Below are 72,089 nucleotides of genomic sequence, written 5' to 3' on the forward strand. Positions count from 1 at the left end.
CGGTCTCTTTATTGCAGATATTTCCTTAATGCTGTATTTGTGATCCAGCGATGCCGTCCTGGTATTAACAATAAAGGTATTCTTGTCCTTTCATGGGAGAGCAGTAACATACGCGTTTCGGGACTACTGACTTTCTGAGATTCAAAGAGATGAAGCCACAGACACGGTGAGAATCAAAGAGATGAAGGCACAGACATCGTGAGATTCAAAGAGATGAAGGCACAGACACGGTGAGATTCAGAGATTAAGGCACAGACATGGTGAGATTCAAAGAGATGAAGCCACAGACACAGTGAGATTCAAAGAGATGAAGGCAAAGACACAGTGATATTCAAAGAGATGAAGGCACAGACATTGTGAGATTCAGAGATGAAGGCACAGACACAGAGAGATTCAGAGAGATGAAGACACAGACATTGTGAGATTCAGAGATGAAGGCACAGACACGGTGAGATTCAAAGAGATGAAGGCACAGACTTTGTGAGATTCAAAGAGATGAAGACACAGGCACGGTGAGATTCAAAGTGATGAAGGCACAGACACGGTGAGATTTAAAGAGATGAAGGAACAAACACGGTGAGACTCAAAGAGATGAAGGCACAGACACTGTGAGATTCAGAGATGAAGGCAAAGACGCGGTGAGATTCAAATAGATGAAGGCACAGACATTGTGAGATTCAAAGAGATGAAGGCACAGACACAGTGAGATTCAAAGAGATGAAGGCACAGACACAGTGAGATTCAGAGATGAAGGCACAGACACGGTGAGATTTAGAGATGAAGGCACAGACACGGTGAGATTTAGAGATGAAGGCACAGACACAGTGAGATTCAGAGATGAAGGCACAGACACAGTGAGATTCAGAGATGAAGGCACAGACACAGTGAGATTCAGAGATCAAGGCACAGACACAGTGAGATTCAGAGATGAAGGCACAGACACAGTGAGAATCAGATATGAAGGCACATACACAGTGATATTCAAAGATAAAGGCACAGACATTGTGAGATTCAGAGATGAAGGCACAGACATTGTGAGATTCAGAGATGAAGGCACAGACACAGTGACATTCAGAGATGAAGGCACAGACACAGTGAAATTCAGAGATGAAGACACAGACACGGTGAGATTCAAAATGATGAAGGCACAGACACGGTGAGATTTAAAGAGATGATGGCACAGACACGGTGAGAGTCAAATAGATGAAGGCACAGACACGGTGAGATTCAGAGATAAAGAGACAGACACGGTGAGATTCAGAGAGGAAGGCACAGACACGGTGAGATTCAGAGAGGAAGGCACAGACACGGTGAGATTCAGAGATGAAGGCACAGACACGGTGAGATTCAGAGATGAAGGCACAGACATTGTGGGATTCAGAGATGAAGGCACAGACGTGGTGAGATTCAAAGAGATGAAGGCACAGACACGGTGAGATTCAAATAGATGAAGGCAGAGACACAGTGAGATTCAGAGATGAAGACACAGACATGGTGAGATTCAGAGATGAAGACACAGACACGGTGAGATTCAGAGATAAAGGCACAGACATTGTGAGATTCAGAGATGAAGGCACAGACATGGTGAGATTCAGAGATGAAGTCACAGACACAGTGAGATTCAGAGATGAAGGCACAGACACGGTGAGAATCAAAGAGATGAAGGCACAGACATTGTGAGATTCAAAGAGATGAAGACACAGACACGGTGAGATTCAAAATGATGAAGGCACAGACACGGTGAGATTTAAAGAGATGAAGGCACAGACACGGTGAGATTCAAAAAGATGAAGGCACAGACATGGTGAGATTCAGAGATAAAGAGACAGACACGGTGAGATTCAGAGAGGAAGGCACAGACACGGTGAGATTCAGTGATGAAGGCACAGACACGGTGAGATTCAAAGACATGAAGGCACAGACACGGTTAGATTCAGAGATGAAGGCACAGAGACGGTTAGATTCAGAGATGAAGGCACAGACACGGTGAGATTCAGAGATGAAGGCACAGACAAGGTGAGATTCAGAGATGAAGGCACAGACAAGGTGAGATTCAGAGATGAAGGCACAGACGTGGTGAGATTCAAAGAGATGAAGGCACAGACACAGTGAGATTCAGAGATGAAGATACAGACATGGTGAGATTCAGAGAGATGAAGACACAGACACGGTGAGATTCAGAGATGATGGCACAGACACGGTGAGATTCAAAAAGATGAAGACACAGACACGGTGAGATTCAGAGATGAAGGCACAGACACGGTGAGATTCAGAGATGAAGGCACAGACACAGTGAGATTCAGAGATGAAGGCACAGACACAGTGAGAATCAGAGATAAAGGCACAGACACAGTGAGATTCAGAGATAAAGGCACAGACATTGTGAGATTCAGAGATGAAGGCACAGACAAGGTGAGATTCAGAGATGAAGGCACAGACGTGGTGAGATTCAAAGAGATGAAGGCACAGAATCGGTGAGATTCAAATAGATGAAGGCACAGACACGGTGAGATTCAGAGATGAAAACACAGACATGGTGAGATTCAGAGATGAAGACACAGACACGGTGAGATTTAAAGAGATGAAGGCACAGACACGGTGAGATTCAAAAAGATGAAGGCACAGACACGGTGAGATTCAGAGATAAAGAGACAGACACGGTGAGATTCAGAGAGGAAGGCACAGACACGGTGAGATTCAGAGATGAAGGCACAGACACGGTGAGATTCAAAGAAATGAAGGCACAGACACGGTTAGATTCAGAGATGAAGGCACAGAGACGGTTAGATTCAGAGATGAAGGCACAGACACGGTGAGATTCAGAGATGAAGGCACAGACAAGGTGAGATTCAGAGATGAAGGCACAGACAAGGTGAGATTCAGAGATGAAGGCACAGACGTGGTGAGATTCAAAGAGATGAAGGCACAGAATCGGTGAGATTCAAATAGATGAAGGCACAGACACGGTGAGATTCAGAGATGAAGACACAGACATGGTGAGATTCAGAGATGAAGACACAGACACGGTGAGATTTAAAAAGATGAAGGCACAGACACGGTGAGATTCAAAAAGATGAAGGCACAGACACGGTGAGATTCAGAGATGAAGGCACAGACAAGGTGAGATTCAGAGATGAAGGCACAGACGTGGTGAAATTCAAAGAGATGAAGGCACAGACACGGTGAGATTCAGAGATGAAGATACAGACATGGTGAGATTCAGAGATAAAGACACAGACATGGTGAGATTCAAAGAGATGAAGACACAGACACGGTGAGATTCAGAGATGATGGCACAGACACGGTGAGATTCAAAAAGATGAAGACACAGACACGGTGGGATTCAGAGATGAAGGCACAGACACGGTGAGATTCAGAGATGAAGGCACAGACACAGTGAGATTCAGAGATGAAGGCACAGACACAGTGAGAATCAGAGATAAAGCACAGACACAGTGAGATTCAGAGATAAAGGCACAGACATTGTGAGATTCAGAGATGAAGGCACAGACAAGGTGAGATTCAGAGATGAAGGCACAGACGTGGTGAGATTCAAAGAGATGAAGGCACAGAATCGGTGAGATTCAAATAGATGAAGGCACAGACACGGTGAGATTCAGAGATGAAGACACAGACATGGTGAGATTCAGAGATGAAGACACAGACACGGTGAGATTTAAAGAGATGAAGGCACAGACACGGTGAGATTCAAAAAGTTGAAGGCACAGACAAGGTGAGATTCAGAGATAAAGAGACAGACACGGTGAGATTCAGAGAGGATGGCACAGACACGGTGAGATTCAGAGATGAAGGCACAGACACGGTGAGATTCAAAGAAATGAAGGCACAGACACGGTTAGATTCAGAGATGAAGGCACAGAGATGGTTAGATTCAGAGATGAAGGCACAGACACGGTGAGATTCAGAGATGAAGGCACAGACAAGGTGAGATTCAGAGATGAAGACACAGACATGGTGAGATTCAGAGATGAAGACACAGACACGGTGAGATTTAAAGAGATGAAGGCACAGACACGGTGAGATTCAAAAAGATGAAGGCACAGACACGGTGAGATTCAGAGATAAAGAGACAGACACGGTGAGATTCAGAGAGGAAGGCACAGACACGGTGAGATTCAGAGAGGAAGGCACAGACACGGTGAGATTCAAAGAAATGAAGGCACAGACACGGTTAGATTCAGAGATGAAGGCACAGAGACGGTTAGATTCAGAGATGAAGGCACAGACACGGTGAGATTCAGAGATGAAGGCACAGACAAGGTGAGATTCAGAGATGAAGGCACAGACAACGTGAAATTCAGAGATGAAGGCACAGACGTGGTGAGATTCAAAGAGATGAAGGCACAGAATCGGTGAGATTCAAATAGATGAAGGCACAGACACAGTGAGATTCAGAGATGAAGACACAGACATGGTGAGATTCAGAGATGAAGACACAGACATGGTGAGATTCAAAGAGATGAAGACACAGACACAGTGAGATTCAGAGATGATGGCACAGACACGGTGAGATTCAAAAAGATGAAGACACAGACACGGTGAGATTCAGAGATGAAGGCACAGACACGGTGAGATTCAGAGATGAAGGCACAGACACAGTGGGATTCAGAGATGAAGGCACAGACACAGTGAGATTCAGAGATAAAGGCACAGACATTGTGAGATTCAGAGAGGAAGGCACAGACACGGTGAGATTCAGAGATGAAGGCATAGACATGGTGAGATTCAAAGAGATGAAGACACAGACACAGTGAGATTCAGAGATGAAGGCACAGACACGGTGAGATTCAGAGATGAAGGCACAGACACAGTGAGATTCAGAGATGAAGGCACAGACACAGTGAGAATCAGAGATGAAGGCACAGACACAGTGAGATTCAGAGAGGAAGGCACAGACACGGTGAGATTCAGAGATGAAGGCATAGACACGGTGAGATTCAAAGAGATGAAGGCACAGACACGGTGAGATTTAAAGAGATGAAGGCACAGACACAATGAGATTCAAATAGATGAAGGCACAGACACGGTGCGATTCAGAGATGAAGAGACAGACACGGTGAGATTCAGAGATAAAGGCACAGACATTGTGAGATTCAGAGAGGAAGGCACAGACACGGTGAGATTCTGAGATGAAGGCACAGACATGGTGAGATTCAAAGTGATGAAGGCACAGACACGGTGAGATTTAAAGAGATGAAGGCACAGACACAATGAGATTCAAATAGATGAAGGCACAGACACGGTGCGATTCAGAGATGAAGAGACAGACACGGTGAGATTCAGAGATAAAGGCACAGACATTGTGAGATTCAGAGAGGAAGGCACAGACACGGTGAGATTCAGAGATGAAGGCACAGACACGGTGAGATTCAAAGTGATGAAGGCACAGACACGGTGAGATTTAGAGAGATGAAGGCACAGACACAATGAGATTCAAATAGATGAAGGCACAGACACGGTGCGATTCAGAGATGAAGAGACAGACACGGTGAGATTCAGAGATAAAGGCACAGACATTGTGAGATTCAGAGAGGAAGGCACAGACACGGTGAGATTCAGAGATGAAGGCACAGACACAGTGAGATTCAAAGTGATGAAGGCACAGACACGGTGAGATTTAAAGAGATGAAGGCACAGACACAATGAGATTCAAATAGATGAAGGCACAGACACGGTGCGATTCAGAGATGAAGAGACAGACACGGTGAGATTCAGAGAGGAAGGCACAGACACGGTGAGATTCAGAGATGAAGGCATAGACACGGTGAGATTCAAGGAGATGAAGGCACAGACGCGGTGAGATTCAAATAGATGAAGGCACAGACACGGTGAGATTAAGAGATGAAGGCACAGACACGGTGAGATTCAGAGATGAAGCCACAGACACGGTGAGATTCAGAGATGAAGGCACAGACATGGTGAGATTAAAAGAGATGAAGGCACAGACATGGTGAGATTAAAAGAGATGAAGGCACAGACACGGCGAGATTCAAAGAAATGAAGGCACAGACACGGTGAGATTGAAAGAGATGAAGGCACAGACACAGTGAGATTCAAAGAGATGAAGGAACAGACAGTGATATTCAAAGAGATGAAGGCACAGACACGGTGAGATTAAAAGAGATGAAGGCACAGACACGGCGAGATTCAAAGAAATGAAGGCACAGACACGGTGAGATTGAAAGAGATGAAAGCACAGACACAGTGAGATTCTAAAGAGATGAAGGAACAGACAGTGATATTCAAAGAGATGAAGGCACAGACACGGTGAGATTCAAAAAGATGAAGGCTCAGACACGATGAGATTCAAAGAGATGAAGCCGCAGACACGATGAGATTCAAAGAGATGAAGGCACAGACACGGTGAGATTCAGAGATGAAGCCACAGACACGGGGAGATTCAAAGAGATGAAGGCACAGACACAGTGAGATTCAAAGAGATGAAGGCACACACACGATGAGATTCAAAGAGATGAAGGCACAGACACAGTGAGATTCAGAGATGAAGGCACAGACACAGTGAGATTCAGAGATGAAGGCACAGACACAGTGAGATTCAGAGATGAAGGCACAGACATTGTGAGATTCAAAGAGATGAAGGCACAGACACAGTGAGATTCAGAGATGAAGGCACAGACACAGTGAGATTCAGAGATGAAGGCACACACACGGTGAGATTCAAAGTGATGAAGGCACAGACACATTGAGATTCAGAGATGAAGGCACAGACACAGTGAGATTCAGAGATGAAGGCACAGACATGGTGAGATTCAGAGATGACGGCACAGACATGGTGAGATTCAGAGATGACGGCACAGACACGGTGAGATTCAAAGAGATGAAGGAACAGACACGGTGAGATTCAGAGATGACGGCACAGACACGGTGAGATTCAGAGATGACGGCACAGACACGGTGAGATTCAGAGATGATGGCACAGACACGGTGAGATTCAGAGATGACGGCACAGACACGGTGAGATTCAGAGATGAAGGCACAGACACAGTGAGATTAAGAGATGAAGGCACAGACACGGTGAGATTCAGAGATGACGCCACAGACATGGTGAGATTCAGAGATGACGGCACAGACACGGTGAGATTCAGAGATGAAGGCACAGACACGGTGAGATTCAGAGATGAAGGTACAGACACGGTGAGATTCAGAGATGAAGGCACAGACACGGTGAGATTCAGAGATGACGGCACAGACACGGTGAGATTCAAACATACTCTGATTGAAGACACATACAAAGCCTTTACAGACAATCACATTGACTGTTTTCTATGAGATTTTATTGGACAATCAGAACACAGAGTTACTGAACCAATCACCAATCTCACAGAGAGGACCTATAGGTACATATGGCGCAGAAGACATTATTACCTCAACTTCTTGGAACGTGCGAGCTTCTGCTTCTTGTGATAAGACTTGACCACCAGAAATGCTGCCCTCAGCCAGTACTTTAAGTTCATGAGCTACTACAACGATCAGAGACACAAAATGGGGGGTGAGAACGGAGACGTCAGCCAGGTTGTCCTTACTTAGGCTCCATTCAGACGTCCATATGAATGGTCCGGATCCGTTCCGCAATTATGCCGAACAGGTGCGGACCCATTCATTTTCAATGGGGCCAGAAAAGATGTGGACGGCACACAGTGTGCTGTCTGCATCCGCACTTCTGTTCCGCGGCTCCGCAATAGCGGACAAGAATAGGCGTTTTCTATTATAGTGCTGGCCGTGTGCACATGGCCGGTGTCAGTGTTCTGAGGATCCGCAAAACATATATGGACGTGTGAATGGACCTTAAGGGCTCATGCACATGAATATATTTTCTATCCGTGTCTGTTCCGGGTTTTTTTGCGGACCACATACGGAACAATTTATTTAAATGAGTCAGAAAAAAAACTGAAGGTACTCCATGTGCATTCCGTTTCCGTATTTCCGTTCCACAAAAAAATAGAACAAGCATTACGGAGAAGGACAGGACTGTTCTACCAGGGGCGGCTGTTCCGTTCCGCAGAATACATACGGTGGTGTGCATGAGGCCTAACAATGTGATAACCCTGCCCCGGCTCTCTCCTGTCTGGCTGGTGCACTTCACATCTCACATCACAATCTCGTAGGAACCTCGCCAAGAATTCCACTCTACCATGGGCTGTGTGCCCGGGACTAACGCTCCGACTTCTGATCCCTTCTTCTGCGCTGGGCCTCCTGCAGATATGACAGCAGCTATAGATCCTGGCGTCTGGCCGATATCCTCTAGGACACTGGGATATGGAGTAGACGCTGCCTCCCATGTGTCCAATGTCCAACGCCCCTGGGATGACGACCCTGAAGACCCCAGGACACCTCTCTGATGGACCCCAGTAACTACGGTAACAGGCAGTCCAATCACCACCATCCTTCTCACTCACTTATCTCACCACATGCTTCACACATTATAGGAGAAGGTAGAAGAGGAGAGGACTACAACCCCCAGCAAGTCCAGGACGTCATGTGATCTCAGAGGACATTACAGGAGAAGGTAGGAGAGGACTACAACTCCCAGCATGTCCAGCCTGTTATTATGTGATCTCAGAGGACATTACAGGAGGAGGTAGGAGAGGACTACAACTCCCAGCATGTCCAGCCTGTTATTATGTGATATCAGAGGACATTACAGGAGGAGGTAGGAGAGGACTACAACTCCCAGCATGTCCAGCCTGTTATTATGTGATATCAGAGGACATTACAGGAGGAGGGAGGAGAGGACTACAACTCCCAGCATGTCCAGCCCGTTATTATGTAATATCAGAGGACATTACAGGAGGAGGTAGGAGAGGACTACAACTCCCAGCATGTCCAGCCTGTTATTATGTGATATCAGAGGACATTACAGGAGGAGGTAGGAGAGGACTACAACACCCAGCATGTCCAGCCTGTTATTATGTGATACCAGAGGACATTATAGGAGGAGGTAGGAGAGGACTACAACTCCCAGCATGTCCAGCCTGTTATTATGTGATATCAGAGGACATTACAGGAGGAGGTAGGAGAGGACTACAACTCCCAGCATGTCCAGCCTGTTATTATGTGATATCAGAGGACATTACAGGAGGAGGTAGGAGAGGACTACAACTCCCAGCATGTCCAGCCTGTTATTATGTGATATCAGAGGACATTACAGGAGGAGGTAGGAGAGAACTACAACTCCCAGCATGTCCAGCCTGTTATTATGTGATATCAGAGGACATTACAGGAGGAGGTAGGAGAGGACTACAACTCCCAGCATGTCCAGCCTGTTATTATGTGGTATCAGAGGACATTACAGGAGGAGGTAGGAGAGGACTACAACTCCCAGCATGTCCAGCCTGTTATTATGTGATATCAGAGGACATTACAGGAGGAGGTAGGAGAGGACTACAACTCCCAGCATGTCCAGCCTGTTATTATGTGATATCAGAGGACATTACAGGAGGAGGTAGGAGAGGACTACAACTCCCAGCATGTCCAGCCTGTTATTATGTGATATCAGAGGACATTACAGGAGGAGGGAGGAGAGGACTACAACTCCCAGCATGTCCAGCCTGTTATTATGTGATATCAGAGGACATTACAGGAGGAGGTAGGAGAGGACTACAACTCCCAGCATGTCCAGCCTGTTATTATGTGATATCAGAGGACATTACAGGAGGAGGTAGGAGAGGACTACAACTCCCAGCATGTCCAGCCTGTTATTATGTGATATCAGAGGACATTACAGGAGGAGGTAGAAGAGGACTACAACTCCCAGCATGTCCAGCCTGTTATTATGTGATATCAGAGGACATTACAGGAGGAGGTAGGAGAGGACTACAACTCCCAGCATGTCCAGCCTGTTATTATGTGATATCAGAGGACATTACAGGAGGAGGTAGGAGAGGACTACAACTCCCAGCATGTCCAGCCTGTTATTATGTGATATCAGAGGACATTACAGGAGGAGGTAGGAGAGGACTACAACTCCCAGCATGTCCAGCCTGTTATTATGTGATATCAGAGGACATTACAGGAGGAGGTAGGAGAGGACTACAACTCCCAGCATGTCCAGCCTGTTATTATGTGATATCAGAGGACATTACAGGAGGAGGTAGGAGAGGACTACAACTCCCAGCATGTCCAGCCTGTTATTATGTGATATCACAGGACATTACAGGAGGAGGTAGGAGAGGACTACAACTCCCAGCATGTCCAGCCTGTTATTATGTGATATCAGAGGACATTACAGGAGGAGGTAGGAGAGGACTACAACTCCCAGAATGTCCAGCCTGTTATTATGGGATATCAGAGGACATTACAGGAGGAGGTAGGAGAGGACTACAACTCCCAGCATGTCCAGCCTGTTATTATGTGATATCAGAGGACATTACAGGAGGAGGTAGGAGAGGACTACAACTCCCAGCATCTCCAGCCTGTTATTATGTGACATCAGAGGACATTACAGGAGGAGGTAGGAGAGGACTACAACTCCCAGCATGTCCAGCCTGTTATTATGTGATATCAGAGGACATTACAGGAGGAGGTAGGAGAGGACTACAACTCCCAGCATGTCCTGCCTGTTATTATGTGACATCAGAGGACATTACAGGGGGAGGTAGGAGAGGACTACAACTCCCAGCATGTCCAGCCTGTTATTATGTGATATCAGAGGACATTACAGGAGGAGGTAGGAGAGGACTACAACTCCCAGCATGTCCAGCCTGTTATTATGTGATATCAGAGGACATTACAGGAGGAGGTAGGAGAGGACTACAACTCCCAGCATGTCCAGCCTGTTATTATGTGATATCAGAGGACATTACAGGAGGAGGTAGGAGAGGAGAGGACTACAACTCCCAGCATGTCCAGCCTGTTATTATGTGATATCAGAGGACATTACAGGAGGAGGTAGAAGAGGACTACAACTCCCAGCATGTCCAGCCTGTTATTATGTGATATCAGAGGACATTACAGGAGGAGGTAGGAGAGGACTACAACTCCCAGCATGTCCAGCCTGTTATTATGTGATATCAGAGGACATTACAGGAGGAGGTAGAAGAGGAGAGGACTACAACTCCCAGCATTTCTCTGGCTTTCATTTCTTACTCTTCTCCCTTTTCGTCTGTCCTTACAAAGCTCCGCCCCTCCTGATCACATGATAGTGACGTCATCACAGGTCCTACATTACCACTTCTCTCCACTGCTGAGCTCCGCCCCTCCTGATCACATGACAGCAACGTCATCACAGGTCCTACATCACCACTACTCCCCACTGCTGAGCCCCGCCCCTCCTAATCACATGATGGTGACGTCATCACAGGTCCTACATCACCACTTCTCTCCACTGCTGAGCTCCGCCCCTCCTGATCACATGACAGCAACGTCATCACAGGTCCTACATCACCACTACTCCCCACTGCTGAGCCCCGCCCCTCCTAATCACATGATGGTGACGTCATCACAGGTCCTACATCACCACTTCTCTCCACTGCTGAGCCCCGCCCCTCCTGATCACATGGCAGTGACGTCATCCCAGGTCCTGCAGCTCTTGCAGTGCACAGATACAGAGCAGGTCCTGGTCAGGGTCTCTCTTCTTCTCTCCAGAATCCCCCTTTATCCCCGGGGTCTCTCCTTGTCCTGGAGCATCTCCTCCAGCTCCTCCACCAAGGATGGACAGGAAGGAGATCAGCAGAAGAATATTAGACCTCACCTTGGAGATCATCTCCCTGCTGAGCGGAGAGGTAAACCTTTCTAGATTTCTCTCCTCTTTATTGTATTCTGGAGAATCCATCATAGGAAGTGATAGGAAGAGGCTCCTGGAGAACGGCCTCCAGACCTTCCAAGGGACGGAGAAGCTGAAGATCGGCCACCGCGGAGCCATGAGGAGGGAAGTAGGCAGGTTGTCCCCAGTGTGGCCTGGAGGGAGGATTTCTACCACTAGTCTGACGTCTAGATGATACTAGAAGAAGGAGGCCTCCACTACGTCTAGAGGAAAGAAGGCTTCTCCACAACATAGAGGAGGAGTCTTTACTGTAAGAGCAGTGACTATGGAGCTCTCTGCCAGAGGGAGGGGGATGGGGGATTCTCTAGAAGAGTCCAGAAGGGGCTGGAGGGGAAGGATATTCCAGCTTCTAGGGACTAGATTACTGGAGATGGGGCCATGATCCCGGGAGGGATTCTGAGGGGAGATCTGGAGTCAGTGTCTCTCTCCATCCACAGGATTACACCCTAGTGAAGAAGACATCGGGGAGGACTCCCATCATCCAGGAGTCAGGAGGGTGGACCCCCATCACAGAGCCTCCCCCCCTGATACATGAGGAGAAGGTCCTAGAACTCACCCACAAGATGATGGAGCTGCTGACTGGAGAGGTGACCCTGCTGGGAATACTGGGAGGTTCTCCAGTAACAGCACTGGAGGGGTCTGGGTGATGACGGTGTCATTGTGTTGTCAGGTTCCTGTAAGGTGTCAGGATGTGGCGGTGTATTTCTCCCTGGAGGAGTGGGAGTATATAGAAGGACAGGAGGATCTGTACGAGGAGGCCATGATGGAGGAGCCCCGGCCTCTGACATCTCCAGGTGAGAGGAGACCTTCCTGATGATAGAGATGTAAGGGTCCCCTGGATACTACTCCCATAATCTCATATATAATACAGTCTGTGTGTTATCTCCTATAGGTTCTGACTCCAGGAGGAGAAGTCCCCCCGAGAGATGTCCCTGTCCTCTGTATTCCCAGGACTGTCCAGAGGAGAAGCTCCCAGAGAACCATCAGGTAGATGGAGCTGAGCCCTATACACATCTATATAGGGGGGTCCTGCAGTCATAGATGGTGGGGGTCTCTTATGTGGATCTGTTAGATTTACCACCTGTCTGCTGTATTGTACTGAATTGTTACAGATGACAAATCAGGGGGAAGATGTGACTGATATTAAAGTGGAGGATGAAGAAGAGTGGATGATGGGCGATCCCCCGTGTAAGAGTGAGGTGGAGGAGGACATTCCAGTCCATGTGAACACAGGTATGGAATCATGAATGGAGGAAGGGAGTTGGGAGGTTTCTTCAGGTGAGGCTCCACCTTAGATCTCCAGTAAAGGAGCACTCCGGGCAGTGACCCCTGTGTTATGTGCAGGAGCGGAGGGAGATGTGACTGCACATAGACATCCTCTCCAGGATCTTCTCTACATCCTCTCATGGTCCAGGCTGGACACTTGACTTAGTATCAGGTCTTGGGGGCACCTAGAAGCCTCGGAGCAAGAGCCTGCTAGTGCCAATAGTGCGGACACAGAGGTCGGTGAGCGCTTCTGTCAGTGTCTCCAGTGACTCCATCACTGTATATGCTCCTCACCTCCTCCAGTCTCTGTACCTCTCTCCTGACTACCTTCTCTCCTGACCCCATTCCCTCACACCTCCTCCAGTCTCTGTACCTCTCTCCTGACTACCTTCTCTCTTGACCCCATTCCCTCACACCTCCTCCAGTCTCTGTACCTCTCTCCTGACTACCTTCTCTACTGACCCCATTCCATCACACCTCCTCCAGTCTCTGTACCTCTCTCCTGACTACCTTCTCTACTGACCCCATTCCCTCACACCTCCTCCAGTCTCTGTACCTCTCTCCTGACTACCTTCTCTACTGACCCCATTCCATCACACCTCCTCCAGTCTCTGTACCTCTCTCCTGACTACCTTCTCTACTGACCCCATTCCCTCTCACCTCCTCCAGTCTCTGTACCTCTCTCCTGACTACCTTCTCTACTGACCCCATTCCCTCACACCTCCTCCAGTCTCTGTACCTCTCTCCTGACTACCTTCTCTACTGACCCCATTCCCTCACACCTCCTCCAGTCTCTGTACCTCTCTCCTGACTACCTTCTCTACTGACCCCATTCCATCACACCTCCTCCAGTCTCTGTACCTCTCTCCTGACTACCTTCTCTGCTGACCCCATTCCCTCACACCTCCTCCAGTCTCTGTACCTCTCTCCTGACCCTATTCCCTCACACCTCCTCCAGTCTCTGTACCTTCTCTACTGACCCAATTCCCTCACGCCTCCTCCAGTCTCTGTACCTCTCTCCTGACCCAATTCCCTCACGCCTCCTCCAGTCTCTGTACCTCTCTCCTGACTACCTTCTCTACTGACCCATTCCTTCACACCTCCTCCAGTCTCTGTACCTCTCTCCTGACCCAATTCCCTCACGCCTCCTCCAGTCTCTGTACCTCTCTCCTGACTACCTTCTCTACTGACCCATTCCTTCACACCTCCTCCAGTCTCTGTACCTCTCTCCTGACTACCTTCTCTACTGACCCCATTCCATCACACCTCCTCCAGTCTCTGTACCTCTCTCCTGACCCTATTCCCTCACACCTCCTCGTCTCTGTACCTCTCTCCTGACTACCTTCTCTCCTGACCCCATTCCCTCACACCTCCTCCAGTCTCTGTACCTCTCTCCTGACTACCTTCTCTCCTGACCCCATTCCCTCTCACCTCCTCCAGTCTCTCTACCTCTCTCCTGACCCCATTACCTCTCACCTCCTGCAGTCTCTGTACCTCTCTCCTGACTACCTTCTCTCCTGACCCCATTACCTCTCACCTCCTCCAGTCTCTGTACCTCTCTCCTGACTACCTTCTCTACTGACCCCATTCCCTCACACCTCCTCCAGTCTCTGTACCTCTCTCCTGACTACCTTCTCTACTGACCCCATTCCATCACACCTCCTCCAGTCTCTGTACCTCTCTCCTGACTACCTTCTCTACTGACCCCATTCCCTCTCACCTCCTCCAGTCTCTGTACCTCTCTCCTGACTACCTTCTCTACTGACCCCATTCCCTCACACCTCCTCCAGTCTCTGTACCTCTCTCCTGACTACCTTCTCTACTGACCCCATTCCCTCACACCTCCTCCAGTCTCTGTACCTCTCTCCTGACTACCTTCTCTACTGACCCCATTCCATCACACCTCCTCCAGTCTCTGTACCTCTCTCCTGACTACCTTCTCTGCTGACCCCATTCCCTCACACCTCCTCCAGTCTCTGTACCTCTCTCCTGACCCTATTCCCTCACACCTCCTCCAGTCTCTGTACCTTCTCTACTGACCCAATTCCCTCACGCCTCCTCCAGTCTCTGTACCTCTCTCCTGACCCAATTCCCTCACGCCTCCTCCAGTCTCTGTACCTCTCTCCTGACTACCTTCTCTACTGACCCATTCCTTCACACCTCCTCCAGTCTCTGTACCTCTATCCTGACCCAATTCCCTCACGCCTCCTCCAGTCTCTGTACCTCTCTCCTGACTACCTTCTCTACTGACCCATTCCTTCACACCTCCTCCAGTCTCTGTACCTCTCTCCTGACTACCTTCTCTACTGACCCCATTCCATCACACCTCCTCCAGTCTCTGTACCTCTCTCCTGACCCCATTCCCTCACACATCCTCCAGTCTCTGTACCTCTCTCCTGACTACCTTCTCTACTGACCCCATTCCCTCACACCTCCTCCAGTCTCTGTACCTTCTCTACTGACCCCATTCCCTCACACCTCCTCCAGTCTCTGTACCTCTCTCCTGACTACCTTCTCTACTGACCCCATTCCCTCACACCTCCTGCAGTCTCTGTACCTCTCTCCTGACTACCTTCTCTACTGACCCCATTCCCTCACACCTCCTCCAGTCTCTGTACCTCTCTCCTGACCCCATTCCCTCACACCTCCTCCAGTCTCTGTACCTTCTCTCCTGACCCCATTACCTCTCACCTCCTCCAGTCTCTGTACCTCTCTCCTGACTACCTTCTCTACTGACCCCATTCCATCACACCTCCTCCAGTCTCTGTACCTCTCTCCTGACTACCTTCTCTGCTGACCCCATTCCCTCTCACCTCCTCCAGTCTCTGTACCTCTCTCCTGACTACCTTCTCTCCTGACCCCATTCCCTCTCACCTCCTCCAGTCTCTGTACCTCTCTCCTGACCCCATTACCTCTCACCTCCTCCAGTCTCTGTACCTCTCTCCTGACTACCTTCTCTCCTGACCCCATTCCCTCTCACCTCCTGCAGTCTCTGTACCTCTCTCCTGACCCCATTACCTCTCACCTCCTCCAGTCTCTGTACCTCTCTCCTGACTACCTTCTCTCCTGACCCCATTCCCTCACACCTCCTCCAGTCTCTGTACGTCGCTCCTGACCCCATTACCTCTCACCTCCTCCAGTCTCTGTACCTCTCTCCTGACTACCTTCTGTACTGACCCCATTCCCTCACACCTCCTCCAGTCTCTGTACCTCTCTCCTGACTACCTTCTCTCCTGACCCCATTCACTCACACCTCCTCCAGTCTCTGTACCTCTCTCCTGACTACCTTCTCTGCTGACCCCATTCCCTCTCACCTCCTCCAGTCTCTGTACCTCTCTCCTGACTACCTTCTCTGCTGACCCCATTCCCTCACACCTCCTCCAGTCTCTGTACCTCTCTCCTGACTACCTTCTCTCCTGACCCCATTCCCTCACACCTCCTCCAGTCTCTGTACCTCTCTCCTGACTACCTTCTCTGCTGACCCCATTCCCTCTCACCTCCTCCAGTCTCTGTACCTCTCTCCTGACTACCTTCTCTCCTGACCCCATTCCCTCACACCTCCTCCAGTCTCTGTACCTCTCTCCTGACCCCATTCCCTCTCACCTCCTCCAGTCTCTGTACCTCTCTCCTGACTACCTTCTCTACTGACCCCATTCCCTCACACCTCCTGCAGTCTCTGTACCTCTCTCCTGACCCCATTACCTCTCACCTCCTCCAGTCTCTGTACCTCTCTCCTGACTACCTTCTCTCCTGACCCCATTCCCTCACACCTCCTCCAGTCTCTGTACGTCTCTCCTGACCCCATTCCCTCACACATCCTCCAGTCTCTGTACCTCTCTCCTGACTACCTTCTCTACTGACCCCGTTCCCTCACATCTCCTCCAGTCTCTGTACCTCTCTCCTGACTACCTTCTCTCCTGACCCCATTCCCTCACACCTCCTCCAGTCTCTGTACCTCTCTCCTGACTACCTTCTCTGCTGACCCCAGTCCCTCACATCTCCTCCAGTCTCTGTACCTCTCTCCTGACCCCATTCCCTCTCACCTCCTCCAGTCTCTGTACCTCTCTCCTGACTACCTTCTCTCCTGACCCCATTCCCTCACACCTCCTCCAGTCTCTGTACCTTCTCTACTGACCCCATTCCCTCTCACCTCCTCCAGTCTCTGTACCTCTCTCCTGACTACCTTCTCTACTGACCCCATTCCCTCACACCTCCTCCAGTCTCTGTACCTCTCTCCTGACTACCTTCTCTCCTGACCCCATTCCCTCACACCTCCTGCAGTCTCTGTACCTCTCTCCTGACCCCATTACCTCTCACCTCCTCCAGTCTCTGTACCTCTCTCCTGACTACCTTCTCTCCTGACCCCATTCCCTCTCACCTCCTCCAGTCTCTGTACCTCTCTCCTGACTACCTTCTCTCCTGACCCCATTCCCTCTCACCTCCTCCAGTCTCTGTACCTCTCTCCTGACTACCTTCTCTCCTGACTCCATTCCCTCTCACCTCCTCCAGTCTCTGTACCTCTATCCTGACTACCTTCTCTCCTGACCCCATTCCCTCACACCTCCTCCAGTCTCTGTACGTCTCTCCTGACCCCATTCCCTCACACCTCCTCCAGTCTCTGTACGTCTCTCCTGACCCCATTCCCTCACACCTCCTCCAGTCTCTGTACCTCTCTCCTGACTACCTTCTCTACTGACCCCGTTCCCTCACACCTCCTCCAGTCTCTGTACCTCTCTCCTGACTACCTTCTCTACTGACCCCATTCCCTCACACCTCCTCCAGTCTCTGTATCTCTCTACTGACCCCATTCCCTCACACCTCCTTCAGTCTCTGTACCTCTCTCTTGACCCCATTCCCTCACACCTCCTCCAGTCTCTGTACCTCTCTCCTGACCCCATTACCTCTCACCTCCTCCAGTCTCTGTACCTCTCTCCTGACTACCTTCTCTCCTGACCCCATTCCCTCACACCTCCTCCAGTCTCTGTACCTCTCTCCTGACCCCATTACCTCTCACCTCCTCCAGTCTCTGTACCTCTCTCCTGACTACCTTCTCTACTGACCCCATTCCCTCACATCTCCTCCAGTCTCTGTACCTCTCTCCTGACTACCTTCTCTACTGACCCCATTCCCTCTCACCTCCTCCAGTCTCTGTACCTCTCTCCTGACTACCTTCTCTCCTGACCCCATTCCCTCACACCTCCTCCAGTCTCTGTACCTTCTCTCCTGACCCCATTCCCTCACACCTCCTCCAGTCTCTGTACCTCTCTCCTGACCCCATTCCCTCACACCTCCTCCAGTCTCTGTACCTTCTCTCCTGACCCCATTCCCTCACACCTCCTCCAGTCTCTGTACCTCTCTCCTGACCCCATTACCTCTCACCTCCTCCAGTCTCTGTACCTCTCTCCTGACTACCTTCTCTACTGACCCCATTCCCTCACATCTCCTCCAGTCTCTGTACCTCTCTCCTGACTACCTTCTCTACTGACCCCATTCCCTCTCACCTCCTCCAGTCTCTGTACCTCTCTCCTGACTACCTTCTCTCCTGACCCCATTACCTCTCACCTCCTCCAGTCTCTGTACCTCTCTCCTGACTACCTTCTCTCCTGACCCCATTCCCTCACACCTCCTCCAGTCTCTGTACGTCGCTCCTGACCCCATTCCCTCACACCTCCTCCAGTCTCTGTACGTCTCTACTGACCCCATTCCCTCACACCTCCTCCAGTCTCTGTACCTCTCTCCTGACTACCTTCTCTACTGACCCCGTTCCCTCACACCTCCTCCAGTCTCTGTACCTCTCTCCTGACTACCTTCTCTACTGACCCCGTTCCCTCACACCTCCTCCAGTCTCTGTACCTCTCTCCTGACTACCTTCTCTCCTGACCCCATTCCCTCACACCTCCTCCAGTCTCTGTATCTCTCTACTGACCCCATTCCCTCACACCTCCTTCAGTCTCTGTACCTCTCTCTTGACCCCATTCCCTCACACCTCCTCCAGTCTCTGTACCTCTCTCCTGACCCCATTCCCTCTCACCTCCTCCAGTCTCTGTACCTCTCTCCTGACCCCATTACCTCTCACCTCCTCCAGTCTCTGTACCTCTCTCCTGACCCCATTACCTCTCACCTCCTCCAGTCTCTGTACCTCTCTCCTGACTACCTCTCTCCTGACCCCATTACCTCTCACCTCCTCCAGTCTCTGTACCTCTCTCCTGACTACCTTCTCTACTGACCCCATTCCCTCACATCTCCTCCAGTCTCTGTACCTCTCTCCTGACTACCTTCTCTACTGACCCCATTCCCTCACACCTCCTCCAGTCTCTGTACCTCTCTCCTGACCCCATTCCCTCTCACCTCCTCCAGTCTCTGTACCTCTCTCCTGACTACCTTCTCTCCTGACCCCATTCCCTCACACCTCCTCCAGTCTCTGTACGTCTCTACTGACCCCATTCCCTCACACCTCCTCCAGTCTCTGTACCTCTCTCCTGACCCCATTACCTCTCACCTCCTCCAGTCTCTGTACCTCTCTCCTGACTACCTTCTCTCCTGACCCCATTCCCTCTCACCTCCTCCAGTCTCTGTACCTATCTCCTGACTACCTTCTCTACTGACCCCGTTCCCTCACATCTCCTCCAGTCTCTGTACCTCTCTCCTGACTACCTTCTCTCCTGACCCCATTCCATCACACCTCCTCCAGTCTCTGTACCTCTCTCCTGACCCCATTCCCTCTCACCTCCTCCAGTCTCTGTACCTTCTCTCCTGACTACCTTCTCTCCTGACCCCATTCCTTCACACCTCCTCCAGTCTCTGTACCTATCTCCTGACTACCTTCTCTCCTGACCCCATTCCCTCACACCTCCTTCAGTCTCTGTACCTCTCTCCTGACCCCATTCCCTCACACCTCCTCCAGTCTCTGTACCTCTCTCCTGACTACCTTCTCTACTGACCCCATTCCCTCACACCTCCTCCAGTCTCTGTACCTCTCTCCTGACTACCTTCTCTCCTGACCCCATTCCATCACACCTCCTCCAGTCTCTGTACGTCTCTACTGACCCCATTCCCTCACACCTCCTCCAGTCTCTGTACCTCTCTCCTGACTACCTTCTCTACTGACCCCATTCCCTCACACCTCCTGCAGTCTCTGTACCTCTCTCCTGACCCCATTACCTCTCACCTCCTCCAGTCTCTGTACCTCTCTCCTGACTACCTTCTCTACTGACCCCATTCCCTCACACCTCCTGCAGTCTCTGTACCTCTCTCCTGACCCCATTACCTCTCACCTCCTCCAGTCTCTGTACCTCTCTCCTGACCCCATTCCCTCACACCTCCTCCAGTCTCTGTACGTCGCTCCTGACCCCATTCCCTCACACATCCTCCAGTCTCTGTACCTCTCTCCTGACTACCTTCTGTACTGACCCCATTCCCTCACACCTCCTCCAGTCTCTGTACCTCTCTCCTGACTACCTTCTCTACTGACCCCATTCCCTCACACCTTCTCCAGTCTCTGTACCTTCTCTACTGACCCCATTCCCTCACACCTCCTCCAGTCTCTGTACCTCTCTCCTGACCCCATTCCCTCTCACCTCCTCCAGTCTCTGTACCTTCTCTCCTGACCCCATTCCCTCTCACCTCCTCCAGTCTCTGTACTTCTCTCCTGACTACCTTCTCTCCTGACCCCATTCCTTCACACCTCCTCCAGTCTCTGTACCTATCTCCTGACTACCTTCTCTCCTGACCCCATTCCTTCACACCTCCTCCAGTCTCTGTACCTCTCTCCTGACTACCTTCTCTACTGACCCCATTCCCTCACACCTCCTCCAGTCTCTGTACCTCTCTCCTGACTACCTTCTCTCCTGACCCCATTCCATCACACCTCCTGCAGTCTCTGTACCTCTCTCCTGACCCCATTACCTCTCACCTCCTCCAGTCTCTGTACGTCTCTACTGACCCCATTCCCTCACACCTCCTCCAGTCTCTGTACCTCTCTCCTGACTACCTTCTCTACTGACCCCATTCCCTCACACCTCCTGCAGTCTCTGTACCTCTCTCCTGACCCCATTACCTCTCACCTCCTCCAGTCTCTGTACCTCTCTCCTGACTACCTTCTCTACTGACCCCATTCCCTCACACCTCCTGCAGTCTCTGTACCTCTCTCCTGACCCCATTACCTCTCACCTCCTCCAGTCTCTGTACCTCTCTCCTGACCCCATTCCCTCACACCTCCTCCAGTCTCTGTACGTCGCTCCTGACCCCATTCCCTCACACATCCTCCAGTCTCTGTACCTCTCTCCTGACCCCATTCCCTCACACCTCCTCCAGTCTCTGTACCTCTCTCCTGACTACCTTCTCTACTGACCCCATTCCCTCACACCTTCTCCAGTCTCTGTACCTTCTCTACTGACCCCATTCCCTCACACCTTCTCCAGTCTCTGTACCTTCTCTACTGACCCCATTCCCTCACACCTCCTCCAGTCTCTGTACCTCTCTCCTGACCCCATTCCCTCTCACCTCCTTCAGTCTCTGTACCTCTCTCCTGACCCCATTCCCTCACACCTCCTCCAGTCTCTGTACGTCGCTCCTGACCCCATTCCCTCACACCTCCTCCAGTCTCTGTACCTCTCTCCTGACTACCTTCTCTACTGACCCCATTCCCTCACACCTTCTCCAGTCTCTGTACCTTCTCTACTGACCCTATTCCCTCACACCTCCTCCAGTCTCTGTACCTCTCTCCTGACTACCTTCTCTCCTGACCCCATTCCCTCACACCTCCTTCAGTCTCTGTACCTTCTCTCCTGACCCCATTCCCTCACACCTCCTCCAGTCTCTGTACCTCTCTCCTGACCCCATTCCCTCTCACCTCCTCCAGTCTCTGTACCTCTCTCCTGACCCCATTCCCTCACACCTCCTCCAGTCTCTGTACCTCTCTCCTGACTACCTTCTCTACTGACCCCATTCCCTCACACCTCCTGCAGTCTCTGTACCTCTCTCCTGACCCCATTACCTCTCACCTCCTCCAGTCTCTGTACCTCTCTCCTGACTACCTTCTCTTACTGACCCCATTCCCTCACACCTCCTCCAGTCTCTGTACCTCTCTCCTGACCCCATTCCCTCACACCTCCTCCAGTCTCTGTACCTCTCTCCTGACTACCTTCTCTACTGACCCCATTCCCTCACACCTCCTCCAGTCTCTGTACTTCTATCCTGACTACCTTCTCTCCTGACCCCATTCCCTCACACCTCCTCCAGTCTCTGTACCTTCTCTACTGACCCCATTCCCTCACACCTCCTGCAGTCTCTGTACCTCTCTCCTGACCCTATTACCTCTCACCTCCTCCAGTCTCTGTACCTCTCTCCTGACTACCTTCTCTCCTGACCCCATTCCCTCACACCTCCTCCAGTCTCTGTACTTCTATCCTGACTACCTTCTCTCCTGACCCCATTCCCTCACACCTCCTCCAGTCTCTGTACCTCTCTCCTGACTACCTTCTGTACTGACCCCATTCCCTCTCACCTCCTCCAGTCTCTGTACCTCTCTCCTGACTACCTTCTCTACTGACCCCATTCCCTCACACCTCCTCCAGTCTCTGTACCTCTCTCCTGACTACCTTCTCTCCTGACCCCATTCCCTCACACCTCCTCCAGTCTCTGTACCTCTCTCCTGACTACCTTCTCTGCTGACCCCATTCCCTCTCACCTCCTCCAGTCTCTGTACCTCTCTCCTGACTACCTTCTCTCCTGACCCCATTCCCTCTCACCTCCTCCAGTCTCTGTACCTCTCTCCTGACTACCTTCTCTACTGACCCCATTCCATCACACCTTCTCCAGTCTCTGTACCTCTCTCCTGACTACCTTCTCTACTGACCCCATTCCATCACACCTCCTCCAGTCTCTGTACCTCTCTCCTGACTACCTTCTCTACTGACCCCATTCCCTCACACCTCCTTCAGTCTCTGTACCTTCTCTCCTGACCCCATTCCCTCACACCTCCTCCAGTCTCTGTACCTTCTCTCCTGACCCCATTCCCTCTCACCTCCTCCAGTCTCTGTACCTCTCTCCTGACTACCTTCTCTCCTGACCCCATTCCCTCACACCTCCTTCAGTCTCTGTACCTCTCTCCTGACCCCATTCCCTCACACCTCCTCCAGTCTCTGTACCTCTCTCCTGACTACCTTCTCTACTGACCCCATTCCCTCACACCTCCTCCAGTCTCTGTACCTCTCTCCTGACCCCATTCCTTCACACCTCCTCCAGTCTCTGTACCTCTCTCCTGACTACCTTCTCTCCTGACCCCATTCCATCACACCTCCTCCAGTCTCTGTACGTCTCTACTGACCCCATTCCCTCTCACCTCCTCCAGTCTCTGTACCTCTCTCCTGACTACCTTCTCTCCTGACCCCATTCCTTCACACCTCCTCCAGTCTCTGTACCTTCTCTACTGACCCTATTCCCTCACACCTCCTCCAGTCTCTGTACCTCTCTCCTGACTACCTTCTCTCCTGACCCCATTCCCTCACACCTCCTTCAGTCTCTGTACCTTCTCTCCTGACCCCATTCCCTCACACCTCCTCCAGTCTCTGTACCTCTCTCCTGACCCCATTCCCTCTCACCTCCTCCAGTCTCTGTACCTCTCTCCTGACTACCTTCTCTTACTGACCCCATTCCCTCACACCTCCTCCAGTCTCTGTACCTCTCTCCTGACCCCATTCCCTCACACCTCCTCCAGTCTCTGTACCTCTCTCCTGACTACCTTCTCTACTGACCCCATTCCCTCACACCTCCTGCAGTCTCTGTACCTCTCTCCTGACCCCATTCCCTCTCACCTCCTCCAGTCTCTGTACCTCTCTCCTGACTACCTTCTCTACTGACCCCATTCCCTCACACCTCCTGCAGTCTCTGTACTTCTCTCCTGACCCCATTACCTCTCACCTCCTCCAGTCTCTGTACCTCTCTCCTGACTACCTTCTCTCCTGACCCCATTCCCTCACACCTCCTCCAGTCTCTGTACCTCTCTCCTGACTACCTTCTGTACTGACCCCATTCCATCACACCTCCTCCAGTCTCTGTACCTCTCTCCTGACTACCTTCTGTACTGACCCCATTCCCTCTCACCTCCTCCAGTCTCTGTACCTCTCTCCTGACTACCTTCTCTCCTGACCCCATTCCCTCTCACCTCCTCCAGTCTCTGTACCTCTCTCCTGACTACCTTCTCTCCTGACCCCATTCCCTCACACCTCCTCCAGTCTCTGTACCTCTCTCCTGACTACCTTCTCTCCTGACCCCATTCCCTCTCACCTCCTCCAGTCTCTGTACCTTCTCTACTGACCCCATTCCCTCTCACCTCCTGCAGTCTCTGTACCTCTCTCCTGACTACCTTCTCTACTGACCCCATTCCCTCACACCTCCTTCAGTCTCTGTACCTTCTCTACTGACCCCATTCCCTCTCACCTCCTCCAGTCTCTGTACCTCTCTCCTGACTACCTTCTCTCCTGACCCCATTCCCTCTCACCTCCTCCAGTCTCTGTACCTCTCTCCTGACTACCTTCTCTCCTGACCCCATTCCCTTACACCTCCTCCAGTCTCTGTACCTCTCTACTGACCCCATTCCCTCACACCTCCTGCAGTCTCTGTACCTCTCTCCTGACCCCATTACCTCTCACCTCCTCCAGTCTCTGTACCTCTCTCCTGACTACCTTCTCTACCGACCCCATTCCATCACACCTCCTCCAGTCTCTGTACCTTCTCTACTGACTACCTTCTCTCCTGACCCCATTCCATCACACCTCCTCCAGTCTCTGTACCTCTCTCCTGACTACCTTCTCTCCTGACCCCATTCCCTCACATCTCCTCCAGTCTCTGTACCTCTCTCCTGACTATCTTCTCTACTGACCCCATTCCCTCACACCTCCTCCAGTCTCTGTACCTCTCTCCTGACTACCTTCTCTACTGACCCCATTCCATCACACCTCCTCCAGTCTCTGTACCTCTCTCCTGACTACCTTCTCTCCTGACCCCATTCCCTCACATCTCCTCCAGTCTCTGTACCTCTCTCCTGACTATCTTCTCTACTGACCCCATTCCCTCACACCTCCTCCAGTCTCTGTACCTCTCTCCTGACCCCATTCCCTCTCACCTCCTCCAGTCTCTGTACCTCTCTCCTGACTACCTTCTCTCCTGACCCCATTCCCTCACACCTCCTCCAGTCTCTGTACCTCTCTCCTGACCCCATTCCCTCTCACCTCCTTCAGTCTCTGTACCTCTCTCCTGACCCCATTCCCTCACACCTCCTCCAGTCTCTGTACCTCTCTCCTGACCCCATTCCCTCTCACCTCCTTCAGTCTCTGTACCTCTCTCCTGACCCCATTCCCTCACACCTCCTCCAGTCTCTGTACGTCTCTCCTGACCCCATTCCCTCACACCTCCTCCAGTCTCTGTACCTCTCTACTGACCCCATTCCCTCTCACCTCCTCCAGTCTCTGTACCTCTCTCCTGACTACCTTCTCTCCTGACCCCATTCCCTTACACCTCCTCCAGTCTCTGTACCTCTCTACTGACCCCATTCCCTCACACCTCCTGCAGTCTCTGTACCTCTCTCCTGACCCCATTACCTCTCACCTCCTCCAGTCTCTGTACCTCTCTCCTGACTACCTTCTCTACTGACCCCATTCCATCACACCTCCTCCAGTCTCTGTACCTTCTCTACTGACTACCTTCTCTCCTGACCCCATTCCCTCACATCTCCTCCAGTCTCTGTACCTCTCTCCTGACTATCTTCTCTACTGACCCCATTCCCTCACACCTCCTCCAGTCTCTGTACCTCTCTCCTGACCCCATTCCCTCTCACCTCCTCCAGTCTCTGTACCTCTCTCCTGACTACCTTCTCTCCTGACCCCATTCCCTCACACCTCCTCCAGTTTCTGTACCTCTCTCCTGACCCCATTCCCTCTCACCTCCTTCAGTCTCTGTACCTCTCTCCTGTCCCCATTCCCTCACACCTCCTCCAGTCTCTGTACCTTCTCTACTGACCCCATTCCCTCACACCTCCTCCAGTCTCTGTATCTCTCTACTGACCCCATTCCCTCACACCTCCTCCAGTCTCTGTACCTCTCTCCTGACCCCATTCCCTCACACCTCCTCCAGTCTCTGTACGTCGCTCCTGACCCCATTCCCTCACACCTCCTCCAGTCTCTGTACGTCTCTCCTGACCCCATTCCCTCACACCTCCTCCAGTCTCTGTACCTCTCTACTGACCCCATTCCCTCACACATCCTCCAGTCTCTGTACCTCTCTACTGACCCCATTCCCTCACACCTCCTCCAGTCTCTGTATCTCTCTACTGACCCCATTCCCTCACACCTCCTCCAGTCTCTGTACCTTCTCTACTGACCCCATTCCATCACACCTCCTCCAGTCTCTGTACCTCTCTCCTGACTACCTTCTCTACTGACCCCGTTCCCTCACACCTCCTCCAGTCTCTGTACCTCTCTCCTGACTACCTTCTCTACTGACCCCGTTCCCTCACACCTCCTCCAGTCTCTGTACCTCTATCCTGACTACCTTCTCTACTGACCCCATTCCCTCACACCTCCTGCAGTCTCTGTACGTCGCTCCTGACCCCATTCCCTCACACCTCCTCCAGTCTCTGTACGTCTCTACTGACCCCATTCCCTCTCACCTCCTCCAGTCTCTGTACCTCTCTCCTGACTACCTTCTCTACTGACCCCATTCCCTCTCACCTCCTCCAGTCTCTGTACCTCTCTCCTGACTACCTTCTCTACTGACCCCATTCCCTCTCACCTCCTCCAGTCTCTGTACCTCTCTCCTGACTACCTTCTCTACTGACCCCATTCCCTCTCACCTCCTCCAGTCTCTGTACCTCTCTCCTGACTACCTTCTCTCCTGACCCCATTCCCTCACACCTCCTCCAGTCTCTGTACGTCGCTCCTGACCCCATTCCCTCACACCTCCTCCAGTCTCTGTACCTCTCTCCTGACTACCTTCTCTCCTGACCCCATTCCCTCTCACCTCCTCCAGTCTCTGTACGTCTCTCCTGACCCCATTCCCTCACACATCCTCCAGTCTCTGTACCTCTCTCCTGACTACCTTCTGTACTGACCCCATTCCCTCACACCTCCTCCAGTCTCTGTACCTTCTCTACTGACCCCATTCCCTCACACCTCCTCCAGTCTCTGTACCTTCTCTACTGACCCCATTCCCTCACATCTCCTCCAGTCTCTGTACCTCTCTCCTGACTACCTTCTCTACTGACCCATTCCTTCACACCTCCTCCAGTCTCTGTACCTTCTCTACTGACCCCATTCCCTCACACCTCCTCCAGTCTCTGTACCTCTCTCCTGACTACCTTCTCTACTGACCCCATTCCCTCACACCTTCTCCAGTCTCTGTACCTTCTCTACTGACCCCATTCCCTCACACCTCCTCCAGTCTCTGTACCTCTCTCCTGACTACCTTCTCTCCTGACCCCATTCCCTCACACCTCCTTCAGTCTCTGTACCTTCTCTCCTGACCCCATTCCCTCACACCTCCTCCAGTCTCTGTACCTCTCTCCTGACCCCATTCCCTCTCACCTCCTCCAGTCTCTGTACCTCTCTCCTGACCCCATTCCCTCACACCTCCTCCAGTCTCTGTACCTCTCTCCTGACTACCTTCTCTACTGACCCCATTCCCTCACACCTCCTGCAGTCTCTGTACCTCTCTCCTGACCCCATTACCTCTCACCTCCTCCAGTCTCTGTTCCTCTCTCCTGACTACCTTCTCTACTGACCCCATTCCATCACACCTCCTCCAGTCTCTGTACCTCTCTCCTGACCCCATTCCCTCACACCTCCTCCAGTCTCTGTACCTCTCTCCTGACCCCATTCCCTCACACCTCCTCCAGTCTCTGTACGTCGCTCCTGACCCCATTCCCTCACACCTCCTCCAGTCTCTGTACGTCTCTACTGACCCCATTCCCTCACACCTCCTCCAGTCTCTGTACCTTCTCTACTGACCCCATTCCATCACACCTCCTCCAGTCTCTGTACCTCTCTCCTGACTACCTTCTCTACTGACCCCGTTCCCTCACATCTCCTCCAGTCTCTGTACCTCTCTCCTGACTACCTTCTCTACTGACCCCATTCCTTCACACCTCCTCCAGTCTCTGTACCTCTCTCCTGACTACCTTCTCTACTGACCCCATTCCATCACACCTCCTCCAGTCTCTGTACCTCTCTCCTGACCCTATTCCCTCACACCTCCTCCAGTCTCTGTACCTCTCTCCTGACTACCTTCTCTCCTGACCCCATTCCCTCTCACCTCCTCCAGTCTCTGTACCTCTCTCCTGACTACCTTCTCTCCTGACCCCATTCCTTCACACCTCCTCCAGTCTCTGTACCTATCTCCTGACTACCTTCTCTCCTGACCCCATTCCCTCTCACCTCCTCCAGTCTCTGTACCTCTCTCCTGACTACCTTCTCTCCTGACCCCATTCCTTCACACCTCCTCCAGTCTCTGTACCTCTCTCCTGACTACCTTCTCTACTGACCCCGTTCCCTCACATCTCCTCCAGTCTCTGTACCTCTCTCCTGACTACCTTCTCTACTGACCCCATTCCCTCACACCTCCTGCAGTCTCTGTACCTCTCTCCTGACCCTATTCCCTCACACCTCCTCCAGTCTCTGTACCTCTCTCCTGACTACCTTCTCTACTGACCCCATTCCTTCACACCTCCTCCAGTCTCTGTACCTCTCTCCTGACTACCTTCTCTCCTGACCCCATTCCCTCTCACCTCCTCCAGTCTCTGTACCTCTCTCCTGACTACCTTCTCTCCTGACCCCATTCCTTCACACCTCCTCCAGTCTCTGTACCTATCTCCTGACTACCTTCTCTCCTGACCCCATTCCCTCTCACCTCCTCCAGTCTCTGTACCTCTCTCCTGACTACCTTCTCTACTGACCCCATTCCCTCTCACCTCCTCCAGTCTCTGTACCTCTCTCCTGACTACCTTCTCTCCTGACCCCATTCCATCACACCTCCTCCAGTCTCTGTACCTCTCTCCTGACTACCTTCTCTCCTGACCCCATTCCCTCACACCTCCTCCAGTCTCTGTACCTCTCTCCTGACTACCTTCTCTTACTGACCCCATTCCCTCTCACCTCCTCCAGTCTCTGTACCTCTATCCTGACTACCTTCTCTCCTGACCCCATTCCCTCACACCTCCTGCAGTCTCTGTACCTCTCTCCTGACTACCTTCTCTACTGACCCCATTCCCTCACACCTCCTGCAGTCTCTGTACCTCTCTCCTGACCCCATTACCTCTCACCTCCTCCAGTCTCTGTACCTTCTCTCCTGACCCCATTCCATCACACCTCCTCCAGTCTCTGTACCTTCTCTCCTGACCCCATTCCCTCACACCTCCTCCAGTCTCTGTACGTCGCTCCTGACCCCATTCCCTCACACATCCTCCAGTCTCTGTACCTCTATCCTGACTACCTTCTCTCCTGACCCCATTCCCTCACACCTCCTCCAGTCTCTGTACGTCGCTCCTGACCCCATTCCCTCACACCTCCTCCAGTCTCTGTACGTCGCTCCTGACTACCTTCTCTCCTGACCCCATTCCCTTTCACCTCCTCCAGTCTCTGTACCTCTCTCCTGACTACCTTCTCTACTGACCCCATTCCCTCACACCTTCTCCAGTCTCTGTACCTTCTCTACTGACCCCATTCCCTCACACCTCCTCCAGTCTCCGTACCTCTCTCCTGACTACCTTCTCTCCTGACCCCATTCCCTTTCACCTCCTCCAGTCTCTGTACCTCTCTCCTGACTACCTTCTCTACTGACCCCATTCCCTCACACCTTCTCCAGTCTCTGTACCTTCTGTACTGACCCCATTCCCTCACACCTCCTCCAGTCTCTGTATCTCTCTCCTGACTACCTTCTCTACTGACCCCATTCCCTCACACCTCCTCCAGTCTCTGTACCTTCTCTACTGACCCCATTCCCTCACACCTCCTTCAGTCTCTGTACCTCTCTCCTGACTACCCACTATACTGACCCTATTCCCTCACACCTCCTCCAGTCTCTGTACCTCTGTACTGACCCTATTCCCTCACACCTCCTCCACTCTCTGTACCTTCTCTATTGACCCTATTCCCTCACACCTCCTCCAGTCTCTGTACCTTCTCTATTGACCCTATTCCCTCACACCTCCTCCAGTCTCTGTACCTTCTCTATTGACCCTATTCCCTCACACCTCCTCCAGTCTCTGTACCTTCTCTATTGACCCTATTCCCTCTCACCTCCTCCAGTCTCTCTCTATGGCTGTCACTTCTTCCCAAAAAATATTGAACATCTCTCTCTCCTGATTCCTTCTCCTCCTTCATGTATCCTGGCATTACCCTATTACTAAAAATATCAGTTAACCCGTTCTGTGCAACTAACTACCATCTTGTCTCTAATCTCCCCTTCATGTCAAAACTCCTGAAGCACTTGGTCTATTCTTGCCTCAATCTCTCTGTTAAGGCCTGTTTCACACCTGCAGTAAAGAGATGCGACCGGCTGTTCAGCAGGGAATCTCTCTGCATTCTGGCATTGACGGAAGCAACCCCATCGCCGTCTGGCTTCATTCGCTATAATAGGGACCGACAGCCAGACAGATACCGCCGTACAAATCACAGTGAACTCCATGACAAATACAGATCACGTTATTCTGACCTATATTTCACCATTTAAACATGCCCTTAAAGTCGTACCTGGAAGGAAGAACTGAGATGTCTCCTTTCTGTGGAATCTAGTTATGTCTTTGGTCATATCCAAAATCTTGTGTTCCAGCCTTTTTGGAATGAAATAAATTTATCAACCTTATGGTTTGAACAGGAAATAATGAAATCTATTTTTAATCCTTTCAGGAAATCCCAATAAGAATTCTGAAGGAAACGTCATGTTATCACTAGATCATAAAGAAGAAGATCAGGACAACATGCAGCGTTCTTCAGGAAAAAACCTCATTACACTGATCGGATATCCAGGACCTCACAGTGCAGATCTCTCATACAATCCTCCTAATCATGAAGAACCTTCTCTTGAGCAATCACAGATTTTAACCACAAGTCCAGATCTGTCACATAATCCTCCTAATCATGAGGAACCTTCCTCTGACCAATCTCAGATTATAACCACAAGTAGCGGGCAGAAAGGAAGTAAAAGGTTTCATTGTGAAGAATGTGGAAAACGGTTTACAAGAAGCTCCGTTCTTTCTGTGCACAGAAGAATTCACACAGGAGAGAAGCCATATTCATGTTCAGAATGTGAGAAATGTTTCACAGACAAATCAGGTCTCATTAAACATCAGATAATCCACACAGGAGAGGAGCCATATTCATGTTCAGAATGTGAGAAATATTTTGCAAGGAAATCACATCTTGTTAAACATGAAAGAATTCACACTGGAGAGGAGCCATATTCATGTTCAGAGTGTGGGAAATGTTTCACCGAAAAATCAAATCTCCTTATACATCAGAGAATTCACACAGGGCTAAAGCCATACTCATGCTCCGAATGTGGGAAATGTTTTACAGGAAAATCAAGTCTCCTTATACATCAGAGAATTCACACAGGGCTAAAGCCATACTCATGCTCCGATTGTGATAAATGTTTTACCCAGAAATCATATCTTATTATACATAAGAGACTTCACACAAGAGAGAAGCCATATTCATGTTCAGAATGTGGGAAATGTTTCACAGAAAAATCAAGTCTCCTTCTACATCAGAGAATTCACACAGGGCTAAAGCCATACTCATGCTCCGAATGTGGGAAATGTTTCACAAAAAAATCAAGTCTCCTTATACATCAGAGAATTCACACAGGGCTAAAGCCATATTCATGCTCAAAATGTGGAAAATGCTTTTCAATTCAATCATATCTTATTAGACATGAAATAATTCACACAGAAGAGAAACCATATTCATGTTCAGAATGTGGGAAATGTTTTTCCAAAAAGTCATATCTTGTAAAACATGAGCGAATTCACACAGGAGATAGGCCGCATTCATGTTCAGAGTGTGGGAAATATTTTAGAGATAAATCACATCTTCTTGTACATGAGAGAATTCACACAGGAGAGAAGCCGTATTCATGTTCACATTGTGGGAAATGTTTTACAAGGAAATCACATCTTGTTATACATGAGAGAAGTCACATAGGAGAGAAGCCATATTCATGTTCACATTGTGGGAAATGTTTTACAAAGAAATCACATCTTGTTATACATAAGAGAATTCACACAGGAGAGAAGCCATATTCATGTTCAGAATGTGGGAAATGTTTTAAGCAAAAATCACATCTTGTAAAACATGAGCGAATTCACACAGGAGAGAAGCCGCATTCATGTTCACATTGTGGGAAATGTTTTACAAGGAAATCAAATCTTGTTAAACATGAGAGAAGTCATACAAGAGAGAAGTCGTATTAATATTTTATATTAGAACAATGATTTTAAGTAAATGTAAGACGACATTGGGGGTTTTACTTTACACATTAGGCCGTTATAGTTGTGTCCCCTCCACAGAACAGGGTTTAGGCCTCTTTCACATTTGCGTTGTTTTCTGGTATTGAGATCTGTTCAGGATGCATCAGAATGTCTTCCGTTCCGGCAGCATTCCGCTTTGTTGTGAGCGGACACAAACCTGCTGCAATGTATTTAGTGATTAATCCGTTTTTTCCGTTTTTATTTCACACAACCGCATCCTAATGGAAGCGACGCATCCTGACCTGCAAAATCAAAATGCATCCGTTTAATTCCAGTATTGAGATCCTCTGCCGCAAGTGTGAAAGTAGCCTTACATGAAGTGTTCCTGACATATCTGCACAATCATCCCCATCATCTGCTGCTCTATGTTATGTGTGACACATCCGCACAGTTATCCCCATTATCTGCTCTCTACATTATGTGTGACACAGCCGCACAGTAACCCCCATCATCTGCTCTGTACATTATGTGTGACACATCCGCACAGTCATCCCCATCATCTGCTCTGTACATTATGTGTGACACAGCCGCACAGTCATCCCCATCATCTGCTCTGTACATTATGTGTGACACAGCCGCACAGTCACCCCCATCATCTGCTCTGTACATTATGTGTGACACAGCCGCACAGTCACCCCCATCATCTGCTGTGTACATTATGTGTGACACAGCCGCACAGTCACCCCCATCATCTGCTGTGTACATTATGTGTGACACAGCCGCACAGTCACCCCCATCATCTGCTCTCTACATTATGTGTGACACAGCCGCACTGTCACCCCCATCATCTGCTCTGTACATTATGTGTGACACAGCCGCACAGTCACCCCCATCATCTGCTCTGTATATTAGGTGTGACACAGCCACACAGTCACCCCCATCATCTGCTCTGTATATTATGTGTGACACAGTCGCACAGTCACCCCCATCATCCTGTCATGATATAATTTTTTTAATAAAAGGCTTTTTCTCATGTTTCTTATGCTTGAGGTTCGGTGAATTGGGTTTCGTCAGTCTCTCTTTCGGGTACGGCCACAAGAGGTGGATTTTGATGCAGGTTTTTTATTCTGCTGGAAATATATGAGGGGGGCAGATATATTAGATGCAGCACGGAGCGTCTTCCCCGTGCGTTTCCTGCACATGCTTTTTCTCCATGGCATCTAGAGGTAACTACCGAAACATGCAAAGTACATAGTACTGCAGTAAACATACCGCGAGCATAGAAAACGTGTGGTGGCTGCTACCCAAATACAAGTAGCTGTCAAAGACTCCTGTAGTCCATGGATTTGTGCCCTAAAACCTGGATGGGACTGTGCTGTGTGTTTAAAATGAGCACAAATTGCAATAACCCTCCCTGCCTCGTACAATAAAAAGTAAAATTAATGTTACAGCAGCGGCTGCGAGGCACCGCTGCTCAACTTGCCTCACCCAGCGACCTGGACTCGCCTCACCCAGCGACCTGGACTCGCCTCACCCGGCAGCCTGGACTCGCCTCACCCAGCGACCTGGACTCGCCTCACCCGGCAGCCTGGACTCAACTCACCCAGCGACCTGGACTCGCCTGACCCGGCAGCCTGGACTCACCTCACCCAGCGACCTGGACTCGCCTCACCCGGACAGGAGATCGAGGAGACAGAAGCACTGGCCCATGAAATGTAGGTGCCAACCTAGGAACTCTCCTCTCATGTACAGATTCTATGAGACGCCCTCTGAAGCCACAGAAATCTGATCATCCAGGATAGATGGGATTATGCCACAACATTGTCCCTATGATTGTCTTATTGACCTTGTGCCAGGAACTACTCCTCCACATGGCTGTGTCTACCTGTTGCCTCTGCATGAAACACAAGCCATGTCTTATGATTATTTAAGAAAACCTTGAGAAGGGCTTAATTCAGAAGTCTTCTGGACCAACAGATGCCGATTTCTTCTTTGTCAAAAAAAAAGAGGGTTCCATCTGGCAGGGCATTGATTACCACGGATTAAGTTGTAGGCAAATTTATTTGCCGTATTTGTGGGAGGGGAGGCTAGTTAACGGCCCTATTTAGGTACGTCCTCGGGCCCTAGGGTGACGTCAGCACGCCTGCTTTTCACTTCCGGGTCGGCGTGAGGTCGGTCTCGGCCGAGTCTCGTGGCCACACATCAGCAGCGCCTCAAGTGCGGAGCAATAGGAGAGCCCTTTTCCGGCTCTGGGGAGCCACGGCTGACTTGGTAAGATCGCGGTTGGGGGGTGTGGGGGGCTTACGGCCATAACGCCATCCTTCACTGGTCTTTGCTTTTTCTTCTATATATATGAATTGGGCCCTTCATTACCCACTTTGTGGTCCTACAACACTGTGTTTTTACCAAACAGCTCTACTCTACTCCCTATAATACTGAACTGGGCATCTTATCACCATTCTTATCTCCTAAAATCAGGGCTGCCGTTCCATAACTGTAGCAACCCTACATGTATTAAATACCAAGCATGTTGGAACTACCAAGCGCTGGTGCTCCTCATTTTCTGTCGCTTATTTCATTATTAACCATTTAGCCCACTCCACTCGGGGGGAGTACAATAATCATGTTGTACCAATTATGGAATCATGCCATTTTGTTATTGTGCAACTTGCATCTACTTCATTGTTCTCGGAAAAGAAAAAAAAAAGGTTCGGTGCTGGCTCACGGAGGCGGGTGATGTCGGCACAGCCGGGGGTCAGGTGCCGTGCTTAGGGAATGTTTTTTCAGCGTGGATGCGATATGCTGAGGGGCCACGTTCACGGTCGGACGCAGTCATGTACGGAGTCGGGGTGTTTGTGTTCTATCTTTTTGGTTGGGGGTGGCAGCGTTGGCCCGGTACTTAGTTAGTGTTCATACGGTGTATATATATTAAAAAAAAGGGAAAAACGAAAGAAAGGTTTTTTTTTTGGTTGTTGTTGCTAATTGTGTGATTCCAGCCAGAGGTGTAGAGTCAGCTCAGCATGCATGTTGGGCCCTGCAATTCCTGGGTTGAGGCGAGTGGACCCAGCATGCATGTGGTAGTGCACTCCCTGGGTGATTTTGTGGCCCTTGTGGCGCATCATAGGTAGTGTCTTGTGGGGATCGCCGGGGCGTTTGGTAGACTGTCCCAGAGGGTTAGGTGCGAGTGTGTTTGCCGAGAATCTCGGGTTGCAAAGGGGAGCAGCATTGGCACCAGTATATTTTCTATGGGAAAAAAAAAATATATATATTGTTTGTGGGTTTTGTTTTGTTTTTTCTCATCACAGTATGGTTTGTCTGTCTATCAGGGATCGGCATTTAGAATTCAGCAAATTAGGTGTGTATGCTTGCACATACATAGGGGGCACGTTTAGGGCGCTTTTCTGACCTTTATGTATGTTTTTGTTTGGTCCGTAGGTGTCGTCTTGGGTCAAATTGGTGTCATGTATTACTGCTTGCCAGAGGGTAGGTATGGTCTGGATGGTCGAGTCACTGTAGGGGTGCACTAGGTTTCACTTAGGTGCTTTGCGGTGGTTGTTTCAGGTAGATCCCACATAGTAGATCTTACTGGTTGGCTTGGTGGTTATGTGTAGTTTTGTCACAATTCAGGCGGTAACGTCTATAAGACACAATTACACATAAGACCTGTCACGACTACAGGCACGATATTACAAAGTCTGTCACGACGACAGGTACGAGGTTACGTAAGCCTGTCATGTCTACAGGCATTATGGTTGCAACGGTCTAGTCACGACTACAATATACAGCAGAGGAGTAATATTAGTCCTGACAGGACTATAGCCATGATTATTAGTTGATTGGTGGTAGGTAGAGGCACGATATTTTCGATATCCATGTCATATCTACTGGCACAGTTACGGTAGCTGGTCACATTTCAGGCACTAGGTGGCACGGGTTCGGTAGAGATGTTACGAGTAGGTGTCTGGTTAAGGTCAGTTACTTTTTCATTTATGTTGTTCATCTTGTTTTTAGTTACACAATGTCACACGCCTCCGACATCGAGGGAACATCTTCGTTACATGGAAGTGTTGATCTCCAATCTGAACAGGGCGCTGTTCCTTCAATAAGGTCTTGGACTATACCTAAGTTGACGGTGGAGTTGTCGAAGAGGGGGATACCTTTCCCAGCAACAGCTAGGAAAGCAGAACTTTTCCGCCTCCTCTCCTCAGAGACTGCAGATCCCAGTCAGGAAATTGTGTCCATGAACACTATACACTGCGTGCAGAATTATTAGGCAAATGAGTATTTTGACCACATCATCCTCTTTATGCATGTTGTCTTACTCCAAGCTGTATAGGCTCGAAAGCCTACTACCAATTAAGCATATTAGGTGATGTGCATCTCTGTAATGAGAAGGGGTGTGGTCTAATGACATCAACACCCTATATTAGGTGTGCATAATTATTAGGCAACTTCCTTTCCTTTGGCAAAATGGGTCAAAAGAAGGACTTGACAGGCTCAGAAAAGTCAAAAATAGTGAGATATCTTGCAGAGGGAAGCAGCACTCTTAAAATTGCAAAGCTTCTGAAGCGTGATCATCGAACAATCAAGCGTTTCATTCAAAATAGTCAACAGGGTCGCAAGAAGCGCGTGGAAAAACCAAGGCGCAAAATAACTGCCCATGAACTGAGAAAAGTCAAGCGTGCAGCTGCCAAGATGCCACTTGCCACCAGTTTGGCCATATTTCAGAGCTGCAACATCACTGGAGTGCCCAAAAGCACAAGGTGTGCAATACTCAGAGACATGGCCAAGGTAAGAAAGGCTGAAAGACGACCACCACTGAACAAGACACACAAGCTGAAACGTCAAGACTGGGCCAAGAAATATCTCAAGACTGATTTTTCTAAGGTTTTATGGACTGATGAAATGAGAGTGAGTCTTGATGGGCCAGATGGATGGGCCCGTGGCTGGATTGGTAAAGGGCAGAGAGCTCCAGTCCGACTCAGACGCCAGCAAGGTGGAGGTGGAGTACTGGTTTGGGCTGGTATCATCAAAGATGAGCTTGTGGGGCCTTTTCGGGTTGAGGATGGAGTCAAGCTCAACTCCCAGTCCTACTGCCAGTTTCTGGAAGACACCTTCTTCAAGCAGTGGTACAGGAAGAAGTCTGCATCCTTCAAGAAAAACATGATTTTCATGCAGGACAATGCTCCATCACACGCGTCCAAGTACTCCACAGCGTGGCTGGCAAGAAAGGGTATAAAAGAAGAAAATCTAATGACATGGCCTCCTTGTTCACCTGATCTGAACCCCATTGAGAACCTGTGGTCCATCATCAAATGTGAGATTTACAAGGAGGGAAAACAGTACACCTCTCTGAACAGTGTTCGGGAGGCTGTGGTTGCTGCTGCACGCAATGTTGATGGTGAACAGATCAAAACACTGACAGAATCCATGGATGGCAGGCTTTTGAGTGTCCTTGCAAAGAAAGGTGGCTATATTGGTCACTGATTTGTTTTTGTTTTGTTTTTGAATGTCAGAAATGTATATTTGTGAATGTTGAGATGTTATATTGGTTTCACTGGTAAAAATAAATAATTGAAATGGGTATATATTTGTTTTTTGTTAAGTTGCCTAATAATTATGCACAGTAATAGTCACCTGCACACACAGATATCCCCCTAAAATAGCTAAAACTAAAAACAAACTAAAAACTACTTCCAAAAATATTCAGCTTTGATATTAATGAGTTTTTTGGGTTCATTGAGAACATGGTTGTTGTTCAATAATAAAATTAATCCTCAAAAATACAACTTGCCTAATAATTCTGCACTCCCTGTACAGACATCTCTTACCCAACTTCATGCAGTAATCAATTAAATGGCCACGTCCATTTCAGACATTCAGTCTAGGCTGGAGAATGTGGAGAGTAGGGATGTTTTGTCTAGCTTAGTGGTACAGAGACTTCCAGTGGCCTCAACATCACAAGCTAGGGTTGCTGGTGGTTAAGCTTATTTTCCCAACATAGCACCGTCACATTTTATTCCAGCTAACATCCGTCAGGACATCCTTGAGGGGAATGATGTTAATTTAGCTTCACTACTTGTAACAGCTCATGAGGTCCCTGACAATAAGACTATAGCCTGTGAGGAAGTTTCCATTATTCTCAAATCCAAAGATGTAAGACTTAATAGGAAGTTAAATGTTTCTGAATTTGTTCTAGCATTTAGTCTAGTTTGTGATGTTATCTGTTCAGTCAGTCACATAGGAGGGAAGAGTTGGACCTTTATTTATATAAGGTAGTGGATTCAGGTCATACATACGGGGGTACGTCTTTTTATGACTACCACCGTTTGTTTTCAGCTAAAGCAGCAGCTGCTCTTGCACAGTTCCGGGACGTCACTGATTGGTCTAATATCGACACAGAGTTTTGCCACCACTTCGCGGGTCTTAAAGCCCCGACGTGTGCGACGTGTAATTCTTTCTCGCATACAGCTGAATGATGTTCCAGTCTTAATTTACTGTCAGAAACGGCACAGACTAGGAATGTTCCAGGTCCATCACCTAGCAATAGCAGGGTCGGTTCAGGGGTTGATAAATGATGACATGTCGATGGACGTCACGTGGGTGCCCACAAGAGAGGAAGAGGAGGGGAGTTCAGAGGGAGAGATGGAGCAGCAGACAGGGAGGAGAAGCAGGCAGAATTGCAGTGCACAGGAGGCAAAAAGCAGAATGTTAATGTATGTGGAACGAGCCATCCACCATGCACAGTCACATCTGGCGCTCCCAGGACGCCGACACATGTCTCTGCAGTGTGTTTTTTTTTTTACCGTGTCCATGTCCTGCCTCTTCTTCTTCTCCTCTCTTCTCCCAGTTGTCCTCCACTCCACCTTCCACCGCGCCGTCGTCACGTTAATCTGGCAAAATGCAGGCTTTCTTGCCCCAAACGTTCGAGCGAAAAAAGATGATGACGCCGGATAACCCTCTTGCCCAACGGCTGACTGCTGGCTTGTCAGAACTGCTAGCCCGCCAACTACTGCCAAATAAACTGGTGGACTCGGAGGCCTTTAGAAAATTTGTGGCCATTTGCACACCGCAATGGAAGGTCCCCAGAAGGAAATATGTCTCCCAGAAGGTCATCCAAGAGCTATATGGCCACGTTCAATGGCAAGTGAATGTATCTCTGGCACACAGTGTCGGTGCCAAGATACATCTGACCACAGACACTTGGTCTAGCAAACACGGGCATGGAAGGTACATAACTTTTACTGCCCACTGGGTAAACCTTCGGACGACCATCAAGCATGCAACCGGTGGCACCCGTGTAGATTTGGTGTTACCGCCACGGATTGCATGCAGGCCTGCCTCTTATTCTCCTACTCCATCCTCCGTCTCCTCCTCGGCTGACTCCTCCTTTTCCGCTGCTACCGCCTCTTCTGCTGCGCCCCCCAAACTCCCCAGAACCTACTCGACGTGCCAGGTGAGACGTTGCAATGCTGTGCTGCGACTGTTATGCCTGGAAGCCAAGAGCCACACCGCTCCTGCACTACTTTCAGCTCTGCGGTCACAGGCCGATCAGTGGCTAACCCCGCTCAATTTGACAGTTTGTAAAGTGGTGTGCGACAACGGTGCCAATCTGCTGAGCGTGCTGAAACAGGGCAAAATGACACAAGTGCCGTGCATGGCACACGTCCTGAACTTAGTCGTGCAGCGATTCGTTGCCAAATACCCCGGGGTCCAGGACGTCGTACGGCAGGCCAGGAAAATCTCTGGCCATTTTAGATCTTACACGGCCATGGCTCGCCTTGTGGACGTTCAGCGGTGACACCACCTGCCCGTCAGATGTCTGATTTGTGCTGGAACTCCACCTTGTATATGCTTGATAGGCTGCTCCAGCAGAAACGTGCCATTAATGACTACCTGTACAAACTCTGCGGCAGGACAGGGTCTGGGGAGCTTGTTTTTTTTTCACAACGCCAGTGGCTGCTCATGCGCGACGCATGCAGACTTCTGCGGCCATTTGATGAGATCACCAAACTGATCAGTCGCAGCTAGGGCTCCATCAGTGACATCGTACCTTATGCCTTCTTTCTGGAGCGTGCATTGCGTCAATGCGTCATGTCATTGATCAAGCTATCGAGGAGCAGGAAGAGGAGGAAGTCTCAATGCTGGATAAATTCCCAGGGGGGGCTATTCCATCTGAGACAAATCAACAACAGGAGTCTGAAGAGGAGTCAGAGGAGGATGGTGCCGGGGCTGAGGAGGAGCAAGAAGAGCATGCTTTAAACTTTTCTGGGATCCCTGGAGTTGTCCGTGGCTGGGGGGAGTATAACGAGGACGACATTATCCTGGATGATGAGCAGGAGCCAGGCTACTCCACCTCTTCCAGTTTAGAGCAAATGGGGGCCTTCATGCTCCAGTGTTTGAAGAGGGACCCCTGTATAAAAAGCATAAAGGGCAAGGATCAGTACTGTATGGCAACGTACTTAGACCACCGGTACAAACACAAAATGGCTGAAATGTTACCACTATCACAGAGGCCTGTCAGAATGCAGCACTTCCAGGCCTTTCTTCGAGAGATGCTGCATTCTGCTGTTGCAGGCGCTGGCAGAGGAATTTCCACCCACAGAGAAACAGTTGCGGGTACCAATCCAACAGCGCATGCAAGAAGAGGACGGTTTGAAGATGTGTTGGTGACTTCGTATATGAGATCATTCTTGCAGCCAACCCATTGACAGCCGTCCTCCGGATCCAGCCTCAGGGAACGCCTAGACCGACAGGTGTCTGACTACATCGGGTTAACGGCCGATGTGGACGCTCTGAGAAGCGAAGAACCCCTGGAATACTAGCTGGCACAATTTGCCATGGAACTGTTGGCTTGCTCCTCGTCCAGTGTCCTGTTCGAAAGGACGTTCAGCGCAGCAGGGGGGATCTTGATAACTGCACTCGCCTAGCTCACGACAGTGTGGACTACCTCACATTTCTAAAAATGAATGAGGCATGGATCTCGGAGGAATTCAACACCTGTGACAAGTCGACCAAGTTTGATTGAATTTCCTCATGCCAGCCTACAAATATCCGCCACCACCCAGGACAAATAATGGTCTCTGTCTTAGGTAAATACAGCGGCATAAAAGGCCTTTTATGTCCACTGAATCCCTAATTTTTGGGGCCTGTACCGGCCGACAGTTACATTTTTTATCTCTAGCCACATAATCACACCCCTGTCTCACTCTTCTGCCTCTCATTATGGGGGCATATGAACTGCATTCACCATAAGGACCTAATGTCACAGGTTAGGTGACTGTGCCCCCCACCCTGTACCCCCTTATACCCTGCATTGTGCCCTCTTACCACACCCTGTGCAGTGCCCCTAGTCATTCCCTGTACTGTGCCCTCTTATACCCTTTTATCCGGTCATGGTATGGCGGTGTTATCCGGTCACTGTACAGAGGTGTCATCCAATATCTGGATGGCCATAACTGTATCCCTTTCCCTGCCCACGCCATCCTTTTTTAGACCTGGCATGAGCGGGAAAAATATGCAGATTGTGGTGCTAAGGACCTTTGCACCACAATCTGTGTCAGAAATACGCCAAACATAGACGTATTTCTATATAATAAATGATCACCTAATTGTATTATCATTCGGGGGTAGGGCTAATATGTTTATATTATATAGATTCTAGTGTATTATACTGTGCCCTGTATTTCCTAGTAGAAAATGATCCTTGGGAAATAGTCCTTATCCAGGACCAGTTAGCGCTCTGTCAGTACATGGCGGCCTCCCCTCTCCGCCCCGCTGCTCTGATGTGTGCTGGTGCTTATTCTGACACTAGGACTGGGTTAACATCCTATTTTTGCCATCCATTTAATGCTTACCAAAAATGTCTGCGTTAACAGATGCCTCAGACTGATGCCGTACAGTGGTGTCCGTTCACCATACAGTTCCATGGTATAAAAAAAAATTACGTTAACGTATGCATTTTTTAATAGACTCTGCAGGATACAAAAAAGTGGAGTGCTGCACATTTGTATACATTAAACCGATAGGAAATAAAAGATTTCTAGGCTCCAGCAGGGCATATTTTTGAGAGTTTCCCTTTAAGATGCATAAAAATGGCCCCTGATTCAAATACATATTTTTTGTGGGAATTTTTGCCAATGATCCCCCTCTGGTATATCACTGTCCATGTTGTGGGACTATTTGCGTACTTCTAGTAAGTGTTTGCTGGCTGCAAATAGGAGCTGAAGGTTTTTCAGGTTCGCCTTCCATTAAAGTGAATGGGGCCAGCTGCGAACTTGCGGTTCGCGAACATTTGATCGTGTTCACTAACCTTCCCGGCCGATATTCGTCCAATACTATTCAAGATGACTGTAACGGATCTCCTGGCACCCCGACCGGGTACCTCCGTTGATGGATGCTCCTAGCGCTTCCTGAGGACTCCAAGCACTCCGCTCTACACCAAAACCACCACAGGAACAAGGAACAGGAACAGCTCTTACAAGAGCTAGTAGTATAGCCAGGGGAGGATAGCAAATCTTCAGCTTATAGCAATCCCCAGTGTCGATCAGTTACCCAAACAGCAGCCTCAACATGATGAAGGGTAAAACAGGAACTCTTTATTGAACACACAAGCATTGACTTATACAAATTTTCCAACAAGGTTACCACCCCCTTGGACCTGGTTGGGAACTGAGGACATGACCTAGCAGCCAATCCTTTACAGCTTTACAGTTTAAACACTTCCATACAAAATCCTCCCCTCTGCCTGTGATACAATTACCTTACACAATGGGTTGATGTAATTATCACAGGCAGGAGAATACATAGTTTTAAACAATGTCTTCTGTCCTGGTGACAACCGAGGAGTAATTCAATTATCTCTCAGGACAAAGGGAAATCGCCAATACACACATGGGGACAATAGGACAGACATCACTATTCAAATATACAACGTCCCAACCATTACAGTAAATATAGACATTTAACATATCCCCAGATAACTTGGATCTGAGCGCTCAATATATCCAAACAGCGCTCAGATGCCACAAACACAGTCAAATCGCCATGGGGTTTAAGTTTAGCATGGGCTGATGAGAGGGCCCATAATCCTGGGGCAAGAGGCTAGCAACCAGGCTTCTCCAGCACCCAGTGGCGAGGTTGGTTTCGCCACGTTTCTCCCCTTTTCCAAACAGACTAACTGGGTATCTGACCTTCTGCCGGTCAGTCCCCCTGTTAGTCCAGCAGCCCACCCACAAAACAGAAACAGCAGTACAGCCCACCCACAATAAATGGTTACTACACCTGAGCAAGGGATAAACCTGTCCATGTCCATGTGCCTCACCACGGCTGTGTGGGGGACTGGTAGACTGCCTTGGTGGGTTGCTAAGTGGGCAGAGACCAGCGATACTCTGTCCTGGTGCCAGCGCTACCACGGAAGTAGCCTGGTTGGAGCCTGGTTGTTCAAGCAGGAGACCGACTGTCTCCCCTTTAGATACACAGCTCTTCTGTTGTAGGGAGAGACCGACGGTCTCCCCTTTAGATAGACCACCATGCTGCTGTGGGGTGAGACCGACTGTCTCCCCTTTGGCTAAATAGCCCTGTTGCTGGGGGACAGGACTGACTGTCCCTACCCCCTGTTCTGTGAGTGCAGAGACCACGGTCCCATCTGCACTGTTGTTGGGCTTACTGTCTCCCCCGTTAAACTGCCGCTGGGGGATGGAGACTGGGCTCCCAATTCCCTGTAAATCACACGGCCGATGGGGAATGGAGACTGTGCCCCCAATTCCCTGTAAAACATACTGCCGCTGGGGAGCAGGATAAACTGTCCCTACTCCCTGAAACTCTGGCTGCCGTTGGTGATCTGGGCCGACTGCCCCGCATCCCTGTAGGGCCGGTGGAGAGATCTCGGTCCCATCTCCACCTGCCATATGGGGTTCCCCCCAGGACCACTCTATGAGGTCCCCTACCTCTGTAGCTGGTACTGAAGCAGGGGATACTTCAGTCGGGTCTTCCCAGCTGAAGGGCTCTGGACCTGGGTCTGACACTCTGCTCTCTCGCTGAGCCCTCTCACTGGAGTGGAATAGCTGCTGGTAGTCCTGTTCCAGCTCCATCTGCCGGGTCATCAGGGGGACCAGGTCTTACTCAATTTTGTGAGTGTCGTCCCAGTCATACCTGCTCTCCCGCCACTCAAAGAGGTCCCTGAACCGGGCTTGTGTAGGGCTCCCAAACTCCAGCTCTGAAAAAGTCTCCCATAACAAGCCAGGACCATCAAACTCCTCTCCCTCTGGCTTGTCATGCTCAGCTGTCCTGGGTAGGTACTGTGCCCCAAACCACCAGAGCGCCTGGTAGGCATCTTCCAGCCACAGCTCCTGCCATGCTAAATGTTCCAATTCCTTTACCCATTCCTCCCGGGGCTGCTCTCCTAGGAAGGGCACCCGCATGGCTATTCGCTTCTGCAACCGCTGGACTTCCGTGGGGAGTCTCTCGTCCCACAGATTCTCCACAATACCCAGTGCCTGGTACCAGATGCTTTTGCGGGCTGTATCTAGGTCATCCATGACACCCTCATCGTACTCCACTGCTGTTTCCATTCTGCTGTAGCCAGGGGCACTGTACGGATATTAGCGTTGCCCTCAATATGTGTCACGGCGGGGAGTGGGGGAAACCACCCACTGTGCCTCAGCATTCGCTGCAATGCAGGAAAGCCGAGAACAGGGAGCAGGACAGCTCCTAACGCGACCCTGCAGATCTCCCTAAACTCCTAATGCATGAGCCGCCTCAGAAGGTAAGGGGGCTCATGCTCTCCAACCTAGAACCCTGGGTATCCCTGCTATGCCCTAAGCCTGAAGACAGGGCAGAGACCACCCATTCATCCAGCACAACGGATGCATGGTGTCTCCAGAAGCCCAGCAGCTGGCCACCAACTAGACAGGGTTCACAGTCGAACGACAGGTAAGTAGCAAAAGGCAACAGACAACCTAGGTTACCAGAACTTACCTGCTGCCGACGAGATGGACCGGAAACGCACTGTCTTGATGTTTGCTTAAACCCCTCCGGGAAAGCAGCCCCCATTCGGAGGAAACACACAACAACACAATAACCTCGCAACAAGGCCCACACCACAACTACATACACCAGGTGGGAGAGGGAAAACAGAAACACGCCGGAGGGGGGACACAGACAAAGCAAGGGAAACAATAAGGGTGGCTCACACAGACATCAAACATACAGCCAGGGAGCAAAGCTCCAACACAGGCTGACAAGCAAACTCTGATCTCAGGCAGCAACACACCAACATATAAAGAGGCCAGAGGTCACATCCACCATAGAACATTAACCCTGTGCAAACCAAAAATGGGGAAACACCACAACCCAGGGAAAATGCCTCACATGCAAACACCGTTGCCAACGGCAACCGCACGTGTAGACACAGAGTCACGACTTAACCAAGGGTCGTGATACTCCCACCCCTCAAAGCCCCCCCCAACCGAAAAGGGGAAGCTGGTGGGGCCAAACAACAGGGAGGGGGAGGGGCAATGCCTGATAACCACCAGTGTCTCCCTCCAGAACTGCCGCTAACAAACCTGGACCGTCACAAAGGTCCAAGGTCGTCAGCCACCAAAGCAGACTGTAGGAAAGAACAACTGTAGGCACTGCCAGACAGGTACCCGTATCTCCCTCCAGAACTGCCGCCAACCTACCTGGACCAACACCTAGGTCTCAGGCAGCCAGCCACCAAAGCAGTCTGGAGGAGGGACACTGGACACCGCTTCCAACTCAGGAAAACGTTCCTACTCCAGGTCGCTGCCAACAGACACTCCAGACCAACACCAAGCAGGTATACCAAGGAATACTGCCAGCAGACGACTAGAGCAAGGAACTCTGAGAGGGACGAGGTGGGAGGGGACACACAGACAGAGCAAGGGAAACAATAAGGGTGGCTCACACAGACATCAAACATACAGCCAGGGAGCAAAGCTCCAACACAGGCTGACAAGCAAACTCTGACCTCAGGCAGCAACACACCAACATATAAAGAGGCCAGAGGTCACACCCACCACAGAACATTAGCCCTGTGTAAACCAAAAATGGGGAAACACCACAACCCAGGGAAAATGCCTCACATGCAAACACCGTTGCCAACGGCAACCGCACGTGTAGACAAAGAGTCACGACTTAACCAAGGGTCGTGACAATATGTTCCACGAACGGTGTCTCCGAGCTGCTTCTCCTCACACTAGGATGCCATCCCACTGCTTGCCACCAATGTAACGGATCTCCTGGCACCCCGACCGTGTACCTCCGTCGAATGATGCTCCTAGTGCTTCCCGAGGACTACAAGCACTCCACTTGACACCGTATGCACTGCAGACCCCACGAACCGCGGAAGCTTGGTTGAGGTCTCGCCGTCTCCTACCCACCCTGGACCTACAACAAGGCTCCAGGCTCCAGTGGGTGGACCTCTCCTAAATCCAGAGAGCAGGAACAGCTCTTACAAGAGCTAGTAGTTATAGCCAGGGGAGTATACAGCGTATAGCAATCCTCATACACATGAGACAAGGCTCTATGTTGAATGTAAAACAGGAACTCTTTATTGAACACACAAGCATTGACTTATACACATTTTCCAACAAGGTTACCACCCCCGTGGACCTGGTTGGGAACTGAGGACATGACCTAGCAGCCAATCCTTTACAGCTTTACAGTTTAAACACTCCCATACAAAATCCTCCCCTCCAGGAGAATACATAGTTTTAAACAATGTCTTCTGTCCTGGAGACAACCGAGGAGTAATTCAATTATCTCTCAGGACAAAGGGAAATCGCCAATACACACATGGGGACAATAGGACAGACATCACTATTCAAATATACAATGTCCCAACCATTACAGTAAACATAGACATTTAACATATCCCCAGATGGCTTGGATCTGAGCGCTCAATATATCCAAACAGCGCTCAGATGCCACAAACACAGTCAAGTCGCCATGGGGTTTAAGTTTAGCATGAGCTGATGAGAGGGTCCATAATCCTGGGGCAAGTGGCTGGCAACCAGGCTTCTCCAGCACCCAGTGGCGAGGTTAGTTTCGCCACAATGACCTTGTTGATTCTGCTGAATACTTTCTTCTAGAGTGTCTATGAACTTTATGTCTTCTTGGGATACACTCTTTTCTTTAGAACTTATGTCTGCAAAGTCGGATTCAAGGATCTTGATTACTTTTGCTGGACTTACAGTTGGTAACTCTTGGACAGATATTCGATGACACAATCCTGTCACCTGTCTTGAGTTTGCGATCTTCTGTTTTCCTCCAACAACACCCCATCCTAGATCAGTTTGAACAGTGTAGGGTTCACCCTTTCCTCCTGTGATTACCTTTCATGGTACCAAGGCTTCGGGACAATCGTAGCCTATCAACAGTCCAACACCAAACTCCTTCAGCGGGGACATTTTATGTGATATGACAGATAGGTGCTTCCAGATCTAATGTGAAGCTTGAATGAAGTCCTTTGACCCTTTGACTGTTCACTAATGTGTCTCTCCCCGTCATTGTGGCGAGTTTGAGCTTCACTGGTTCTATAGCCACTTGTGATTTCTTGCAGATTTCTTGATCAATGAAGGTGACACCACTCTGGGCATCCAGTAGCGCATAGACGTATACCTTCTTGTTCCTCCTTTTAGGATTTAATATGCACACTGGTACAACCATTGATGTGCCATTGCTTTCTCCTTCCCTCACTCTGCAAGAGAATACTGATACTTTCTTTCCTTCAGATATTGAGGATTTATCTTTCTTTAGACGTTCTTCATGTAGTGGTGTAGGATGGCGTCCTTTGCAAACGCTGCATGTGGCCTTTTTCTTACACTCCTTAGTAACATGGCCTTTTCTTAGGCATTTAAAACACAGTTGGTTAAGTACAAACCTTTTCTTTTCATCTGGGGGCGTCTCCTTTAATTGTTGGCACTTGTGTATGGAGTGGTTCTCTCCACAGAACATACACTTGAAGGTAGTCTGAAGATTTGTTGGTTCTGTCTCTCTACTGATCCCGGTAGTGACTCTGAACTTGCTCTCGCAGGTATCTGGACCTTTAGCTGCTGCGTTGGTTGCAAAGCTAGTTGCTCTGGCACGTCTTATCTCTCTTGCAGGCCTTTCTTTTAAGGATTTTAAGACGTAAGATGATGTTACTGGAATACATGCTATCCATGCTTCCTTATTGACAAACTCAGAGAACTCTTTAAAACTTGGGAAGTTCATACCTAGATCTAACTGTTCAGTCACATAGTGATTCCATCTAGAAGCCACTTCTTCAGGTAGCTTGGCTAGCATCCTGTGGTTTTCTAGATAGTCATTCAGTACTTCCAGTCCTTGAACATGTGGGATGGCATTGCTGCATGCTTGCAGGAAGTCACCATACTCTTAGAGTCTGAAATGTTCTTTAGGACCTATTTTAGTTCAGTTATGCAATTTCTCTCTAAAATCTCTTTGTACTAAGAAAGGATGACCATATTTTCCATTTAATGTTTCCCAAGCTTGCTTGTAGGCTTCTTCGTCTTTTCTATAGAAGTTACCTTCAAGAACTTTCTTTGCTTCCCCGCCAACATATCTCTGAAGGTAGAATAACTTGTCGACTGGACTGAAGCAATGATGCTCAATGATCATTTCAAAGCTTGCCTTCCACTCTATGAACTTCAGTACGTCTCCTGAAAATACAGTAGGTTCTGGAACGGGAAGTCTAGCTAGGACTGTTCTCTATGGTCTTGCTGGGACAATTGAATCATCCGGTTCTATTTTCTCACTTAGTTCTGAATTAGGTGATTCCCTTTCTTCTTCTTTTCCGTTAGAGATAGAGGGTAAATCCACACACCTTTTTCCTAACACTGGACTAGGCCTCTCTTTGTCTTTCTGAGCAGGGATGGAAGGATAATGTGGCGAAACCAACCTCGCCACTGGGTGGTGGAGAAGCCTGGTTGCCAGCCTCTTGCCCCAGGATTATGGGCCCTCTCATCAGTCCATGCTAAACTTAGACCACATGGCGATTTGACTGTGTTTGTGGCATCTGAGCACTGTTTGGATATATTGGATATATTGAGCGCTCAGATCCAAGCAATCTGGGGATATGTTAAATGTCTATGTTTACTGTAATGGTTGGGACATTGTATATTTGAGTAGTGATGTCTGTCCTATTGTCCCCACGTGTGTATTGGCGATTTCCCTTTGTCCTGAGAGATAATTGAATTACTCCTCGGTTGTCTCCAGGACAGAAGACATTGTGTATTCGCCTGCCTGTGATAATTACATCAACCCATTGTGTAAGGTAATTGTATCACAGGCAGAGGGGAGGATTTTGTGTGGGAGTGTTTTACTGTATTGTATGTGTTTATTGGTTGTTTTTACAAAACCTTGTGGGTGGTACTAGTGTGTAACAATGTTATATAAGAACAATAAACACGCAGCTCCACTGCTTTACCCTCAACACGGAGCCTCGTCTCGTTCTTGGGGGGATTCACTGTATGCTGTTAGAGACTGATTGCTAGGAGTGTAAGCCGCTTGGGTGCGTTTCCTATTCGTCTGCTAGCAGCTATTCGTGAGGTTCCATTCGGAGTTTGGAGTATTCCCTTGTATGCCGTTACAATTGGTGGCAAGCGGCGGGATTGTTCTCACAGCCCAGAAGGACAGCTACAAAGTAACATCATTCCCTGGAATTACAATTTGAGGGCAACGCATGTCCCAGTACAGCGACCCTGACAGCAGCAGGATGGAACCAGCAGTGGCATACGATGAGGAAGACCTGGATGGCCGGGATGCATTAAGGAAAGGCATCTGGTACCAGGCCCTGGATAATGTACAATACCAGCGAGGCGAGAGTCTCTCCAGTGAAGAGCAGCAATTGCAGAAGCAAGTGGCCCTACGGATCCCCTTCCTGGGAGAGCAGCCCCTGGAGGAATGGGTGAAGGAACTAGAGCACCGGGTATGGCAGGAGCTATGGCTGGAGGATGCCTACCAGGCGCTCTGGTGGTATATGGCACAGTATATACCCTGGACAGCTGAGCATGACAAGCCAGAGGGAGAGGAGTTTGATGGTCCTGGCTTGTTATGGGAGTCCTTTGCAGAGCCTTACTTCGGGAGCCCTGCACAGCCAGACTTCAGGACGTTTTCTATGAGAGGGAGGCTAGGCAGGATTGGGATGACCCCCATGAGGTAGCGAAAGACTTGGCTCACCTAGCAACCCTGGAGTGGGAACTGGAGCAGGACTACCGAGATCTCCTCCACTCCATTGGGAAGGCTCAGCAGGAGAGCAAAATGACAGACCCCGATCCAGACCCATTCAGCTGGGCAGATATTGTGGAGATTTACTGGGAAGAACCCGAGGTGGCCGGTGGAGGTGGGACCGAGGTCTCTCCACCGCTCCTGCAGGGAATTGGGAACCCAGTCTCCATTCCCCAGCGGCAGGCTGAGTTACAGGGGGCAGAGACAGTCGGTCCTGACCCCCAGCGGCAGAGTGTCCTACAGGGAATAGAGAGCCCAGTCTCCTTTTCCCAGCAACAGGACACTGTATTGGGAGCGGAGACAGTCGGTCTCCCTCCCCAGAGGCTGGAAGTATGTATGGGAGAGGAGCTTGCTACCCCCTCTCCCCAGCGGCAATGTGATTTATTGGGAATTGGGAGCCCAGTCTCCATTCCCCAGCGGCAGGCTGAGTTACAGGGGGAAGAGACAGTCGGTCCTATCCCCCAGCGGCAATGTGATTTATTGGGAATTGGGAACCCAGTCTCCATTCCCCAGCGGCAGGCTGAGTTACAGGGGGCAGAGACAGTCGATCCTGTCTTCAGTGGCAATGTGATCTATTGGGAATTGGGAGCCTGTAACGGTCACGTCCACACACTCACAGGGGGAAGGGTAGTGACCACTGCGCTCCACCCTCACCCCTGGCCCTGCCTACTTGCCTCACGAGTCCTGATGACAGGGGACAACTGGACGGCAGTCCCTAACTTAGGATATGTGCAGGGAAGACAGACAAGACAAAATACGGAACATGAACGGACCGGGTCAGAACCAAGAGAGCTACGCAGTACAACGGATTAAGCAAAGAATGGTCAGGAGAAGCCGGGGTCAAATACCAGGAGAGTAGCGAAGTACAAGAGGAGTCCTAAGAGAGTAGTCAGGTGGGAGCCGAGGTCACAATACCAGGATGGATGCGCAGTACAGGAGGAGCAGGCAGAGGATCGTCAGGGAACAGGATCAGGTAAGTATTCAGTAGTCCAACAAATAGCCAGGAACCTAGAAATTAACAGGCAACCTGTGACCAGCAGGCTGCCTGTATTTATAGTGGGGAGTGAGGGTCATGTGACGTGGCCAGCGTCACATGACCGACAGGCCAACCAGTCGAGCACCGAGTGATCAGCTCGGCGCTCAAGGCAGACTAGGAGCATGGAGCCACCCAGCTAGTAAAGCTGCCCTGGGAATGAGGTCAAGCACAAATCCTCATTCCCAAAGCTAAGCAACAGGTCTGCGGGAAATGGGGAACCAAGTGCACCTTCGAAACCCTGTGACAGCCTCATCACAATCCACTGGTTATGGATTAGCGTTGCACCTCGCCGCGGCCAGGAGTCTTGTTGCTAAGTCATTATCCAGCAACACGGTTAAAGCGTATAAGACCGCTTGGGTGTTATTCAACGAGTTTAAGGGAATGTACCCACCTGGTGGCACGGGGCACATATCCTATTTAATAGCTTTTGTAGCTTTTTAGCACTCTGACCTTAAGCTAGCGCATAGTACTATTAAAGTATACCTTGCTGTCATACAGCATTACTACTATGTTTAACACCCCGATCAGCGGTCTCTTTTTTCAGCTCATCCCATCAAAGCATTGTTAAGAGGAATTCAGAAAGTGACGGCTAAAAGTCAGCCTACTCGTCAGCCAGTGTCAGGGCAGATGTTTAGGTCATCATATGACTTGTTACAAAACGAACCCTTCGGCTGTACTGTTAGTTTATTGATTAAGACAGCTATGTATTTAAGTTTCTACGGTTTCCTTAGGCCGAGTGAATTTACCCGTTCAGCATTGCCGAAAGCTTTCTTACGGAAAGGTCAGCTTGTGTGGCGGGACTCATTATATTTTAACCTTGGATTCGTTAAAAACATCTCAGCCTGGGGAACTACACTGCGTGCAGAATTATTAGGCAAATGAGTATTTTGACCACATCATCCTCTTTATGCATGTTGTCTTACTCCAAGCTGTATAGGCTCGAAAGCCTACTACCAATTAAGCATATTAGGTGATGTGCATCTCTGTAATGAGAAGGGGTGTGGTCTAATGACATCAACACCCTATATCAGGTGTGCATAATTATTAGGCAACTTCCTTTCCTTTGGCAAAATGGGTCAAAAGAAGGACTTGACAGGCTCAGAAAAGTCAAAAATAGTGAGATATCTTGCAGAGGGATGCAGCACTCTTAAAATTGCAAAGCTTCTGAAGCGTGATCATCGAACAATCAAGCGTTTCATTCAAAATAGTCAACAGGGTCGCAAGAAGCGTGTGGAAAAACCAAGGCGCAAAATAACTGCCCATGAACTGAGAAAAGTCAAGCGTGCAGCTGCCAAGATACCACTTGCCACCAGTTTGGCCATATTTCAGAGCTGCAACATCACTGGAGTGCCCAAAAGCACAAGGTGTGCAATACTCAGAGACATGGCCAAGGTAAGAAAGGCTGAAAGACGACCACCACTGAACAAGACACACAAGCTGAAACGTCAAGACTGGGCCAAGAAATATCTCAAGACTGATTTTTCTAAGGTTTTATGGACTGATGAAATGAGAGTGAGTCTTGATGGGCCAGATGGATGGGCCCGTGGCTGGATTGGTAAAGGGCAGAGAGCTCCAGTCCGACTCAGACGCCAGCAAGGTGGAGGTGGAGTACTGGTTTGGGCTGGTATCCTCAAAGATGAGCTTGTGGGGCCTTTTCGGGTTGAGGATGGAGTCAAGCTCAACTCCCAGTCCTACTGCCAGTTTCTGGAAGACACCTTCTTCAAGCAGTGGTACAGGAAGAAGTCTGCATCCTTCAAGAAAAACATGATTTTCATGCAGGACAATGCTCCATCACACGCGTCCAAGTACTCCACAGCGTGGCTGGAAAGAAAGGGTATAAAAGAAGAAAATCTAATGACATGGCCTCCTTGTTCACCTGATCTGAACCCCATTGAGAACCTGTGGTCCATCATCAAATGTGAGATTTACAAGGAGGGAAAACAGTACACCTCTCTGAACAGTGTCTGGGAGGCTGTGGTTGCTGCTGCACGCAATGTTGATGGTGAACAGATCAAAACACTGACAGAATCCATGGATGGCAGGCTTTTGAGTGTCCTTGCAAAGAAAGGTGGCTATATTGGGCACTGATTTGTTTTTGTTTTGTTTTTGAATGTCAGAAATGTATATTTGTGAATGTTGAGATGTTATATTGGTTTCACTGGTAAAAATAAATAATTGAAATGGGTATATATTTGTTTTTTGTTAAGTTGCCTAATAATTATGTACAGTAATAGTCACCTGCACACACAGATATCCCCCTAAAATAGCTAAAACTAAAAACAAACTAAAAACTACTTCCAAAAATATTCAGCTTTGATATTAATGAGTTTTTTGGGTTCATTGAGAACATGGTTGTTGTTCAATAATAAAATTAATCCTCAAAAATACAACTTGCCTAATAATTCTGCACTCCCTGTAGTAGAGGGAAAATACTTTGCCACAGGTTAAAATTGGTGCCCGGTCAGGGTCTTTCATGGGTGGTTAGAGTTAGACAGGTATGCTCCGGAGGAGTCGCCGTAGTTAGCCATTAATGGCGCCCCCTTAGTACTCAGACCTTTATGAAGTACATTAGCATTTTGTTAGTCAATAATATACTTTCTATATAGTGCATTTAGTGCAGCGTTTGTTTGCAGTTTTGCTGCGTTACCTCAGCTACACAGAGTGACTAACGCTTTTGGAACAAATCATTTCTACTGGTGTGATTTACCAGTTGCCCCCCAAAAAAACTGATTGAAGCAGGGGTGTGATATACCTTCTTCCACAAATACTGCTCTTCTATAGGGACTTTTGTCACAGGGTCATTTTGAAAATGACAGGCAGAGGAAGAGGCAGGCTATTCCGCAGGGGTGGTAGGGGTCGGGCAGGTGCACCAGGCCGGAGCCTAAGTGGGAAGTTGCAGAAGGTGCGTGCGATTACGTCAAAGGACGCAACAGAGTTGATTGAGTGGCTCACTCAACCTTCCACTTCTGCACCCTCCTCATCCTCTGTATCTGCACCCTCTTCACTCTCTGCTGTGTGCACCCCCAAAGACACCACCACCACAATATCCTCTCCGCTCGAGTCAGAGGAATTATTTTCCCATCCATTCCCAGACCTTACCAATGCGCAGCCATTCTTGCCATCAGATCAGGAAGAGGAGGTATCAACAGCCGCCACCCAGCAGTCTGACGACAGTACCCAGATCAGCCCAAGTAGGGTGATCCTCGCTGTTGCTGCCTTCTCCGAGATCTCTAATGTTAGTGGTGGTGAAGGTGACGAATCCGATGATGACGCGTCGATGGACGTCACGTGGGTGCCCACAAGAGAGGAAGAGGAGGGGAGTTCAGAGGGAGAGATGGAGCAGCAGACAGGGAGGAGAAGCAGGCAGAACTTGCAGAGCACAGGAGACAAAAAGCAGACTGCTAATGTCTGTGGAACGAGCCATCCACCATGAACAGTCACATCTGGCGCTCCCAGGACGCCGACACATGTCTCCGCAGTGTGGGCTTTTTTTAACGTGTCCATGTCCTGCCTCTTCTTCTCCTCTCTTCTCCCAGTTGTCCTCCACTCCACCTTCCACCGTGCTGTCGTCGCATTCATCTGTCTAAAGGCAGGCTTCCTTGCCCCAAACGTTCGAGCGAAAAAAGATGATGACGCCGGATAACCCTCTTGCCCAACGGCTGACTGCTGGCTTGTCAGAACTGCTAGCCCGCCAACTACTGCCAAATAAACTGGTGGACTCGGAGGCCTTTAGAAAATTTGTGGCCATTTGCACACCGCAATGGACGGTCCCCAGAAGGAAATATTTCTCCCAGAAGGTCATCCCAGAGCTATATGGCCACGTTCAGCGGAAAGTGAATGTATCTCTGGCACACAGTGTCGCTGCCAAGATACATCTGACCACAGACACTTGGTCTAGCAAACACGGTTAGGGAAGGTACATAACTTTTACTGCCCACTGCGTGAACCTTCTGACGACCATCAAGCATGCAACCGGTGGCACCCGTGTAGATTTGGTGTTACCGCCACGGATTGCATGCAGGCCTGCCTCTTCTTCTCCTACCCCATCCTCCGTCTCCTCCTCGGCTGACTCCTCCTTTTCCGCTGCTACCGCCTCTTCTGCTGCGCCCCCCAAGCTCCCCAGAACCTATTCGACGTGCCAGGTGAGACGTTGCAATGCTGTGCTGCGGCTGTTGTGCCTGGAAGCCAAGAGCCACACCGGTCCTGCACTCCTTTCAGATCTGCGGTCACAGGCCGATCAGTGGCTAACCACGCTCAATTTGACAGTTTGTAAAGTGGTGTGCGACAACGGTGCCAATCTGCTGAGCGAGCTGAAACAGGGCAAAATGACACACGTGCCGTGCATGGCACACGTCCTGAACTTATTCGTGCAGCGATTCGTTGCCAAATACCCCGGAGTCCAGGATGTCTTGCGGCAGGCCAGGAAAATCTCTGGCCATTTTAGAAGATCTTACACGGCCATGGCTCGCCTTGCTGACGTTCAGCGGTGACACCACCTGCCCGTCAGACATCTGATTTGTTACTGCCCGACCTGCTGGAACTCCACCTTGTATATCCTTGATAGGCTGCTCCAGCAGAAACATGCCATTAACGACTACCTGTACGAACTCTGTGGCAGGACAGGTTCTGGGAGCTTGTTTTTTTTTCACAACGCCAGTGGCTGCTCATGCGCGACGCATGCAGACTTCTGCAGCCATCTGATGAGATCACCAAACTGATCAGTCGCAGCCAAGACGCCATCAGTGACATCATACCTTACGCCTTCTTTCTGGAGCGTGCATTGCGTCAATGCGTCATGTCATTGATCAAGCTGTCGAGGAGCAGGAAGATCAGGAAGTCTCAATGCTGGATGAATTCCCAGGGGGGCTATTCCATCTGAGACAAATCAACAACAGGAGTCTGAAGAGGAGTCAGAGGAGGATGGTGACGGGGCGGAGGAGGAGCAAGAAGAGCAGGCTTTAAACTTTTCTGGGATCCCTGGAGTTATCCGTGGCTGGGGGGAAGAGAACGAGAACGACATTATCCTGGATGATGAGCAGGAGCCAGGCCACTACACCGCCTCCAGCTTAGTGCAAATGGGGGCCTTCATGCTCCAGTGTTTGAAGAGGGACCCCCGTATAAAAAGCATAAAGGGCAAGGATCAGTACTGGGTGGCAACGTACTTAGACCCCCGGTACAAACACAAAATGGCAGAAATGTTACCACCATCACAGAGGGCTGTCAGAATGCAGCACTTCCAGGCCTTGCTTCGAGAAATGCTGCATTCTGCTGTTGCAGTCGCTGGCACGAAATTTCCACCCACAGAGAAACAGTTGCAGGTACCAATCCAACAGCACATGCAAGAAGAGGACGGTTTGAAGATGTGTTGGTGACTTCGTATATAAGATCATTCTTGCAGCCAACCCATTGACAGCCGTCCTCCGGATCCAGACTCAGGGAACGCCCAGGCCGACAGGTGTTGGACTACATCGGGTTAACGGCCGATGTGGACGCTCTGAGAAGCGAAGAACCTTTGGACTACTGGGTGTGCAGGCTTGACCTGTGCCCAGAGCTGGCACAATTTGCCATGGAACTGTTGGCTTGCCCCTCGTCCAGTGTCCTGTCCGAAAGGACGTTCAGCGTAGCAGGGGGATCGTGATAAGCGCACTCGCCTAGCTCACGACAGTGTTGACTACCTCACATTTCTAAAAATGAGTGAGGCATGGATCTCGGAGGAATTCAACACCTGTGACGAGTCAACCAAGTTTGATTGAATTTCCTCATGCCAGCCCATATCCGCCACCACCCAGGACAAATAATGGACTCCGTCTTAGGTAAATACAGCATCATAAAAGGCCTTTTATGTCCACTGAATGCCTAATTTTTGGGGCCTGTACTGGCCGACATTTACATTTTTTATCTCTAGCCACATAATCACACCCTTGTCTCTCTCCTCTGCCTCTCATTATGGGGGCGTATATACCGCATTCACCATAAGGACCTGTCACAGGGTTAGGTGACTGTGCCCCCCACCCTGTACTGTGCTCCTCACCCCATACTGTACCCCCTTATACCCTGCATTGTGCCCTTTTACCACACCCTGTGCAGTGCCCCTAGTCATTCCCTGTACTGTGCCATCTTATACCCTTTTATCCGGTCATGGTATGGCGGTGTTATCTGGTCACTGTACAGAGGTGTCATCCAATAACTGGATGGCCATAACTGTATCCCTTTCCCTACCCACGCCATCCTTTTTTAGACCTGGCATGAGCGGGAAAAATATGCAGATTGTGGTGCTAAGGACCTTTGCACCACAATCTGTGTCAGAAATACGCCTAACTTAGACGTATTTCTATATAATAAATGACCACCTAATTGTACAGTCCTGATTAAGACCACTTGAAAAATGTAGAGCCAAGTAGAGCTTCAACATGCAACAAGAAGAAATGGGAGGGAGACAAAACATTTTTTGAGCATTCAATTTAATGAAAACAACGAATAAACAGTTTTTTTTCAGCTGATCAAAAGTTTCGGACCACACCTCCAAAAAAAAACTAAACCCCCCCAAAACAGAAATCCAACTTCCAAACATGAACTCAGTAATGAGTAGCTCCGCCGTTATTGTTTATCACTTCCAAAATTTGTTTCGGCATGTGCTTGATGCAAGATTTTCCATGAGGTGAGTGGGAACATTTCTCCAAGTGGTGAAGACGGCAGCACGAAGGCCATCTACTGTCTGGAACTGTTGTGCATTTTTGTAAACTTCCCTTGCCATCCATCCCCAAAGGTTCTCAATTGGATTTAGATCAGGGGAACACGCAGGATGGGCCAAAAGAGTGATGTTATTCTCCTGGAAGAAGTCCCTTGTCCTGCGGGCATTGTGTACTGTAGCGTTGTCCTGTTGAAAAACCCAGTCGTTACCACACAGACGAGGGCCCTCAGTCATGAGGAATGCTCTCTGCAACATCTGGACATAGCCAGCGGCCGTTTGACGCCCCTGCACTTCCTGAATCTCCATTGTTCCACTGAAGGAAAAAGCCCTCCAGACCATTATGGCGCCCCCTCCACTGTGGCGCGTAGAAAACATCTCAGGTGGGATCTGCTTGTCATGCCAGTAACGTTGGAAACCATCAGGACCATCAAGGTGACATTTTTTCTCATCAGAGAATAAAACTTTCTTCCACCTTTGAATGTCCCATCTTTGGTGCTCTCTTGAAAAGTCCAAACGAGCAGTTCTGTGGCGTTCAAGGAGACGAGGTCTTTGAAGACGTTTTTTGTTTTTGAAGCCCTTCAGTCTCAGATGCCGTCTGATGGTTATGGGGCTGCAGTCAGCACCAGTAAGGGCCTTAATTTGGGTCGAGGATTGTCCAGTGTCTTGACAGACGGCCAATTGGATCCTCCGGCTCAGTGCTGAGGACATTTTTTTGGGTCTTCCACTTGACTTTTTTGTTCCATAACCCTCAGGATCATTTAAGAAATTCCAAATGACTGTCTTACTGCGTCCCACCTCAGCAGCGATGGCGCGCTGTGAGAGACCCTGCTTATGCAGTTCAACAACCCGACCACGTTCAAAAAGGGAGAGTTTTTTTGCCTTTGCCATCACAACGTGTGACTACCTGACAGAAAATGACAATGAATCCACATCTTTGCACAGATTTGGCCTTTTAAAGGCATGTGGTCCTAAACTTTTGATCAGCTGCAAAACAGCCTGTTTCAGTTTATTCGTTGTTTTCATTAAATTGAATGCTCAAAAAATGTTTTGTCTCCCTCCCATTTCTTCTTGTTGCATGTTGAAGCTCTACTTGGAACCTTGTTAAGATCCAGCCATGCTACATAGGATTTTTTGCCATTTTTCAAGTTGTCTTAAACTTTTGATCAGGACTCTATTATCATTCGGGGGTAGGGCTAATATCTTTATATTATATAGATTCTAGTGTATTATACTGTGCCCTGTATTTCCTAGTAGAAAATGATCCTTGGGAAACACAGTCCTCACCCCTGACCACCAGGACCAGTTAGCGCTCTGTCAGTACATGGCGGCCTCCCCTCTCCGCCCCGCTGCTCTGATGTGTGCTGGTGCTTATTCTGACACTAGGGCTGGGTTAACATCCTATTTTTGCCATCCATTTAATGCTTACCAAAAATGTCTGCGTTACCAGATGCCTCAGACTGATGCCGTACAGTGGCGTCCGTTCACCATACAGTTCCATGGTTTAAAAAATGTTTACGTTAACATATGCATTTTTTAATAGACTCTGCAGGATACAAAAACTTGGAGTGCTGCACATTTGTATACATCAAACCGATAGGAAATAAAACATTTCTAGGCTCCAACAGGGCATATTTTTGAGAGTTTCCCTTTAAGATGCATAACAATGGCCCCTGATTCAAATACATATTTTTTGTGGGAATTTTTGCCAATGATCCCCCTCTGGTATATCACTGTCCATGTTGTGGGACTATTTGTGTACTTCTAGTAAGTGTTTGCTGGCTGCAAATATGAGCTGAAGGTTTTTCAGGTTCGCCTTCCATTAAAGTGAATGGGGCCAGCTGCGAACTTGCGGCTCGCGAACATTTGATCACGTTCACTAACTTTCCCGGGCCGATTTTCGTCCATTACTATTCAAGATGACCTTGTTGATTCTGCTGAATACTTTCTTCTAGAGTGTGTATGAACTTTATGTCTTCTTGGGATACACTCTTTTCTTTAGAACTTATTTCTGCAAAGTCGGATTCAAGGATCTTGATTACTTTTGCTGGACTTACAGTTGGTAACTCTTGGACAGATATTCGATGACACAATCCTGTCACCTGTTTTGAGTTTGTGATCTGCTGTTTTCCTCCAACGACACCCAATCCTAGATCAGTTTGAACAGCATAGGGTTCACCCTTTCCTCCTGTGATTACCTTTCGTGGTACCAAGGCTTCAGGACAATCGTAGCCTATCAACAGTCCAACACCAAACTCCTTAAGCGAGGACATTTTATGAGATATGACAGAGAGGTGCTCCCATTTATTGTCTGTTTTACAGGTAGGTATGCGATCTCGATGTAGAGTTATATCATCTTTTGTATAAGCTGGAGGTAGATCTAATGTGAAGCTTGAATAAAGTCCTCTAACACTCAGTTCTTTGACCCTTTGACTGTTCACTAATGTGTCTCTCCCCGTCATTGTGGCGATTTTGAGCTTCACTGGTTCTGTAGCCACTTGTGATTGCTTGCAGATTTCTTGATCAATTAAGTTGACATCACTCTGGGCATCCAGTAGCGCATAGGCGTATACCTTCTTGTTACTCCTTTTAGGATTTAATATGCACACTGGTACAACCATTGATGTGCCATTGCTTTCTCCTTCCCTCACTCTGCAAGAGAATACTGATATTTTCTTTCCTTCAGATATTGAGGATTTATCCTTCTTTGGACGTTCTTCATGTAGTGGTGTAGGATGGCGTCCTTTGCAAACGCTGCATGTGGCCTTTTTCTTACACTCCTTAGTAACATGGCCTTTTCTTAGACATCCAAAACACAGTTGGTTCTTAAGTACAAACCTTTTCTTTTCATCTGGGGGCTTCTCCTTTAATTGTTGGCACTTGTGTATGGAGTGGTTCTCTCTACAGAACATACACTTGAAGGTAGTCTGAAGATTTGTCGGTTCTGTCTCTCTACTGATCCCAGTAGTGACTCTGAACTTGCTCTCGCAGGTATCTGGACCTTTAGCTGCTGCGTTGGTTGCAAAGCTAGTTGCTCTGGCACGTCTTATCTCTCTTGCAGGCCTTTCTTTTAAGGATTTTAAGACATAAGATGATGTTACTGGAATACATGCTATCCATGCTTCCTTATTGAAAAACTCAGAGAACTCTTTAAAACTTGGGAAGTTCATACCTAGATCTAACTGTTCAGTCACATAGTGATTCCATCTAGAAGCCACTTCTTCAGGTAGCTTGGCTAGCATCCTGTGGTTTTCTAGATAGTCATTCAGTACTTCCAGTCCTTGAACATGTGGGATGGCATTGCTGCATGCTTGCAGGAAGTCCCCATACTCTTAGAGTCTGAAATGTTCTTTAGGACCTATTTTAGGCCAGTTATTCAATTTCTCTCTAAAATCTCTTTGTACTAAGAAAGGATGACCATATCTTGCATTTAATGTTTTCCATGCTTGCTTGTAGGCTTCTTCGTTTTTTCTATAGAAGTTACCTTCAAGAACTTTCTTTGCTTCCCCGCCAACATATCTCTGAAGGTAGAATAACTTGTCGACTGGACTGAAGCAATGATGCTCAATGATCATTTCAAAGCTTGCCTTCCACTCTATGAACTTCAGTACGTCTCCTGAAAATACAGTAGGTTCCAGAACGGGAAGTCCAGCTAGTACTGTTCTCTATGGTCTTGCTGGGACAATTGAATCATCCGGTTCTATTTTCTCACTTAGTTCTGAATTAGGTGAGTCCCTTTCTTCTTCTTTTCCGGTAGAGATAGAGGGTAAATCCACAAACCTTTTTCCTAACACTGGACTAGGCCTCTCTTTGTCTTTCTGAGCAGGGATGGAAGGACAATGACTTATTTCTTCACTACATGCTGGAGATTTCCTTTCATTCTCTTGAGCGTATGAAGGAAAATAGGAGTCATTTTTTTCACTTAGTTCAGATTTGAACCCATGACTACTCTGACTCATATCCTCCTCATGTACTCTGAGTCTGGCTTCTATGATCTTAACTTCCTTCTGCCTTTCCAGACTTTTCATCTGTTGGAGATGTGCTTCCATTTCAGCTTCCATTTGATGGCGCTGTGCTTCCATTTGACAGCGCTGTACCTCGATGGCAGCTTCCATTTCAATTTCTGCTCTCTTGACATCAAGTTGTTCAGCTAATTCCTTTATTTTGGCTGACGTACTTGAGGACTCTGATATGTGGGCGGCACTTCTGCTAGCGAAGAAAGTCACACTTAAGATTGTGGTTCCCCCTAAGGACCTAGCATAGTCTCTCATAAAAAGCAAATTTTTTCTACTTCTTGCTTTAACTTCATCATAATTAGCTGCAGATGAAAGTTCTCTCATGAGCTTTACTACATCTTTAGTGACCGCAGTACATGTGTCCATGTTCCTTACAATATCCTGGGAAGGTGTTGTAAACATCCGCAGGTTGACATATGCTGCCATAAGCTCTGATTCAGATTCTTCTACCATCTCTACCATATCACTCAAGTTCCTTTTTATACTTCCTTGCTTGAGATTTCTACGAATGTCTTTAATGTATGATTTCCACCTATCATATATCCGGGCAAACTTTTTTCTTTTAATGTTGCTTCTTGCTCCAAATTTTCCAGCATCTTTGGGGTCGGTTTTCTGGCACGTGATGAACGTCTTAGTTCATCTGCTTGGGCTATATTTGTTTGAGGCAAGACTAATGCTGCATCAGACTCTTCTACCTCAGACAGGTTCTCTTGCTCTTCCCCCTCTACTCTATCTATCTTTGTATTCTCTAACAGTGGCATGGTAATACTAGGTTCAGACATTTTACTTTAAATGCTATAACAATCAATACGAATATTAAAGGCTATTTCACTTTAAATGCAATATTGACAAATGCAGAAATAAATGACTTTAACTTTAAATGCAATAGCAATAGATGCAGGCAATAAATGACTTTCACTTAAAATACTTTAGAGTCCGTGTACTACAAACTGTCCTTTGTTTTTACTTTAAAGTCTCTTATTTCTAAACACAAAAAATGCCAAAGCCTATATGCAATGATAAGTAATAAAAGGAAAGCTCTGACCTTATTCTGAAGAGCAGGAACAAATGTCAATCTTAAAGGAGATGTGTCTTTTATTTATATGATGCAATGCTCTGCGATGACTTGCGATGCTCTGTTCAGACTTGAAATGCGCTAGCTTGGATATGCTGCTGCAGGCTTTGGGCCTAGTGGCGGTAAACTAGCTGGCTGTAGTACGTGGTCTGTCCGTAGATAGCAGTGCGGACACTCTAGCTCTGAACTTTGTCCTCCCACAATGCGTCTCTTTCTTTCTCTAGGGATTGCAGGAGGTTTGGCGCTCTTTCTCTGACTATCTTGCCTTTGCTGTTCTGCAACTTTAAGAGTTGGCTGCAGTTTGACACACGTTCTATGGCCTTTATGGTAGCTCCGCTGAGGTGTCCTTGCTTGCTCACTCAGTTAACATTTGCTGTGTGGAGGTATATGCTGGCGCTCCTCTGCTCTAATGCGCTCTTTACTCTGCAAGTGAGTGCTATTACTTCGCCCTCTGAGGGCAATAGTTCCACTGTGGCAGGCGCAGCACTATGAAGTGCCTTTTGCGCTCTGGCATTAGAAGAATTCTGATATCTCTGACTTTTAGTATAACCAGACTGTCTATTACTCTGTAATTCCTCTAGCGCCGTTCTATGGAAACAGTAGGTTTAAAGAGCACACCAAATGCTTGAAATAACTTCTTTATTAACTTCAACTTTTCTTCATATAACACTGCCGCCTCCGCAGCAGAGAGTCCATGTACATAACACGTGTTTAATAAAGTATCACAAAATGGTGGTATGCATAAGATGGTGGCTCAACTGTTCAATCTTGTCATTCAACATAAAATGGTGGATATATTTCTCTCTTCAGTATCTGTACTGTCACTTTAAGTTATTTAAGCACTTTATGATCTCTCTGAAAGGTTTATCTGAGGTCTAACTAATAGTTCTACTTGCTGAATTCAGTCGCAATTTGCAGTATGCAGTTAGCAATAACTTTTTGCAGATTGGTTGAGTATGATCTGGTATGGTTGTATGCAATTTGGATTGCAATATGGAATTTGAATTTGGATTGTGAACTTTGTAGTTTGCAATTGGTGGAACTGTAAGTAAACACACATATAACTGGTTCAGTATACAGTTCTAATCACTATATTAACAGTAGGAACATTATATAACTATTTTAAATACAGTACAGACCAAAAGTTTGGACACACCTTCTCATTCAAAGAGTTTTCTTTATTTTCATGACTATGAAGGCATCAAAACTATGAATTAACACATGTGGAATTATATACATAACAAACAAGTGTGAAACAACTGAAAATATGTCATATTCTAGGTTCTTCAAAGTAGCCACCTTTTGCTTTGATTACTGCTTTGCACACTCTTGGCATTCTCTTGATGAGCTTCAAGAGGTAGTCCCCTGAAATGGTCTTCCAACAGTCTTGAAGGAGTTCCCAGAGATGCTTAGCACTTGTTGGCCCTTTTGCCTTCACTCTGCGGTCCAGCTCACCCCAAACCATCTCGATTGGGTTCAGGTCCGGTGACTGTGGAGGCCAGGTCATCTGGCGCAGCACCCCATCACTCTCCTTCATGGTCAAATAGCCCTTACTTTCAAAGTTTTCCCAATTTTTCAGCTGACTGACTGACCTTCATTTCTTAAAGTAATGATGGCCACTAGTTTTTCTTTACTTAGCTGCTTTTTTCTTGCCATAATACAAATTCTAACAGTCTATTCAGTAGGACTATCAGCTGTGTATCCACCTGACTTCCCCTCAACGGAACTGATGGTCCCAACCCCATTTATAAGGCAAGAAATCCCACTTATTAAACCTGACAGGGCACACCTGTGAAGTGAAAACCATTTCAGGGGACTACCTCTTGAAGCTCATCAAGAGAATGCCAAGAGTGTGCAAAGCAGTAATCAAAGCAAAAGGTGGCTACTTTGAAGAACCTAGAATATGACATATTTTCAGTTGTTTCACACTTGTTTGTTATGTATATAATTCTACATGTGTTAATTCATAGTTTTGATGCCTTCAGTGTGAATCTACAATTTTCATAGTCATGAAAATAAAGAAAACTCTTTGAATGAAAAGGTGTGTCCAAACTTTTGGTCTGTACTGTACCTATTTTGGCCTCTCTGCTTCCATAAAACACAGCTCTTAGTGGAGTGAATGTCTGTTCAGCTTCTTTCTCTGGTGTAATGAATCTAGCAGCTCCTGCTAGGGGAATTTCCCACAAAGGCGATGTGTGAGGTTGGCTGTGATTGGTCAAAACTCCTGCTGTGTGTGAGGCTGGCTGTGATTGGTCAAGATCCCTGCCCAGCAACAACAGTTTAACTCTATGCTTTCTGTTATTTCTACTGTGTCATTGAGCTTACCTTACATTATATAATGAATCTTAAAGGCATATTATCTTTTCTGCTTCTGTGAACACAATATATAACAGTTATATGACATCCAAACATGAAGTCACTGTAAATAACTCTGCTTCCACAAACATAGGAACTGTATTAAGGTTATTGGCATGTTTAGCTGTATAAACATATAAGCTATATTAGCAAACTAGGACAGGTCTTAGCTGGTCAGCTACACTCTCTGCTGGCTTTACTATTAAATCATAAAAAAATGTGGAGGTGTCTATATAAAAACGGGATTTATCTTTTATACTAGAAAGTGCTGAACATAACTGAAAATACCGAAACCAAGATAAATTGGATATATTTCCTCTTTATGCTAACTCCAAAATAGAAAAAACTTGCCCGTTCTCAACCACCTATTCAAGATAACAAATATTATTCTTTTGCCAATACTGATCCCCAACCAATTCATCTAAGGCCTGTAAATAAGAATTATGCCAAAGGGATCCCTTTATTCCCAACCAGTCTATAATGGTACTCCAGGACTTAGTAAGTAGCTTCACAGCAGCTCTATATTCCTGTTGGGGGCTTATTAATTGGCCAGATTCCAATAAGGCAAAGATATTATCACGTGGTGAATTCTTCTCCAGAGTTGTACAAAGTGGGCTCTTCTCCTATTCATAGTATAGCCATGGCTGTGATGCTTTAAATTAGTCCTTGAAGCAGGGAAGGTTTAATCCTCCCTGTTCCATTGGCTTATAAAAATACTCCAATTTAAGCCTTACTCGCTTTCTCCCCCAAACTAGATAATTAATGATTCTCTCAATCAGCTTAAAGAATTTATCCTCGATCCATACTGGGGAGTTTCTGAGAATATAGAGTAATCGGGCCAAAATCACCATCTTCACCAGGGATATTCTGTCGGCTCTGGCTAGCAGGAGTCAAAGCCATGTCATTATTTTAGATCTCAGTTTAGTTATCAATGGAATCAGATTAAGCTGTAAAAAATGTTAGAAGAAGTAGTAATCCCCAAATATTCAAGTGAATCAGAGATCCTCAGATTACTAACCAACTCCTCAGTAAGAGGTTCTAGTCTATCTAAGGGGAAAGGAATAGTTTTAGACCAATTAATGTCAAGACCTGAAACTTCAAAAGAGTTAACAACTCGAATAACCCTCAAGAGTGTAGTATTAGTATGTTGTATGTAGAATAAAACATCATCGGCATATAAAGAAATACAATCTTCTGTTCCCAATGTCCTGAACCCTTCAATCCCAGGATCCTGCCCGACCCTAACAGCAAGGGGCTCAATATAAATATCAAATAGCAATGGAGAGAGTGGACATCCTTGACGAGTGCCTATCTCCAAAAAAATACACCCTATAAGCATCTGATTAATATTCAGCCTCGCCTTGGGGGATTTGTACAAAAGCTTAACCATATTTATGAACTTAATCCCAAATCCCCCCCGGAGGACTGAAAATTGGCAAAAAGGCGGTGTAAATTACAATGAGTGCCCTTGTTAGAAATAAAGTCATTTTGGTCAGGATGTATAATAGATGAAATAACTTTAGACAACCTAGTAGTAAGAATCCTTGAGAAGAGCTTAACATCTGTATTTAGTAAAGAGATCGGCCTATATGAACCCATATCTAGAGGATCTTTGCCTTTTTCTTTTGTATTAATACTATTACCGCTTCTGTCATGGATTCCAGAAGACTACCTTCCTCTATTTACGATAGAATTCGTATGGGAATCAATCAGAACCGGGAGAAGACTTTCCCGCACAGGCTTTCAAAGCGGCCTCTAGCTCTTGCAAAGAGAGGTCTGCATCAAGGGATTCTCTTTGAATATCTGTAAGAACTGGGAAAGAGATAGAATCCAGATGCAGTCCTGATCAAAAGTTTAAGACTACTTGAAAAATGGCAAAAAAAATCCTATTTAGCATGGCTGGATCTTAACAAGGTTCCAAGTAGAGCTTGAACATGCAACAAGAAGAAATGGGAGTGAGACAAAACATTTTTTAAGCATTTAATTAATTGAAAATAACGAATAAACTGAAACAGGCTGTTTTGCAGCTGATCAAAAGTTTAGAACCACACCTCCAAAAAAAAAAATAAACCCCCCAAAACAGAAATCCAACTTCCAAACATGAACTCAGTAATGAGTAGCTCTGCCGTTATTGTTTACTACTTCAAAAATTTGTTTCGGCATGCTTGATGCAAGTGTTTCCATGAGGTGAGTGGGAACATTTCTCCAAGTGGTGAAGACGGCCGCACGAAGGCCATCTACTGTCTGGAACTGTTGTGCATTTTTGTAAACTTCCCTTGCTATCCATCCCCAAAGGTTCTCAATTGGATTTAGATCAGGGGAACACGCAGGATGGGCCAAAAGAGTGATGTTATTCTCCTGGAAGAAGTCCCTTGTCCTGCGGGCGTTGTGTACTGTAGCGTTGTCCTGTTGAAAAACCCAGTCGTTACCACACAGAAGAGGGCCCTCAGTCATGAGGAATGACCTCTGCAACATCTGGACATAGCCAGCGGCCGTTTGACGCCCCTGCACTTCCTGAAGCTCCATTGTTCCACTGAAGGAAAAAGCAACCCAGACCATTATGGTGCCCCCTCCACTGTGGCGCGTAGAAAACATCTCAGGTGGGATCTGCTTGTCATGCCAGTAACGTTGGAAACCATCAGGACCATCAAGGTTAAATTTTTTCAAATTAGAGAATTCAACTTTCTTCCACCTTTGAATGTCCCATGTTTGGTGCTCTCTTGCAAAGTCCTAACGAGCAGTTCTGTGGCGTTCAAGGAGACGATGTCTTTGAAGACGTTTTTTGTTTTTGAAGCCCTTCAGTCTCAGATGCCATCTGATGGTTATCGGGCTGCAGTCAGCACCAATAAGGGCCTTAATTTGGGTCGAGGATCGTCCAGTGTCTTGAAGGACAGCCAATTGGATCCTCCGGCTCAGTGCTGATGACATTTTTTTGGGTCTTCCACTTGACTTTTTTGTTTCATAACCTTCAGGGTCATTTAAGAAATTCCAAATGACTGTCTTACTGCGTCCCACCTCAGCAGCGATGGCGCGCTGTGAGAGACCCTGCTTATGCAGTTCAACAACCCGACCTTTTTTCCTTTGCCATCACAACGTGTGACTACCTGACAGAAAATGACAATGAATCCACATCTTTGCACAGATTTGGCCTTTTAAAGGCATGTGGTCCTAAACTTTTGATCAGCTGAAAAACAGCCTGTTTCATTTTATTCGTTATTTTCAATTAATTGAATGCTCAAAAAATGTTTAGTCTCACTCTCACTTCTTCTTGTTGCATGTTGAAGCTCTACTTGAAACCTTGTTAAGATCCAACAATGTAAAATATGATTTTTTGCCATTTTTCAAGTGGTCTTAAACTTTTGATCTGGACTGTATGAATCAATCGCTTCATCTGAAATGATATTTTCTGATTTGTACAATGTCTCTTTAATGCATTCCTGATCTTGAATATTTGTGCCTTCAGAAGAACGAATACTAACTATCTCTTTTTTTGGATCCTGATTGGAAAAATGCATCTTTGAAAAGACTTTACCCTTTACCCTTCCTGGGCTATAGTCTCTCTGTATCTGTACTATCCAGCGATTCCTAGGCTTCGCCAATAATTACAGACAATTCATTCCTCACTTTTCGACTCTGACTGCCCATATTTCTGAGGAGGTAAATGCCAAGGTGTGGTCTCCAGAAGCTGAATCTGCCTTCTAGTCTCCCAGGCAATCCTCCTCTGTTTCAATTCTTCATTGTCTGGATGTGTCCAAGCAGTTCTTTCTGCAGTTGGGCACATCCTCCATGAGAGCCGGAGCCCTGCTCACTCAAAAGGGTGTTTCTGACAAGATACTTACCTGTGGCTTCTTCTCGAGGGCCTTCTCTGCAACAGAACAAAACTAATATATTGCTGACAGGGAACTGCTGGAAATCAAATTTACCCTTGAAGAGTGGTGCCACCTACTGGAGGCTGCCAGTCATTATTTACACTGACCACAAGAACTTAACTTACCAGCAGTCAGCTCAACCACTCAACCCTATGCAAGCCTGATGGTCACTGTTCTCTACACTCCCTCTACACTTCCATCGGCTTACCAGAATACCAAAGCGAATACCCTCTCTCATTCTTTTGCTCCTACTGATCAAACAAGGGAGTCTTAAAGAGGACCTTTCATCAAAATCAAGTATGTAAACTGAATATACAGACGTGTAGAGCGCGCCCAGGGATCCCCCTGCACTTACTATTATCCCCGGGCGCCGCTCCGTTCTCCGGTTATAGCCTCCGGTATAGTCATAGTTAGGCTCCACCCAGGGGAACCTGCCGCGGTCTCCTTCTCCTATGCTGTAGCGCTGGCCAATCGCAGCGCTCAGTTTATAGCCTGTCTATGAGCTGAGCGCTGCGATTGGCCAGCGCTACAGCATAGGAGAAGGAGACCGCGGCAGGTTCCCCTGGGTGGAGCCTAACTATGACTATACCGGAGGCTATAACCGGAGAACGGAGCGGCGCCCGGCGATAATAGTAAGTGCAGGGGGATCCCTGGGAGCGCTTTACACGTCTGTATATTCAGTTTACATACTTGATTCTGATGAAAGGTCTTCTTTAACACATCATTGATCCTGACTGCATCATCTGTCGTGCCTGTTCATCTGAAGGATATCTCGCCTGACAAGACATTTTTTTACCCATGTCCAAAGGGAAGCAAGTCTGAGTCTGGGGGCATCATTCCAAAGTTACTGGTCAGCCCGGTCTCCACAAAACAATAAATAAGGCCGCCTTCTATTTCAATGGATGCTCAAGCCTTAGTTGCCATCTGTCCCGACAATTCTCCAAAACAAAAACCCGCCAATCTTCAACATTCTTTGACATTGCCAGATGTCCTGTGGCCACATAGCGCCATGGACTGTATCACCATCCTGCCTTTGTAACAGCGTCTGCTGTACGCCGCTGTTCCCCTGCTTACCACCGTGGTCCTGGGCGCCCTGCTTAGCGGTGATCCTTTCTGTCCACCGCTACAGTCCTGGGCTCTGTCGGTGTACGTGCAGTGGTTCTGAGGATTCTGCTGCACAGTTTTCACTCATCCCTGGCCACAGCATGCTTGCTGCTGGTTTCTTGTTACACTGCCCTAGGGGCAAGACGCATCACTTGCTGAGCTGCATGGGTTGGGTCATGTGACCTCACTGACCAAACCTGGTTCTCCTGCATATACTAAAGTGGCTCAGCCCCCTTCCCAAGTGCCTCAGTGTCAAGGTCCTTGTGTTTGCTAAGCTCCTGATACTCACGTGTGCTCCTGACTTATACTTCGTTCCTGGATTCTGCTACCCGTCTGATGCCTGCCTGCTTGCCTTGACTCTCTTGTTACCAACCCAAATTGCCTAACCTGTTCCTGTGCCACCTGCCCTGACCTTTTGCCTGTCTGACTATGCCTCTGCCTCATCCTTCAGTCCTGCTCTGTTGCTCCTGGTAACAACTCTGCCTGCCTGACTACACTTGTACATCTGGTATCTACCGTATGGACCAGCAGCCTCGTGTGCCTACCCTCAAGAGGTAGCAACCTGGTGTTCCCCTCAGGAAAGTCTATCCCCACCATCAGGGGTACTGTGAAGAATCGAGGGGTTCACTTAGACCAGCGGTTCTCAACCTAGGGGTCGCGACCCCTTTAGGGGTCGATCGGCCCTTTCCTGGGGGTCGCCTGAGGCTTCCTTATGTGGGTTGCCCGCACAACGGCAGCGGCCAGGCCCGTTGCTAACCGACAGGCAAAACAAGCAATTGCTTGGGGCCCCGAGCTGGCCCGGGGCCAAGCAGAGCCGGTGCTTGTTTTGTTAACTCAGAAGATCTGATGGTATATTCTAACCCCCAGGCATTCCCATGGTGACGGGGACGCTTGCCTGGGGGTTAGAATATACCATCGGATCTGAGTTTTACGAGCTCAGTGAGATCGTAAAAAACTCAAATCCGATGGTATATTCTAACCCCCAGGCGTTCCTATGGTGACAGGGACGTTTGCCTGGGGGTTAGAATATACAGGGCCACGCCGCTCACAGCAGTATATTTATAAACTAATCAGTAACTACTTTAACTTTAATCATTGCTCATTGCTGAGCTCTTTACTCTGATTATTTGGATATCTTACTTTGTCTTAGCTCCGGTAAAAGCAGGCAG

The 72,089-nt window shown here is 48.4% G+C and overlaps 1 protein-coding gene and 1 long non-coding RNA gene across 2 annotated transcripts; both read left to right on the forward strand.

The window, feature by feature from the left end:
- Nucleotides 1–12,360: 12,360 nt before the first annotated feature.
- Nucleotides 12,361–12,755, forward strand: LOC120998412. Its single transcript, XR_005778356.1, has 3 exons — nucleotides 12,361–12,390; nucleotides 12,474–12,597; nucleotides 12,696–12,755. It is a non-coding gene; the product is annotated as an uncharacterized LOC120998412 (long non-coding RNA).
- Nucleotides 12,756–12,980: 225 nt separating this feature from the next.
- LOC120997541 (gastrula zinc finger protein XlCGF17.1-like) lies at nucleotides 12,981–36,634 on the forward strand. Its single transcript, XM_040427630.1, has 3 exons — nucleotides 12,981–13,036; nucleotides 30,967–31,869; nucleotides 36,540–36,634. The coding sequence occupies exons 2-3, from the start codon at nucleotides 30,999–31,001 to the stop codon at nucleotides 36,632–36,634; spliced, it is 966 nt and encodes a 321-aa protein (XP_040283564.1). The 5' UTR covers nucleotides 12,981–13,036; nucleotides 30,967–30,998.
- Nucleotides 36,635–72,089: the final 35,455 nt, after the last annotated feature.

Source organism: Bufo bufo, chromosome 4 (genome assembly GCF_905171765.1).
Source record: "Bufo bufo chromosome 4, aBufBuf1.1, whole genome shotgun sequence".
Classification (NCBI taxonomy): Eukaryota; Metazoa; Chordata; class Amphibia; order Anura; family Bufonidae; genus Bufo; species Bufo bufo.

Excerpts from the sequence above, each read along its gene's own strand:
- LOC120997541 (XM_040427630.1), top strand. The coding sequence starts at position 30,999 with ATGTTATCACTAGATCATAAAGAAGAAGATCAGGACAACATGCAGCGT. Across the intron at positions 31,870-36,539 it reads GCCATACTCATGCTCCGAAT|TTACACAATGTCACACGCCT; the intron begins GTGGGAAATGTT and ends TCTTGTTTTTAG.